The following is a 69,963-nucleotide window of genomic DNA, read 5'->3' as shown; positions in this document are numbered from 1 at the left end:
TGCCATCACCGCCCAGCTAGGACAAGATCATTTGTTAAGTGAACGAATAACATATCAGGCTCCCTAAGGGCAAAAGCCTTCATAACCATGAGATTTATCCAGCCATGGTGCCCCTAAGAATGATGGGATTTCTCTAGTCATGTCTGTCCCTCGGAATGATGGGATGTTCTGGCTGTGTATTTATCTGTGGAGAAGCCCTGACCAACACCTCAGCCTTTTGTCTGGCAATCCAGCTTCCACCTGAGCCTCAGCTGTTCAGTGTCCAGACTAACTCCTAAGGGGCCGGCCTCCACGCAGACCCCTCTGTACTCACAGAGCCCACACAGCCTGCCAGCTCGGGGTAAGCTTCGCCTCTTTGCAGGACCCTCAGTCACCCAGGTCTGTTCTTGGCTGGGCAGGAGTGCTTCAAGCAGGCCTTAGTCTCCTCCGCTGAAAAAGTAAGAGGATCATTTTGTTCGCTTTTGACTCAGGGGCAAGGGAGAATTTGGCCCTTCTATTTTGGTATCCCAATGGGCTCTGCGGTTTGGAGGTTAAGGAAAGGGCAGCATGTCTCTTCATCGCCACTAGATGGCACCCAGGGGCTACCCATCTCCGGGAAGGTGGTTCTCCGGAGACATTTCACCCTAGCCCAACCTGGCCAAGGTCAGTGTGTGAAGACAAGGGGCGAGGTTGGGAGCCCAAGTAAACAAGAACCTGGGAGGTTGCCAGCCAGGAGGTTTCCTTCTCTTCGTGAGTGCCCTGGCTCTCCGTGCTGACACCTGGCACAGGACGGGCTTTCTGACACACCCCCTGTCCTTGGTGCCACTGGTGTTACTTCTGATCTCAGCGTCTTTTAGGGTCTCCTCTAGGGAACGTTCTGGGCATGGTGCCTGGAAATCTGGATCTGCAATTGGCTGTCCTCTTGTTGTGTGACCTTTGGCAAGTCACTTCCCATCTCTGTTCTTCTGCTCGGCTATAACGAGCCTCAAAGCAGCTGGAAAACTAAGGGATTGGGAATCAGGCAGATTCGGGTGTGAATACTGCCCATGTGGCTGCTTCCAGCTGTGTGAGCCTGAACCTCTCTGGGCCTCTCTAGTAATTGTGATTATTGTTCCGAATGTCTTCTTGGTGCCACTGAAAGTTCCACGAGGGTCTGGCTCTTGTCTGCGTAGCTCAGCAGTTAAGAGCACTTGTTGTTCTTGGTGTTTTGTTTTTGTTTTTTGTTAGGGGGCTTGTTCCCCCCAAGACAGGATCTCACTATGTAGCTCTGGCTTTCCTGGAACTCACTATGTAGACCAGGCTGGCCTGGAACTCTCATCTCCTACCTCTGCCTCCCATGTGCTGGGATCAAAGGCAAGCATCACTGTGCCTGGTTCTGTGTGGTCCACCTACATAAACTCAACTCTCAGCTTGGCCCAGGTAAGCCTCTTTGAGATCTGGTGTGATGGTTCCCACTATTGCTGTCCCGTGCACTTGGCAGGCATTGCTTAGGGCAGTACCTATACAACCCCCATCACCATGGGTCCTCAGAGCTAATGTCCAGATGGGGAATTTGATGGGCAAAGAAGTCATGATCTTGGAAAAGGTCCCACAGCCATAAAGAGGCAGAGGCTGGTTGGGACCTAGCTTCAGGAGACACTGGTGTCAACAGATGTAGCAACACAACAGTCTCCAGAGAGAGCCACACCCCAATGGGAGATATTATGTTACTTTACGGCAAAGAGCCCCTTGTGGAGGTGACTAACTTAAGAATCTTGAGACAGGGGCACGACCCAAGTGGGCCCAATGGTCTTTCTAAGAGGGGGGGGCTGGTGTATGGGAGTAGGAAGACAGAACCAGGAGGCAGGAGAGAGGCCACACACAGGGACTGAGCAAAGAAGCAAACATCCTTAAAAAAAAAGAGGAGAAAACCTGTGCTGCTGCCCTCTGTGGTCAGTGAGGCAAGAGTTGAGTTTGAGGGCTCCGATCTGGAAGGGTGTGTTTTGGGCTGGGGTTAGGGCTCAGTTGGCAGGGTGCTTGCCTACCATCCTAAGCCCTGGGTCCCATTCTCAGAACCATATAAACTCGGTAGGGCAGTGCACAGCTTTAATCCAGCAGTAACCATCTTCCACACATAATAAGTTCAAGGGGAGCCTGGGGTACATGAGGCCCTGTGTCCAAGAAGAAAAGAACGCATGCTATTTTAAACTGCTGGAGCTACAAGGTCACAACATAATGCTCCAAACAAAAGTGTCAGCTGAGAGGATGATGGAGAAAGAGGACTTTGTATGTATGTTTGGGGGGGGGGGCGGCTCCTGGTTCAAAACCCCACTAAGCCACAAGGCCTAGGCAAGAGCAACTCAGTGCTGTTGTTCAGGTGTGGGGAGGATGCCACTTCTAGGCCAGGCCCCACATCACTCTGGTCCCTAGCACTGGGTACCCTTGGGTGAAACTGTCTAGTTACAGCCCATTTACCAAGCAAAAAACACTGAGTCCTGCCATTGCCCAGCCCAGGTCAGCATACCTGAAGCTGGTAGGGTGCAGGCAAGCCTCGAACTCCATGAATCTTCTTTGGAACACACTTCTCTCCCCTTCAGAGCACGTTTCCTGTTTGTCCCCAGCAGGCACGGGCCAGTGGTGGGGTCTGGTACAGCCAGGCAATGCAGACCCCAGCTGTGTGGGGGAAGGGAACATCTTTAGACTGAGAAAGCTCATGAGTTCTTCGTGTCTCCACCCCTGATCCTCCTGAGCTGTCCCTGACAGCTGCCTGAGGTTCCTTGGAGGCAGTAGCCAGTGGAGCTGGGTAGGGAAGGGGGTCAGACAACACTGCTTGACCCCTGATCCCTGACCCCTGACCCACACACCAGTTAGCAGCAGTAGCTTGGATTAGCTGAAGCCTGGAGCTGAACTTCCCTGAGGGTTCAAGATGTTTGCTGGCTCAGCCAGTCAGATTGCTGGAGACACAGGTGACTGGATTTCCCAGAGCCTCAGGCACAATCCTGCCTTGAGATACCATGTTCACCTCAGTTCTCACAGTTGCCCTGTGAAAGGAAGCCTGTGGCTCCAGAGGATGCACAGAGGCAGAGGTTCGTGGTGGTCAACGCAAAACTCTACCAATTACATGAAAGCTTATGGATGAGTGTAGGTCTGGCGGTGGCATGGTCTAGTCCAGCTTTGCTGCAGAATGCTGAATGAACCATCCCTCAAGCCTCTGACTTTCAGTCTGGGAACAAACTAGATGCCAATGGCAGCCACCTACGCAGGGACCGTGTGGAATCTATGAGTTGGTGGTGGGCACATACCTGGTAGATGTCCCTTGCTGCTCGCCCTCAGGATCCTGTCACAGCTACTAAACATCTACAAATAGTCTTGACCTTACACTGTGTCTTAGATACTTTTCTATTGTGGTGATAAAACACCATGACCAAGGCAACTTATGAAAGAAAGCATTTAGCCAGGCAGTGGTGGCACATGCCTTTAATCCCAGCACTCAGGAGGGAAAGGCCGGTGGATCGCTGTGAGTTCGAGGCCAGCCTGGTCTACAAAGTGAGTCCAGGATAGTCAAGGCTACTCAAAGAGACCCTGTCTCAAAAAACAAAACAAAAGAAAGAAAGCCTTTAATTTGGTGTATAGATTCAGAGGGCTAAAGTTCACGATGGAGGAGCAGAGGAACAGCTGAGAGCTCACATCTTGACCTACAACCATGAGACAGAGAGAGAGAGAGCAAACGAGGGATGGTGACAGTCTTTTGAAACCTCAAAGCCAGCCTCCTGTGACACACCTCCTCCAACAAGGCCACAGCTCCCAATCCTTCCCAAACAGTTCCACTAACTGGGGACCAAATGTCCAAACATCTAAGCCTATGGGAGCTGTTCACATTTAAGCCCTCACACGCCATGCCAGAGCCCAGCAGACACAGCCCCTGCTCTCAGTGATGGCATGTGGCCTCTGAAGACAAGTGTGCCCGGTCAAGGGAACAGCAAGGAGGAGGGACTGTCTGGTATACTAAAACACCACCAAAAACCAAGAGTGGCTTGAGTGACTTCAGTATTCAATTGAGCCAGTGGGAGCTGTTAGATCTCATACCTGGGACAAATGGCTGGCCTACTTAACATATCCTTATTTATTTATTTATTTTTGGTTTTTCAAGAAAGAGTTTCTCTGTGCAGCCTTGGCTGTCCTGGACCCGCTTTGTAGACCAGGCTGGCCTCAAACTCTCAAGGATCCACCTGCCTCTGCCTCCCAAGTGCCGACATTAAAGGCTTGCGCCACCATGCCCAACTCTATTTAACATATGAAAGCAGACTTGGCCACCAGGTTCTCCCAGCATCCCTCAGTCCCTACCTGCTACAGGATCTGCCTGGCATACTCTGCTACCTGTCCTAAATTCCTCCAGCCCAGGAGCAGGGCTGCCCATTCCACAGCTGCCCTTCCCTATCTAATCCAAGCATTTGGGTTAACCTCCCTTCCTTGGGCCTCCTGGCTGCTGCACCTGGTCCTCTTCCCTCCCCTCCCCCCACCCCTGCCCTTCCCCCCATCCCCCACCCTCCACCTTTCTTCACCTGGCTTAGGGTCATGTCCACTCTGGCCTCTCCAAGATGTCACTGCTTCTGTCTATGCTCTTCCTCTCACTTACATTAAACTTCCTCCCTGCCATACCTACGAGCAGTCATCTCCTTCCTTTTTCTTTTTTCTTTCTTTTTTTTTTTTTTCTTTTTCTTTTATTTATTTTTTTCATTCAAGAGCCATCTCAAGGTATCCTCAGTTTGAGCTACTCAAAGGTTGGGTAGGCCCTCACACCCCAAGCCACTGTCTGGGGAGTAGAATGGTCACATCCTAGAAACCCGAGAATCAGATTGCCACTAGCTGTCATCAGAAGAGGGCCCCTGGGGGACTTAGGCTTCCAGCATAGAGGATAGAAATTGGAGCAGGGCAGGGCTATGGCCAAGGCCGCGCCATGCCTTTAGCGTGTGTGCCAGTGGTGAAGTCAAGCCTCCTCCTGGCTGGGCAGATCCTCCCTTGCTGACGAGCCCTCGTGGCAGGACGTTTTGTTCTCTTGGGCCATACCCAGTGGGTCCCCAGGGATGTGCTGTGCTTTAGCCTTTGCTGAGGGCCTGTCCTTGCTCTGCTGGGACTCTGACTCCATGTTGTCAGGAGCAGGGGCAGCCCACTGCTCTGGCAGAAGGCAAGGCTCCCTCCCGGGACAGCCAGGAAGAATAAGTTTGTTCCTGGGCTTAGATCTACCCCACTACCTTACTCCATTGAGCTTTATGCCAAGGATGGATGCTGGGATACAGGGCTGAAGGGCGATGACTAGCCATTGTCATCTTCTTTGGTAGCCCTAAGGCAGTAGGCTCCCATCTCTCGGCCTCATCTTGTGAATGTCCCTGGAAGTCTTGTGACTGTCATTGTCAACTTGCAACTGTGGTTCAAGGGGAAAGGCATCTCTGCCCAGCACCACCTAGCCTTCTGTCCATCCATGTCTCTATCTGCCCGTTGATCTATGCATCCTTCTCCCCTCCCCTATCCCTCCACCCATGTCCACCCAGCTATCCACTAATCTAAATGTCTACAACTATTCCTGTCTGGTCCATCCTCTCATCCATCCATCCATCCCTCTGTCTGCCTGCCAGTGTACCCACAACCATACACCCATTTTTTCATCTGCCTGCCTAGCCGCCGAGCCATCTTGCCACCTGTTAACCCATCTGCAAACCCATTCATTCATCCACCCACGCAGTCATTCATCTGTCTGTCCACCCATTCATCCACCTAGCTATGTGTTTACCCATCCATATATCTCTCTCTATCTATCTACCCATCCACCCACCCATCCCATGCATGCTCACCAGATCTACATATTAGAAGTTGTAGCCCATGGAGCCCCATTTCTTACTTGGGACGCAGGGACAAATGACATCCAACAGGCAGAAGTAGCCCTGCAGAGGAAGAGCTATGTCTATTACCAGCCTGCTTTGTGTTCCAATACGTCCCTCAGTTTTCCCATCTACCTAATGGGCCACAACAAAGGAAGCATTACGTGAATGTACTTGGCAGGCTTGGGCTCAGGGATTTGGGGGTCTTACTGCTTGGATTAAATCCTGTTCCATGGCTTCCAACGCCACGTGACCTCTTGCAGGAGCCCTAAGGACACACATGCACAATTTCTCCACCCTAAATAAGGATGATGGTACCTAACACACAGGGTTGCCTGGAGGGTTAAATACAGACAGACGAACACGCTGTCACTCATCATCCTCAATCAATACAATCTGTTAAAGTAGGTGTTGCAAAAATTCCTTCCCACGGGAAGACTTAGACCCCTTCTCCTAAGGTCCCAACAACAAACTGAGGCGCAATTCCACCAAGTTCACTCAGGGAACTGAAGAGTTTATCGGGCATCTTTACTGAGCCCAGGTGAGGGATTCCTGCCTGCATGTGAGTGCTCCACCCATAACTGGCCACACCTGGAAAGCATTACCTAGCAGGGATGGGAACCGCCCTGGTAGCTGCACAGGTGGATGGAGCCTTCCCCCACATGCTTGTAACCCCTAGGACCACTGTCTTTCTTCTCAGACATCCTAACCCCTTCCTGAGGCCACATGCAGAGCTGCCAGACAGTAGGGAACAGCCAGAAGCTCTGGGGCCAGGGAGAAGCGAACCACCCACAAGCCTGGCTGGGGTGATCTTGAGCAAGGCTGAATGCCCCAAGATGGCAGCTTCTCAGCTCAGAGGAAAGTCACTCTCAATAGTAGGTGAGGAAATATAGCTCAGAGAGGTAAAGAACTTGGAGCTGGGCATGGTGGTGCACACCTTTAATCCCAGGTGGATTGTTGTGAGTTCAAGGCCAGCCTTGTCTACAAAGCAAGTCCAGGACAACCAAGATAACACAAAAGAAACCTGTCTACAAAAACTAAAAAGGAAGTAGAAGAAGAAGGAGGAGGAGAAAGAGAAGGAGGAGAAAAAGGAGGAGGAGGAGGAACAGAAGAAGAAGAAGAAGAAGAAGAAGAAGAAGAAGAAGAAGCAGAAGCAGCAGCAGCAGCAGCCTGGGGCCAGCCAGGCAGGAGAGCCAGGACTATAACCAGGTGTCCCCAGGGCTGCAGTGAACAGATTTGTTCTCATAGGGACCTCACTCTGCCCATGCCCTGGCCTGGCACACAGTGGTTTAGATTTTATTCTTGTCGTAGCTGGCCACTGAGAGCCCTTGTCATTTCTAACCCCAGGGGCTTCTCTGTAGAACTCCCAGTCTGGGGCTCCTGAGCCTCCAGGGGCTCAGAGACAGCTGGCAAATCAGTGCACATCCCCAGTGCCCCATTCCAGCCAGCCACGGGGGAGCAGCAACCAAGGATCCCTGCACAGCACCCCCACGGGCTCTGCTCCCGGTAGGGCACATGTGGTAGTGCCCTGAGGCTGCTGTGGATAGGGAGTAGGGAAGGGCAGGAGCTGATCTTGGCTTACAGGCAACCCTCCCTCCAGGCAGCCAGCTCCCTGCAGCTGCAGCCGCAGCTCCAGGTGGCTTTGAGCTCGCTGGGGAAACATAGGCACCTTCCTTCTCCTGACCTCACACTGCTTTTCCATGCAAAGGACTGGTCTGACCTCCTGAGACTGTGAGGGTGACAGGAGCATGTGTGCAAAGTCCCCAGTGCCACTGACATGGAGACCGTTCAGCTCCTTTCCTCCCCCTACCCCCGCCCCTCCTTCCCCTTAGAGTGAAAAGAGTCTACGTGTTATCCGGTCCCAACTTAGACCTCCACTAGCCACAAGAGCCTGCTATCAGGTGGGAATCTCAAAGCCTGTGGGGCAGCTAGCTGTTCTCAACCTGTGGGTCTCGACCCACCGGGGGTGTTGTATATCAGTTATCCCTCTCGCATTTAAGCTATCTTCATTACAAGGCATAATGTAGCAGCAAGATTATAGTTATGAAGTATCAATGAAAATCATTTTATGGCCGGGGGAGGAGGTCACCACAACACGAGGGACTGCATTAAAGGGTCGCAGCATTAGGAAGGTTGAGAACCACTGCTCTAGGTTCTTGGGAGGCAGGGACTTCCCCACCCCGCCCCCATATCTTGCATAACATGCTAGGAGGCTATGGAAGCTGAGAAAACTCACTTCACAGAAGTTTAAAAAGGCAAGCTCTATTTTCTGCGCCTACAGGGATACACAAGATCCAAACCGCATCCCCGAAGGGAAATTGTGCAACATTTTAAAAGGATGGGAACACAAAGCAAGGGGGAGCAGGATGGGCTGTTGCATTGACCAACCATATTTTGACACAAGGGGTTGAGCAAGGAAGTAAATGTGGATAACTGGGCTTTATCCTGGTTTCAAGACCCTAAACTCAGCTCTGTGCGGTCAGGTCCCCTCTTGGACTTTGGCCCGGAATTTAGGATGACAGGGGAACAAAGGAGCAGGCAAGCTTTAAGTCAGGACAGGGCACCAGCTTTATGACGTGTGAGCCTTAGTTCAGAGAATGGGTAACAGCAAGTGCCCGCTTTCCATCCTTTACTGGTTCACAGACAAACATGAAACACCTGAAGAAAACACTGTCCCTGTCAGAAAGACAGAGGCTGTTCCTGAGACGGCTGGACTCAGGCAACTGTCTCCTAACATCCTGAGTCTAATAAAACTCTAACACTGACATGAGACCCCCAGGGGACAATGCCACACCTGACCTCGTATGAAGGGTCACAGAAGCAAATACAAAACTAGGTGTGGTGTCTGTCTTAGTCAGGGTTTCTATTGCTGCAAACAAAACACCATGACCAAAAAGCAAGTTGGGGAGGAAAGGGGTTACTAAGCTTACACTTCCATATCCTAGTCCATCACTGGGGAAGTCAGGACAGGAACTCAAGCAGGCAGGAACCTGGAGGCAGGAGCAGATACAGAGGCCGTGGAGGAATGCTGCTTACTGGCTTGCTTCCCATAGCTTGCTCAGCCTGCTTAATTATAACACCCAGGACCACCTGCTCAGGGATGGTTCCACCCACAAAGGGCCGGGCCCTCCCCCACTGATCGCTAATTGAGAAAATGCCTTACAACTGCATCTCAAGGAAGCATTTTCTCAGCTGCAGGTCCTTCCTCTATGATAACTAACTTTTGTCAAGTTGGCACACAAAACCAGCCAGTACGGTGTCCCACACCTGTAACCCCCACCCCCTGCACTGGGGGGGGCGTGGTTGGGAGGGAGGTTGAAGCTGAATTGTGGGTTCTGGAACTAGCTTGGGCTACAGAAAAAGAAAAAGACCTTGTCTCAAAAACAAAAAGTAGGGGCTAGAGAAATGGCTCAGAGGTTAAAAACACTGACTGCTCCTCCAGAGGTCCTGAGTTCAATTCCCAGTAACCACATGGTGGCTCACAACCATCTATAATGGGATCTGATGCCCTCTTCTGGCCTGGAGATGTATGTGCAGACAGAGCACCGTACACATAATAAATAAATAATAAAGTCTTTAAAAACAAACAAACAAAAAAACCAAAAAGTAAAACATGTACACAGAAGCTGGGCAGTGGTGGTGCACGCCTTTAATCCCAGAACTCAGGAGGCAGAGGCAGGCAGATCGCTGTGAGTTCGAGGACAGCCTGGTCTACAAAGTCCAGGGCTACACAGAGAAACCCTGTCTCAAAAAAAAAAAAAAAGAAAGAAAGAAAGAAAGAAAAGAAAAGGGTGGGCCTGGATGCTTTTTAGCTACCACTAAGCCATATAAAAAGTACTGTTGTGGCAGAGACACTCGGCTTTCTAGGTGCTATAAGCAGCTGCCAATTTCAGAAAGTATCCAACCTCACTAGGGAGGAATGAGAGAGGCTACAGCCTGAGATGGGCTTAAAAGTCACGTGTGAAAAAAAAGAAAAGCCATGTGTGGTGTTAATTACAGTTTGTCATGTTAGATTCTTCCCATCCCAAATGTAAGCAATATCTAAAGTTTCCAGGAGGTGAGAGCCTGCTGCTTCTTCCAGACAGGTCCATAAGATAGGAAGGCTGTTAGCATTTACTGCAGAGGGTCTCTGGGCTGAGAAGCAGAAACTTACAGCCATTTGATGCTGTGGACTCTAGGCAGTGAGTTTAGAAAGTCAGAGAGTGGAACAGACCAAAGAAAAAAGTCTGTCTGTTTCCATTGAGACAATACCCCATACAGCCCAGGCTAGCCTTGAACTCATTACATAACTGAACCTGGCCTTGGACTCCTGATCTTCTGGCCTCTACCTCTTGAGTTCTGTGATGGACAGGTGTTTTGGTGTGTGTGTGTGTGTGTGTGTGTGTGTGTGTGTGTGTGTGTGTGTCTTCCCTTCGAGACAAAGTTTCTTTGTGCAACTGTCCTGGAACTTGCTTTCTAGACCAGGCTGGCTTTGAAATCACAGAAATCCTCCTGCCTCTGCCTCCCGAGTGCTGGGATTAAAGGTGTGCGCCAGCACTGCCTGGCTTGTGTACACGTCTAGTCTACTGATGCTTATGACATATCTTTAAGTTAAGCCGTGTGGCTATTTCTGCTGAATTGCAGCATGCTCCTGGAAGGAAGGAGGAGACTCAAAAGACTTAGGAAACTGAGGAAGCTTAAAAGCCTTTGGAAAATTGAAAAGTTCATAAGAATATCTGTTGATCCCAAAGATGGGAGAAGGAAAAAGCCCCAACCCAAATCATCATGGCCTAAAGCAAGTTTTTTTTTTTTTTTTTTTTTTTTTAATGCTATGCATGGGCCGCCTCCCCCTAAGGCAGGGGTTCAAGAGATCAGTTTTGGATTTGAGAAAGACAAGGGTTTTATAGCTCAGGAGTAGGGGGCTTCCAAATGGGGGATTTGGTGGACAGAATAGGTGTGTTTACAGAAGCAGAACCATAGCATAACAAGTTAGTCCTATGCAGGTTCCTAAAACAAAGACATGGTTGCAAGGTAGGAGCGACAAGGTAGCCATAACAACAGGTAGCCATAACAACGGGTAACTATAACAACAGGTAGCCATAACAAAGTAGTCAGAGAGACTGGACTTCTGTAGAAAGAGAAGTCTGATGTAAGAGGTAGTAGGAAACAACTTCTGATTCTCTTAATTCTGTGCCATGCTGAAACAGGATCAAACTCAAATCGAGTCAGCCTGTCTAGCATTTCTGTAACCGAAAGGCTTTATGACTCCAATTTTAAGGAAGAAAACTTTGAGTAGAGAGAGAAATTATTTTATCATAATGTTAACTTTTAGGTCTTATAAAATTTGCTGTTTGCTTGCTTTGTTTATTTTGTTTCTATATACTTATGTAACCAAGAAAGACATAAAGTTATGTAATCAATAATCAAAGTTTCTAAGGAAATTATTTTGTGTATAAATAAAGCCTGCAAGAGACACAAGTTGTCAGAGCAGGTTAAGCCGGCTCTAGATGCGCTTCCTTTCTGTCAGTCTCTCAGAAAAAGAAACTGCATGGTGTCCCACGTCTGATCTTCCCTCTTTGCTCCTGTGCCCACCCTACTTCAAGCCCTTCCCTCATCCGGGGCAGGACCCCGGCACCCTGGGTCCAGATCTGCCAGCCTTCAAAGTCTCCTTGTGGAGTGCCTGACAACCCCTCTTTCTCCCATCCCCCAACCCTTCCGTACAACCCACAGTCCTTCACCCAGCATCTGTTCTGATCCCCCCCGCTGAGTGGAGATTCTTAGAAGACATCTATGTTGGGCTAATATCCACTTATAAATGAATAAATACCATGCATGTCTTTCTGGGTCTGGGTGACCTCACTCCTGTGGCTGCTGCTCCTGGGTAGGGTTGGGGGGAGGAAACTACCGGCCAAAAGTCTTCCAAGAGGACTCCAAGCTCTCTGATGCACTATCTTGTTCCAGCAGAGTCTGATAGAAGAGAAATCTCCTCTCCCGCCTGTAAAACCCAAAGATTTGGTTCCAGGTCTACAAAACAAAAAATAACCCAAACAAAACTTTGTGCCAAGGGAAAAAAGCTAAATGAGAGTGAGAATCACACACACACACACATGCACACACATACACACATATACACGCGTACACATAAACACACACATGCACACACATACACACATATACACACGTACACATAAACACACACACATACACATAAATTCATACACATACATACATACATACACACAAACACACACACACACACACACACACACACACACCTTCTTCTAGTCCTCCCCTGGAAAAGTATCTTTTATTCACCTGATGTAAATTGTTGTCTCGGAGGCTTACTGCCTCTCCCTGCTAACCTAGGCCTAGTCCTGGAAGCTTCGAGCTGCCGCACAATCTAACCTAGGCCTAGAATGTCTTCAGCCTCTGAGACTTACTGCTTAATGAGCTCACCCTTTCTTGTTCTTACTGAGCTCTGGGCTGGCTGGCTCAACACAGCTGTTCTGGCTCAAACTCCTCTTCCAGCTGACTTAATCATTCTGGCTTTTCTCTTGACCTCTGAATTGTTCTGCTTGGCCTCAAACTAACTGCAGCAATTTGCTCTAACCTTCTGGATCCTTCTTATTCTCTGGCTTGTTCTGCCTTCACCTGTCTCTAGATTGCTCTCTCTCTCTCTCTCTCTCTCTCTCTCTCTCTCTCTCTCTCTCTCTCTCTCTCTCTCTCCAACCTGTCTCTGTAATACTGCCCTAGTAAAACTGTCTCCTCTTTCTCACTCTCTGTGTATTTAGCTTTTTAGCTCTTTGACTCTGGAGCTTTTGGCTTTTAGCTTTTGGCCTTTTCTTTCTGGGATGTGAGCTGAGAAGGAAGGTCAGCTGGGTGCTTTCTCTGCCTCTCTCAGCCAGCAGGTTTTCACCCCAGTATCTGGCTCCTGAGTCTTCATTGGTAAAATCCAACAATTTGGGATTTACTTTCTTTAAAACAACACTGCCCCCTCCTCACTGTTGAACCTTCTAGGCCTGAATACGTCTCTCTGTCTCTGTCTCTCTCTCTCTATGTGTGTGTGTGTTTTCATGTGTTGCTGCTCTGTGTCTAATATGAAGCTAGCTGTATGTGTGCTAGTAGATGTGTGCATGCCTGTATGAAAGATTCATGTGCAGACATGTGTGGGGTGCTAGTATGTCCATGTACAAATACACATAGCCCTGTGAGCCTGCACCCAGAGCCTTTGTGTGCATATATGTGCCTCTGTGTTCAAGGAGTATACACATATGGATGTGGCCCATGAGGTGACCTAAGGCCACCTCTGAGAGGCAGCTTGAAAAGTCAAGGGAAGCCAGGACACCAGAGGATTTACTGTTTCAAGTGTGGTACATGTCCGTGGTTGTAATCATTTCTGGGTTTTGTTAGGAAACAGTTTTCTGGGTCCAGCCATCTCAGGAGCAAGGTCCATCTTGCTGGCAGGGTCCAAACTGAGTTCACGTTCCCAGGCCCTGGAACCAGCTCCTCTCCTGCATGCTACCGTACCAACCTTCCAGACAAGGTGGACCCACTGCTGTAACAGTGGCAAGACTGTTTCTGATGTTACCAGGACTCTCTGATTAGATTTGAGACCTCCTCCACAGAAGGGAATTTGTGCCTGTAATGTAATCATGGTCAAAACTCATAGCTAAGGAAGCTGTAAGCCCCGGGGGAGAAGAGAGCCTATTGATGTTGTCTTACTAATTGGTCATGTGGTTAAACTGTGTCCTGATTATGTTGATATCCATAGATTTGTGCTGCTCCCAACCTTGGACAAGCTACTCTGCTTACTGCAGTGGGCAGTGGCTAATGCAGAGACTCAGTACTGTTCAAAGAGCTGAGAATAAATGGCCGAGCGATCGGTCATGGATGAGACGTGGCCCAGCTATACCACTCCTGGTATATATCTGTCTTAGTTAGGGTCGGATTGCTGTGAAGAGACACCATGACCAAGGCAACTCTTATAAAGGAAAGCATTTAGTTGGGGCTGGCTTACGGTTTCAGAGGTTTAGCCCATTATAATCACGGTGCAGATCTTGTCAAGATGACTGTTTCTCCTCTGGGGAACTGAAAGAAACTGCTTCCACAGTCATGTAGGTTGCTGGCAGAATTATCTTGTCTGGCACTACATGGCTACGAGTCCCAGCTTTTCGTGGGCTATTGGCTGGAGGCCATGCTAAGGTCCTATATGCCACTGGAAGGTTCCTGACACATGGGGCCAGCAAGGTGATCACTGGAGGGGGGCGATTTCTCTTTTTAAGGGTTTTGATTTGATTTGATTGTGTTCAGGTTAATCTCCCATTGTATTAGTTCATAAACTGCACAGACTAGGGCCTTCGTCGCTTCCACACGCAGCATTTCCATGGACCAGAAGCAAGTGTCAGAAGTGTTCACTGCTCAGTTTTAAGGGTTTAAGGCAAAAATACCAGGTGCTAACCTCTTTTGTGGTCAGAAAACCATAATGCTTAGAGTTTTATCTTTGTCTCTTTTAAGGTCTCTTTATGAAATGGTCTGTATAGCAAGGTCATTTAATCTGGAACTTCCTGTGTTTTCAGTTTGGGAACAGGCTCACAGAGCCCTGGCAAGGTGGCGCATTCAACCCAATTCTTCGTGTTTCTCATGTTTTTCCTAAGTGACTGTGTGACCAACATTTCTTTTGGTTTTTGGTTAAATCTGAAATAAAGCAACAGACAAATCCAAGGCATCTAAATGCCTACATTATAAAAAGGAAGGAGAAAGAGCCCAAAGACTGAAGCTTACTCCTCAAGAGCCTCGGTAAAGCTGGGCATGGCGGCGCACACCCTTAATCTGAGCTCTAGGGGAGGCAGAGGCAAGCAGATCTCTGTGAGCTGGGGTAGCCTGGTTTCCATGATAGGCAGGGTGACATCATGAGACTGAAATAACCCACTCAAGAAAGTTACAGATCACGCTTTGCTGAGCCAGTTAAGAGCATGCTGAGTCCACAGCTGACCAAGAGTAGACTCGACCTGGCCAAGACTCTTGGTGCCCAAAGGAGGGTAGGGTTTTATTTTGTTGTTCGTTTGTTTTGTTTTTTGTTTTTTGGGACTGGATTTCTCTGTGCAACAGCTCTAGCTGTCCTGGACTCACTTTGTAGACCATGCTGGCCTCGAACTCACAGAGAGCCGCCTGCCTCTGCCTCCCAAGTGCTGGGATTAAAGGCGTGTGTCACCACGCCCGGCATTATTTTTGTTTTTTGTTTTTGTTTTTGAGACAGGGTTTCTCTGTGTAGCCTTGGCTATCCTGGATTCTCTTTGTAGACCAGGCTGGCCTCGAACTCACAAGATCACCAGTCTCTGCCTGAGGGCAGGGTTTTTAAAGTCAAAGGCTGCAATGTCATCACACCTGATGCAGGCGCAGGGGTCTTTACAAATATCACACAAGACCATTCTTCAAGACAAACTACACGGTTTTTCACCTTTCAGGATCCTTTCTCAGCTGGAAAGTGTTAATCCTGGGATTCCCAAGAGAAAAAACTAGTTCTGCGATTCAGAGCCAAATACGAAGCAAGCTGTAATTAAATACTCTCCAGGGTGGACTTTGGTCAGGACCACTCTCTGGAATTTCAGGGAGTGGCCACAAGTATTGTAGGGGCTTCTAAGGACGAAACCATACCGCCACTATTAAATATGGAAAATAAGATGCCAGGCAACAGATATGATACGAAGAAGTTTATTACAGAAGCATGGGGGAGCAGGAACGAAGGAGGAGCACCCCAGAGAGAAAGAGGGACAGAAACAGCAAGAGAGAGGAAGAAGAGAGGAGTGAGGAGAGAGGGAGAGAGACACAAGATGAGTTTGCCCTTTTTATATCCTGGGCAGCTGCCCCACCTAGTGGCGGGCAGGTGATGATATCATAGCTTGCTAGGCCGACTGACAGCAGGGATGCTAACTGCCACAGTACTTTCCCATGAGGCTTTGTTCTTTTCCAAGAATGACTACTCCCAGAATTCCAGGAAGTTACCTGGTCCTCCTGGGGCGGGGCTTACAGGCTAATTTTGAGTTTTACATTCCCATCTTGAGCTGTACCCTGGGTCAAATCCTTGACTCTGTGATGGGCACTTGTTTATGTTGGGGTCTAATCGCCATCAGCTTCACGGTACCCAGTCAGGAATTATCATAGTTAAGGTAGCAATGATGCAAATGATGCAAGAGCCAACAGTGATCGGCAGAAGCAGGAGGTCGAAAGGCCCTGTGATGGCTGATGGCTGACATCACATGACATGGAGGAGCCTGGAAACGGATGGGGCACCAGTCATTTATCTCATCTCAGGTTTTCTCTTTGTTTTTTGTTGTTTTGTTGTTGTTGTTTTCGAGACAGGGTTTCTCTGTGTAGCCTTGGCTATCCTGGACTAACTTTGTAGACCAGGCTAGCCTCGAACTCACAGCGATCCGCCTGCCTCTGCCTCCTGAGTGCTGGGGTTAAAGGCGTGCGCCACCACGCCTGGCTCCAGGTCTTCTTTTAGTAATATTTCTTTGAGTATACCAGATTATAATCCCGAAAGGTTTGCAGGAAATAACTGTTTCCTCTCTGAAAATCATATAGCACCTCTTTGTTCTGCACAAAGCAAGCAAAGTACCCTATCATATTGTAGAATTATTTCAGTTAATGAATTTATCTGTTGATAAATCCGGGCCCACTTTCCTGGTTTGCCGTCTGGCATTGTAGATATCCAGTCTGTCCCCTACTTCCATCTGAAACTAGGGGGTCATTGTCAGGGCCCAGGAAGCCTGAAAAGCTGGTCAAAGGCTAAGCAATGGGGCTTTTATCAGTAGCATCTGATTAGCTGACCCACCTGAAGAGACCAGGAGCAATCACATCCGCTGGACTGGATTACCTCAGCTCTCATCCCAGAGCGCAGCAGTTTGCAGTCCGCAGGTGATCCCTAGATGGAGTCTGTCAGCCAACTGGGAATCTTCTGAGACTAATATAAACCAGTGTTGGGTGTAGCTAAGGTTCCCGGGCTTAGAGGGAGAAAGAGGAATCCTGGGAAGAAGAAAGAGAGAGAGAGGGTCCCGAGAGGAGAAAGAAGAAGGCCGCCATGGGTTAGATGGAGGAGAAGCACATGGCCGGCGTGGATGGAGATTTGGCCCAGATGAAGAACATTAGCAAGTATTTAGGATTATGGATGGGAGGTAGCTTGATAGAAGTTATTAGAAGCAGATGGCATGGGATTGGGGCAAGTTAATTAAGTATTTTAAAATATAACAAGTGTCTGTGTCTTGGTTGATCACTAGCCAGGCATACTGATAATAAATATTATTAGGTAATACAGACAGTACTGATAAATATTAAAAACATCAGACCAGGGACAGAAGTTATAATTTAGGAACTTAACGGAAAATCTTATGTTTGGGATGTCCAGGCCCATAGTCCTAGTAATTGTGGAAGGGACGAGTCCCCAGACCAGAGAGAGCTCCCATCGTTGGGAATAGACAGGTGGGGGAACTCAGGCTGCACTTACTGAGCCCATTTGACCTATGACAGGTGGATCCCAGTCTTACGACTTCTTTGACTCCCTGAAACTGACATGGATTTTTAGTTTACAGAAAGAGAGAAACGTTTTAGACACCTTATCCTGTGCTGCAATCCACAACGTAACGTAGCTGGAGTAGAGTCACCTCTCTGAGTCCCAGCAAAAACTACAGCTTTTTGGTTAAAAACATGAACATTTCTTTCCTCTGTTCGGAGAGCCGATAAATGCTTTTAGCCCAATGAGAAACATCTTTAACCCTATATTCAGAAGGTGACCAAAAGGAAGTTAAAATCTTGAGCTTGTGACGGAACAGTAAGAAGTCTGTGGTCAGCCAGGCTGGCGCACGCCTTTGATCCCAGCACTCGCGAGGCAGAGGCAGGCGGATCGCTGTGAGTTCGAGGCCAGCCTGGTCTACAATGTGAGTCCAGGACAGCCAAGGCTACACAGAGAAACCCTGTCTTGAGGGGGAAAAAAAAGTCTTACAGTTGAATGGTGTCCTAGGTACCTGTGCTGTGGTAGGCTAGCACAGCACCTCTGTGTCAGCCCCTGTGCCTCTGGTTACTGCTTCCAAGGGCAAGGCTGTTCTCGCTCAGCCTGGGGAGATTCTACTGCCCCCCCTCATTAGGACAGTCTCCATCCCCTGCAGGGCCAGCGAGAGCCCACTGTTTGCCCCAGGACCAGCAGATTGAGATGATCCATGACCATCACGCTGACTACACCAATTAAAGTTGTGAGTCTTTTATTGACAGCCAGACCAAAAGGAGGCTTGTGCCTCTGGAAGTCTTGATGCCCAAGCTCGGGGACACAGCATTTTTGTTCTGGTTTGGCTTTTTCGAGACAGGGTTTCTCTGTGTAGGCTTGGCTGTCTTGGACTCACTTTATAAACCAGGCTGGCCTTGAACTCACATCGATCTGCCTGCCTCTGCCTCCCAAGTGCTGGGAATAAAGGCGTGTGCCACCACTGCTGGCGATGCAGTGGGTTTTGGTTTGGTTTGGATTTTTGAAGACAGGGTTTCTCTGTGTAACAGCTCTGGCTGTCCTGGAACTTGCTCTGTAGACTAGGCTGGCCTTGAACTCACAAAGATCCACCTGCCTCTGCCTCCCAAGTGCTGGGATTAAAGGTGTGCACCACCACCACCCTGATGATAGAGTTTTTTAAAAAGTAACCAAGTGTGTAGATAGCAAAGTGTTTAATTATGACACCATTGACTCACACATAACAAGAGTGCAGAGTGTAGCTTAGTATAAGGTCAACTCGACCCTCTGGCAGGGAGTGTTAGTGTCAGCCATGAGGAACTGTTTCTAGGAAGGAGAGTTGAAAAGTTTAAACATTTTGAACTTAGGCCTCAACAGTGGCACCCAAATGGGTGTTGTGGTGCAGCTGGCACACCACAGGGTGTCAGAGGGCCCCAGGGGGTGTTTCTTGAATCTGGCAAGATCCACCATCTAGTTGTATCCTGTTTTGTATCCTGAGAGCAGGCTTGCTGTTGCTGCTGCCGCCGCTGCAGCCAGGTCTGCCCTCTGACTTCCTTAGGTTTAAGTATGTTGGCTGTTGAAATGAGTAACAGCCACCTCCTTGGGAGCCAGACTCCAAGGACAGAAAGTATTTTCTCTTTGTTCTTAACAGACTATGGCATTGAATGGTGTGGGGATTTGACAGCCTCTGGTCATTTCTCCATTAAAGAAGGGTTATCACAGCATTAGGAGCTGTTAAAAACTCAGGCCCTGGCCCGGGGTGAGCTTTTTAGCCTCTCAACTTGTATAGCAGACCATGGCGTGCAGACAGGATGGCCAGAGGCCACTGCATCCCAATGCTTGAACAGATACGCTGCAGACCTATGCCAGGGTCCCAGGGTCTGAGTCAAAACGCCCTCTGCAATGTCCAAGTCTTGCGGATGGAGAGGTAAAATGGTTTAATAATATCTGGGTCAAAGGCCGGGCTTGGGCCAGAGCTCACTTCAGTTCACAGAAAGCCTTTTTCTCTGTTTCAGCTCACTTTAAAGGCTGTTCTCCTGCAGTGGCAGAATAAAGGAGCTGGGCCACTTCAGCAAACCCAGAAATCCACAGCCTGCAATATCCCACCCCAGCCCCGCCCCAGCCCAGAAATTCTACCTGCTTCTTAGTTTGGGGAGTGGGGATCTGTAGGATGGCTTCCTCTCCCATAGAGCTGAGAAGTATGTATGTACGCATGTATGTATGTATGTACATATGTATGTGTGTATATGTGTGTACGTGTGTGTGTATGTATGTATTACCTTGAGTGAGCCTGTATCCCAGACAGGAGACTTCTGTTTGGCAGAGCTAAGCCTTTTTCTCGGAAACACAACTTCTCTATGCCTGGAGCAGCTGGAGCGGGTCTTTTGTGTCTTTCAAACAAGTGCTGGTGGCAGCTGCTGCCAACAGATCATCTAATGTGATTGGCAGAGATCACAGTGTGACTCCCTGAATCTTGTTACTTTTTTTGTAATGCCTCCCCCACCCTCACTCCCCCACCCCCCAAGAGTGTAGGGGAATTTTTGAACCCTTGGGGTGGTCAGGTCCAGATTAGCCAGCTTGTCTCAATGGACATTGGGTCGGTGCATTCAAAGGCAAATATGGGCTGGCTCATTGGCATGGTGTGTGTGTGGGGTGGGGGTGGGATGGAAAAGAAAGAATCCTTGGTGGCACCTGCCTTTAATCCCAGCAGAGGCAGGCAGATCTCTGCAAGTTTGAGGCCAGCCCGGTCTACAAAGTGAGTCCAGGCCAACCAAGGTTAAGACAGAGAAACCCTGTCTCGAGGGGGAAAAGTCCAAGAATGTATAGACCCAGTGGTCTGGTGGGAGGAGACTGAGCAAAGTATACGGATTTGGACCAATAGGATGAAGTTTCAGCACACTTATTTGCCTCCCAGAGATCCTAGATGGGGTGGTGTGTGTGTGTGAGTGTGTGATAATCCGAGGTCCCTGATTTATGGACAGGCAGGAAAGGCAGATTCCAAGCCCACTGGCAAGGGATGAAAATGTTACCTTCTAAGAGGCTCTTGAGATGGGGAGCCATTTCCAGCCCAGCCTTTTGGTTTATGGGATATTGCCAGAGCATGTGCATGTGGCTGTAGCCAAAGAGACAGCTGATGGGTGGTGTGTGCCAAGCCCTGACCTTAGGAACCTGCAAGTCCTGGAGCAGGGCCCTGGCTCTGGGCTTCTTTCTGTTGTGAGTCTAGGGGACTTAGAAGCCATTCTTCAGACAGAGAGGCAGGGAACCTGAGTTGATAGCAGGTGCAAAGAAAATTTTAGGTTTTGTGTGGGGTTTTATTGTTGTTGTTTTCGTTTTTAGTTTTTCGAGATAGGGTTTCTCTGTATTTATCTTGGCAGTCCTAGGTTCACTTTGTAGACCAGGCTGGCCTTGAACTCGCAGAGATCCAATCTGCCTGCCTCTGCCTCCCAAGTGCTGGGATTAAAGGCGCACGCCACCACACCCGGTGAAATTTTAGTTCCTTGAGGAATAAAAGTGACTGATGGTGGTCCCCAATTTTTGAAGATCTCTGCGCGTGAGGGGATAAGGGCAGTCCGGAGCAACCACAAAAGAGTGAGTCACCAGCTTGTAGCCCAGACTGACTGTTCTCTCAGATATGAGGTAATTGACCTTAGTGGTGTCCATGACTCCCCGGGCTGGCATCTTTGTATTGGTAACTGGCCCCATTTTGTTTGGTTTTGTTTTGTTTTGGGGTTTTCTCCATTGGACGGAGCTGACTGAGAGACAAAGGCCAAATTTAACAGCCTAGCATTTTCCTGAGGTAGTGCGGTGGGCCCGATGGAGGGGCCTGAGGTTGGTGGGGAGGAGAAAGACTATGAAAGAAGTGTTGGAAATGGGTTGTAGACAGAGGGGAGGGAGCCCAGTAGAGGGTCGTTGGCCTCTGAAGGTAGCAGAACAGGTGGCCAGAGGCTGGTGACAGTGAGCCCGCCAGCCAGCACCAGGGAGCCCCGTCCTCTCAGAGCTGAGAGCAGCCCAGCATGTGTCTGTCCCCTCCCTACCAGCCGGTCTGCAGGTCCTCCATCCTCCTGGCAGGGATGGGGACTAGGACTGGGCCCGGGCCCAGGGCAAGCGCAGCCTGTTTAGAATCCGGAGACCTTGCTGTTTGAAGCAGATCAGGACCAGGGACCAGACCATGGCCGGAGAACGACCCTCCATTGCGAATCCCCGGTCCCGAAAGGCACTGCGGGAGGAGCTGGGCAGTGCCTCCAGGTTCTAGAGAAGAAAAGAAGGCATTCCTAGCAGACAAAAAGACAACATATAACGACATATAAAGGTTGCCACCTACTGGAAGAATTCGGAAAGACCAGTAGAAATTCAGGCGGAGGGGGGTCGGGAGGTGGGGCCGAGGGCGGGGAACAAGATAAAACAGAAACACGAGCAACAAAATCAAGAAATCAAGATGGCGTGGGTGACGCACGCCTTTAATCCCAGCACTTGGGACCCTGTCGGAAGGAAGGAAGGAAGGAAGGAAGGAAGGAAGGAAGGAAGGAAGGAAGGAAGGAAGAGAGGGAGGAGGGAGGGAGGGAGGGAGGGAGGGAGGAAGAAATCACATCAATAGCGAACTCCCTAGGCCAAACTTGCCTGTCATGCATTTAGTCATCCACATTTAGTCAGCCAGCCATTCATTCAGGCAAAACTGAAACCATCTCTCTTGAGAGGCAGAACCAGAATACAGGGTCCCCCACTATTGGAGTCCCAACTTAGTATGGGAGGACTAGGAAGCAATTCGTCAGAAATTTTCTTCCAACCAGCAAGAGGGCTCTCACAAAAAGGACTTCCCTAATCCCAAGCAGATTCTCTTAGGCCCAACACACACACACACACACACACACACACACACACATGCACGCACACACACACACACACACACACAGCTCCCTATTGGGGTTATCCCCCTTATCCAGAAGGCTTCCCAAGGGCCAGACCAGCAACCAGAGACTGAGCCCCTGCAGAGCATGGGGAATCTCAACGGGATCGCCAAATAAAATGATCCATGTCACACTGCCAAGAATCAGTTGGGGGCTGAACAGATGGCTCAATGCATAAGTGCACTGTCTGCTCTTCCAGAGGTCCTGAGTTCAAGTCCCAGTAACCACATGGTGGCTCATAACCATCTGTAATATGATCTGATGCCCTCTTCTGGCCTGCAGGTGTACATGTGGATAGAGTACTCATACATAAAATAAATAAATAAAATCTTAAAAAGAAAAAAAAAATCAATTGCTAGGTGAAATGCTGAGTTACAAATGCAGATGATGGGGCTGGAGAGATGGCTAAGCATTTAAAACCACTAACTACTCTTCCAGAGGTCCTGAGTTCAACTCCCAGTAACCAAATGGTGGCTCATAACCATCTTTCATGTGATCTGATGGTCTCTTCTGGCCTGCAGGTGTATATGCAGGCAGAGCACTGGATACATAATAACAAATACATCTTTTTTTAAAATGAAGATGAAGCCAGCATGGTGGTGTATGCCTTTAATCCCAGCACTCAGGAGGCAGAGGCATATGGATTGCTGTGAATTTGAGACCAGCCTAGTCTATAAAGTGAGTCTAGGACAGCCCAGGCTACACAGAGAAACCCTGTTTCAAAAAACAAACAGGATAACCCAGGACTCAGATGAATCTTTTAGTGATTTTTTACAAAGATTAACTTCAGCTATAAATAGAGCAATATTAGATACAGATTCAAAGAAGTATTGAGTCTTTAGATTTCAAGAATGCTAATGCTGCTGAGTGAGATGGTGCACGCTTTTAATCTCAGCGCTAGGGAGGCAGAGGCAGGTGGATCTCTGTAAATTCAATGCCAGCCTGGTCTACAAAGTGAGTCCAGGACAGCCAAGGCTACACAGAGAAACCATGACTCAAAAAACCAAAGAGGAGAAGGAGGGGAGAAGGAGGCTGAGTTTGTGTCTTTTAGCATACAAGGATGCTAATGCGGAATGCAAAATCTCTACTAGACCAGATTCACACCTATTTATGAATAGATTAAAACTACTGTGCTCTAACGCTTTCAATGCTGCTATGATAGGACAGGCGTTGCTGAAAATATGAGAGCTAAAAATGTCTTATGCTTTGGCTATGGAAGACTAGGTCATTTCCTAAAAGACTGAAGACAAATAGTTCCTATGGATAATATTTTCTTTAATGATAATCCAGGGAGAAAGCTTCTTGGGACATGTAAAAGACGAGGAAAGGGTGGACACAGGGCTCATGAATGTAGCTTATCCAGAGATATACTATGCAATTCCTTACAATCAAGAAACTGCCTTAAGGGGCTTTTGAGTCCCACTAAAAAGGCAGCATGAGCCAGTCAATCCCTGTCAGCCAAGGAGAAAATGTTCTAGAGAGCAACTAGAAAAATTAGTGCATGATATGACATACAGCACCTCTCTAAGCTTAACTACTCCAATGAATAGAAGGAGAGACTTTAGAGTTACCAGGAAATGAGTATTTTGACAAACTGCTATAAATGTTCAGAGGTCAAAGTTGAAATTACGATGAGATGGAACAGAGAATGAAAGTAAGTGGATGCTGAAGCAGATTTAAGAATAATTTCATATGATTCCTGGAATCCAGCTTGGCCACTCCAGAAGGTATCTACACAGCTCCTAGGGATTGGGACATTGTCTCAGGTAAAACAAGGTTTAAAATAGATTAAATGTATAGAACCAGAGGGTTACATAGGGAGATTAAGGCCATATGTGGCAGATATAGCCATTAATTTATGGGGAAAAGATCTACTGCAACCATGAGAAACACAGATTAGCATTCCTTCAACTTCAGGGACAAGTCATAAAATAGAAAATGTTCCTGGTAAAGATATTGAAAATTTTTATCAAAAACAGTTACAGCGGGGCTGGAGAGATGGCTCAGCGGTTAAGAACACTGTCTGCTCTTCCAGAGGTCCTGAGTTTAATTCCCAGCAACCGCATGGTGGCTCACAACCATCTATGATGTGATCTGATGCCCTCTTCTGGCCTGCAGGTGTACATGCAGGCAGAGCATTGTATACATAATAATAAAGAAGTAAATCTTTTTAAAAAACCAACAACAAACAGTTACAGACCATCCAGGTTAGCCATAGGCAGGACACAGCAGAAACTGGCTCTCCAAATTTATAAGGAGGGCCAGTGCTAATAGTATACCAACTACCCTACCATCAAAATGGTTAACTAATAAGCCTGTTTGAGTAGAGCAATCATCCAAAAATAAGGAAATGTTACAGGCCCCACACCAGCTGCTCTAAGAGCAGCTGGAGGATGAACATATAGAAGAGCCCATCAGCCCTTGGAATTCTCTTATATTTTTCATTAAAAAGCATTCTAAAAAATGGAGGCTGTTAACCGATCTGAGAGCCATTAAGAAGGTAATTCAAGCCAGGCGTGGCGGCACACACCTTTAATTCCAGCACTAGGGAGGGAGAGACAGGTGGATCTCTGTGAGTTCGAGGCCAGCCTGGTCTTCAAAGGGAGTCCAGGACAGCCAAAGCTACACAGGGAACCCTTGTCTCAAGGAGGAGGAGGAGGAGGAGGAGGAGGAGGAGGAGAAAGAAGAAGAAGAAGAAGAAGAAGAAGAAGAAGAAGAAGAAGAAGAAGAAGAAGAAGAAGAAGAAGAAGAAGAAGAAGAAGAAGAAGAAACCCATGGGTTCCTAACAACTTGGAGTTCTTTTCACTTCTTTGTTACCTAAGGCATGGTCTATTGTAGTTTGATTTAAAAGATAGGTTTTCCCCTCAATACCCTGTAAGAACAAGATAAAGAAAAGTTTGCTTTCACTGTGCCCACATTTGCCCATGAACAACCAACCAAAAGATACCAGTGGATGGTCTTGTGACAAGGAATGTAAAACAGCCCCATCTTGTGTGAATATTTTGTACAACAGCCATTAGAAATAATTCATAAACAGTTTACTAATGTATAATTTATCATTATATGGATGATATCTTATTGGCTGATTCTGACAAGATACCTTAAAAATAGGTTTGTTGAAGTAAAGAAAAATTTGCCTTGTTAGGGGATTACAAATTGCTCTTGAGCCGGGCGTGGTGGCGCATGCCTTTAATCCCAGCACTCGGGAGGCAGAGGCAGGCGGATTGCTGTGAGTTCAAGGCCAGCCTGGTCTACAAAGCGAGTCCAGGACAGCCAAGGCTACACAGAGAAACCCTGTCTCAAAAAAAAACAAAAAAGCAAAAAAAATTGTTCTTGAAGCCAGTGCAATGGCACACGCCTATAATCACAGCACTCAAGGAGGCAGAGGCAGGCAGATCACTGTGAGTTCTAGGCCAGCCTGGTCTACAGAATGAGTCTGGGACAGCCAAGGCTACAGAGGTTTCAAGAAACACTGCCTTGGGCTGGAGAGATGGCTCAAAGGTTAAGAGCACTGTCTGCTCTTCCAAAGGTCCTGAGTTCAATTCCCAGCAACCACATAGTGGCTCACAGCCATCTACAATGAGATCTGGTGCCCTCTTCTGGCACACATGTGGGCAGAATACTGTATTTAAAAAAAAAGAAAAAAAGAAAAAGAAACACTGGTGCTATCTCCAGAAAAATGGGAATAGGGCTTCCTCAAGACCCAGCTATTCCACTCCTTGGAATATACCCAGAAGATGCTCCAGCACACAACAAGAAAATTTGCTCAACCATGTTCATAGCAGCCTTATTCATAATAGCCAGAACATGGAAACAGCCTAAGTGTCCATCAGTAGAAGAATGGATAAAGAAACTGTGGTACATATACACCATGGAATACTATTCAGCTATTAAAAACAAGGAATTCCCAAAATTTGTGGATAAATGGATTGAGCTAGAAATGATCATAATGAGTGAGTTAACCCAGAAGCAGAAAGACTCAAATGGTATATACTCACTTATATCTGCATACTAGCCCAAGGGGCATGTCCCACAAAAGCCTTCACTTACCAGGAAACTGGGACAGAGGGGAGGACATCCTATTGGGACTCTAGATGAGAGAAGCATGGGAGAATAGCAAAGTAGAAGGATCCAGAGGGTCCTAGAAACCTACAAGTAGAACATTATGATAGGCAGATTTGGGCCCAGGGGTCCCACTCAAACTAAGGCACCAGCCAAGGACAATACAGGCGGTAAACTTTAAACCCCTACCCAGATCTAGCCAATGGGCAGAACATTCTCCACAGTTGAGTGGAGAGTGGGATATGACTTTCTCACGTACTCTGGTGCCTCACATTTGACCATGTCCCCTGGAGGGGGAGACCTGGTGGCACTCAGAGGAAGGACAGCAGGTTACCAAGAAGAGACTTGATACCCTATGAGCATATACAGGGGGAGGTAATCCCCCTCAGGAACAGTCATAGGGGAGGGGAATAATGGGAAAATAGGAGGGAGGGAAGAATGGGAGGATACAAGGGATGGGATAACCATTGAGATGTAACAAGAATAAATTAATTTTAAAAAATTTTTTTAATTAAAAAATAAAAAAGAAAAAGAAACACTGCCTCGAAAAACAAAACAACAACAAATTGCTCCTGAAAAAATACAGAGGAGATTCTACCAACTATGTAGAAGATAAGCTAGCTTACAGAAAATCCACCCACAGAAAGCACAGATCAGAAGGGATCAGTTATAAACGTTTAATGGTCTTCAAAAATTGCTGGGAAATACTAACTGTTTACGGCCTACAATTGGATTAATTACTCAAGAGTTAAGTGATTTATTTTCAAACTTTACAAAGTGATTCAGACTTAAATAGTTCAAGAAAATTCTCAGCTGAAGCTGAGAGAGAACTGGCCCTGGTAGAAAAGAGATTGCAGGATGCACGTGTGGCTCGCTTGGACCCCAAGCTTGACGGTATTTTAGTTATTTCGCCTTCTACTCATCTTCCCATAGGAATCCTTATGCAGATAGTACCTTAGATAATAATCATCTTAGATATCTTAAGATAATATCTTAGAATGGATATTTTAACACATAGAGTTTTTAAAAAATCAAAAACCTATAATGAAAATGTTTCTAAAATGACTGTGAAAGGAAGAATAAGACCTTGACAATTAGAAGGAACAGACTCAGCAGAGATTGTAATACCTTATGCTAATCCTGAGATCTCTTAGCAGAATCCTTTTGGTATTTGGTTCGGATTGCCTCCAGGAGTCCTCACTTTCCCCCCATGTGAAGATAATGGAGCTCTACAAAGAAGTGCTGGAGTCGTGACCTGATATAAGGAACCAGTGTTGAAAGCCTCACCATTTTAGCAGATGCGTCGTGGTTTTGTTTGTTTGCTTGTTTTCTGAGACAGGGTTTCTCTGTGTAGCCTCGGCTGTCCTGGACTCACTTTGTAGACCAGGTTGGTCTCTAACTCACAGCGATCCGATCTGCCTGCCTCCGCCTGTGCTGGGATTAAAGGCGTGCCCCACCATGCCCAGCTGATGTATCATGATTTTATCATGTTTAATAATGAGTATATAACAAAAGTCCTAGCAAATGGATCTCTACTTAGTAAACCATCACCAAAATCTGCTCCTCAATGCTAATCGTGGCTGTTTGTAGGTACAGCTGTGAGTGTCACAACCACCAGCATCTTTATCTGATCTCTTAGATATAAGACCTAGTTAGGGGCTGGAGAGATGACTCAGAGGTTAAGAGTGCTGACTGCTCTTCCAAAGGTCATGAGTTCAATTCCCAGCAACCACATGATGGCTCACAATCATCTATAATGCGATCTAGTGCCCTCTTCTGGCCTGCAGGTGTTACATGCAGGCAGAACACTATATACATAATAAGTCTATTTTTTTAATCTTAAAAAACGAAAAAAGACCTAGTTAGTCAGCACTGTGAGATAATATAAATGTTATGGTTCCTGTATTTATTCTAATGAATCTCAAATCACAATCTTTCATAGGCTTGCCCTTCATCTGCAGCACTTGCTTGCTATGAATATATCTTCCTTATAAACTGATAGACTGAGGTGTGTTTCTTGTAATCCACCAACAGCAAAAACAACCTGCCTGGAAATTTTATAATTTACATTAAAGCTGATCTTTTCACATATCAATCACAATCATGTGTTCTTTCTAGATTAAAAGAATGGAAGGGGAAGAAAGAAAGAAAAAAAAGAATTAAATTATTTTTTTGTTCCACCAGAGGGCACCATGACAATTTTCACTTTCAAAAGAAACTAACAGGCCAGCTACAATTCCAAAATTGGAATATTAAGAGAAATGGACACAAGTAAAGCAGCAATACCTTGACCAAGACATTGATTCAGCTATGACCTTAAACTCCCCATACAGTAATTTATATGGCTAAGGATACGTTTATCTTTTAGAGACATAATTTTGACCAAAAAAATGTAATAACCTCTGGGAGACAGAGACAGGCGGATCATTGTGAGTTGGAGGCCAGCCTGGTCTACAAAGCGAGCCCAGGATAGCCAGGGCTACACAGAGAAACACTTTCTTGAAAAAAAAAAAAAGGGAACATGCATGACTAATGGATAATAATTGTACACTGTTATTATCCCGGGCCTTAATCTAAACAAATCTTTCCTTCCTTTTTGAGAAAGCATGTTAGTAATTCTACAAAAATTCTTAAATAATGACAGTTTATTAGAAATCATAACTTCCAAAAGGATGATGAGATAACAGGGTGTCCCATAGGAGCCCTATCCATAGCTGGTGGTGCAGAAGTGACATGGCACTCAAAAAAAAAGGGGGGAAAAAAGAAAGAAAGAAAATAGTGACACCCATTTAAACTAGAATTCCAGATGAACAATGGATAATTTAGTGAAAGCATGCCTGGTGCAATATTTGGGATATACTAAAGAAATTCATTGTTCATCTGAAATTCAGACTTGAGTCCCCTGGATTCTCTGACCAACTCTAATAAAATCCTCCCACTCTCTTTTCCTTTCTCACCACCTCTCACCTCCCACTGCCCAAATAACATGCTCACTTGTTCTTTTCATACAAGACTTTTAGCTTTGGGTTGTTTTGTTTCTGTTTAGTTTTGAATTACTCTGTTCCTTTTTTTTTTTTTTTTAAGATTTATTTATTATTATGTATACAGTGTTGTCTGCTTGTACACCCGCAGGGCAGAAGAGGGCATCAGGTTACATTGCAGATGGTTGTGAGCCACCATGTGGTTGCTGGGAATTGAACTCAGGAAGACCTTTGGAAGAGCAGGCAGTGCTCTTAACCACTGAGCCATCTCTCCAGCCCTACTCTGTTCCTTTTTAGCATCAGGTTAGTTTACAACTTCTTCAGTTACAACTTCTGGGGGCATGGTGGCACATGCATTTAATACCAGAGGCAAAGGCAGGTGGATTGTTGTGGGTTTGAGGCCAGCCTGGTCTACAAAGTGAGTCCAGGACAGCCAAGGCTACACAGAGAGACCCTGTCTCAAAGAAAAACAAACAACTTCTGGGCTCATTTTTACATCAGCGTTAGTTACATTTCATGCATGGGTTGCCTTTTAAAAAATGTGTGTGGTGCCTTGCCTACATGTACGTCCATGCACCATGGGCCTGGTGCCCACAAAGGCCAGAAGAGGGTATAAGATCCCCTGGAGAAGGAGTTATAGACAGTTGCGAGACGCCATGGGGTTCTGAGACTTGAACCCTGACCCTCTGAAATGGCAGCCACTGCCATTCCCTGCTGACCCTTCTCTCTAGCCTGATGAATGGTCTTTTTAATCACATCATTCTGTGTGATAGGCTACCTAGAGCCCATGTTTTATAATTAAGGATGCTGGGCTCAGAAAGGATAAGTGAGTTGACCAAGGTCATCCAAGTACCAAAGCCAGGAATGAGTGCACATGAGAATGACACTAACCTGGTGTCTGTTACCCAGTCCACTGTGTCAGTCGCATGAAAATGTGACTTTAGTGGTTAATGCACATTGAGTTTTCTTTTCTAAAAAATGGCAACAGCACAGAGTTCATAAGTGAAAAGTGCAAATTGCCACCTGACTTGAGACTGTTTTCCCTCACTTTTATTTATTTATTTGGGTTTTTTTGTTTTGTTTTGTGTTGTTGTTGTTGTTGTTTTGAGCCAAGGTGACTTTGTGTAACCTTGGCTGTCCTGGACTCACTTTGTAGATCAGGCTGGCCTCAAACTCACAGAGATCCACCTGCCTCTGCCTCCTGAGTGCTGGGATTAAAGGCGTGTGCTGCCATACCAGGCTCCCTCAACTCATTCTAAGCTACTGTTTCTCTTTCCTGTACTGGAGTGATTCTGTAAGTGCTCTCTGAATGTTATATGTTGTGATCTATATGATATGACACCGTATGATCAAAGTGGCCTAAATTGGGGCTGGAGATATGACTCAGTGGTTAAAAGCACTGGCCCCTCTTCCAGAGGACCCAGATTCAATTCCCAGCAACCACATGGCTGCTTACACATGTCTGTAATTCCACTTCCATGGGGTCTAACACTCTCACACAGACGTACATGTGGGGAAAACACCAATACAAATAGATAGGGTTTTTTGTTTTTTTGAGACAGGGTTTCTGTGGAATAGCTCTGGGTGTCCTAGAATTCTCTTTGTAAACTAGGCTGGCCTCAAACTCACGGAGACCCACCTTTTCCTGCCTCCCCTAAGTGCTGGGATTAAAGGCATGCACTACCAAGCCCGGCTCCTGATGCCAACCTTTAAGGAGGCAGTGTGTCACTGGGTGTGATGGCCCACACCTTTAATGCCAGCACTCGGGAGGCAGAGGCAGGTGGATCTCTGAGTTTGAGGCCAGCCTGGTCTGCAAAGTGAGTCCAGGACAGCTAAGGCTGCAGAGAGAAACCCTGTCTCCAAAAACCAAAAAACAAAGAGGCAGTGTGTGAGCTGGCAAAGTGGCTGAGTAAAGGCAACTGCCACCAAATCTAGACACCGAACCTCCACACATGTGCCGAGCACGCTCATGCCCACTACATACACTCTCACACACATAAAGGTTTTGTTTGTTTGGTTGGTTGGTTTTCTGATACAGGGTTTCTCTGTGTAGCCTTGACTATCCTGGATTCCTTTGTAGACCAGATTGGCCCAGAACTCACAGAGATCCACCTGCCTTTGCCTCCTGAGTGCTGAGATTAAAGGCGTGCACCACCATACCTGGCCTTACTTTGTTTTTTTGTTTTTTTTGTTTTTTTTTTTTAATGCAGTTTGCTAAAACTCAGTTCAGGTTAGGGCAAGTAGTTCCATAGCTCCTAACAACAAAACATGTCTTGACAGAGACTACAATGGCTCCCTGAAGATGAAAACCTGCTCAGAAAAAAAGGCAACCTTGGCAAAGGACTAAACCCTAACATCAGAGCTGGAATAAGCAGCACCAGCCCCTGCTGCCCCCTAGTAACACCGGCAGCTCGCTCTTTCACACAGCATCCTATTTCTTTAAAAAAAAAGATTTATTAGGGCAATATATCAACATATAAATCGCTAAACCAATGGCCAGGGCATCCTTTCAAAAGTGAGTCCTGTGTGTAAGCAGCCTCTTCACAGTTCCTTACCACCAGCAGCTCCTCCTGGAGACCAGAGTAGGAATCTTCCACAACCCACTCAGCACTCAACTAGGCTTGTCACAGATTTCCCAACTGCATCTCTCTTCTGACAGGAGAAACACTGCCTTGAAAAGTTTTCACATGGCAGCCTCACATCGGCAGGCAGCTTCCTGTCCAGATAGCAGTTAGGGGACAAACCAATCCCACCTCTGCCGAGAGAATCCCTGGAGAGGCCCGGCACTCAAGACAAATCCCCCACACCACCCTGGAGGAGGAGGAGGAGAACTGGGCCAGAATGTAGGAGACTCTAAAAGAAATTGAACCGAAACTCTCCATCGGTCACGTCCTGAGTGGCCTTGGTGCCTCCTGCTCCACGAGGCCTGCAGACCCTCCCACTCTTCTTTCTGGCCGCCTCGCTCACAGGCTGGACCTGGGCTGACCGGGTAGCTGTAGGAAGGGGGAGCGCAGAGTTTAACAGCTGAGTAACAGTTCACAATAACCACCCTGCCTGCACAATTTTCCTAATTAACTTTCCAAAACTACAAAGTGGACACTGTCGTTTCCCGATGAGACCCACAGAGATACAGTAACTTGTCAAAAAACGTTAAGGTTGTTAAGATCTAAACAACAAATCCAGGATTTGAATCCAGGTTATTTAGTTCCAGGGACTGAAAAACTCCAACAGGTAACTGGCTTTGTGGCCAGTGAAGTGAGCCAAGGCCAAGACAGATGAGTTAGTTTTTCCCCACCCCAAAAGCAGAGTGAGGTGCAGACCTGAGTCCTCCCTCTTCCAGGACCCCTGCCCCTGAGAGACACATACTTTCTCCCTACTTACGCTTTTCCCCTGAGCCCATCACCTCCCTCACCAACCCTGCTGAGCTGAGCTGAGCTTCTCCCTACCGGCTTGAAGTAGTGGGACTGACTCAATTGCTACCCGGTTCCTCACCAGCCTTTAGAGCCCGCAGGCTCTCCCGCCACTCCGCCTCCATCTGAGCCCTGTAGTCCCCGAACAAGGAACGCATCAGCTGTCTCTTCCGGGGCAGGGGAGTTTTTTCACTGCGCAAGGTTCGGATTGCCCCAACAGCCTGCTCTTCTGCAAATAAAAATACAGCGCTGGTGACATCAAACACGCTTTATTTTTTTTATTTTTCAAGACAGGGTTTCTCTGTGTGGCCTTGGCTGTCCTGGATTCACTTTGTAGACCAGGCTGGCCTCGAACTCACAGCGATCCGCCTGCCTCTGCCTCCCGAGTGCTGGGATTAAAGGCGTGCGCCACCACGCCCGGCTCACACTCTCTTTCATACTACTACAAAAGCAACAATTCCGGTCGAGCGGCGGTGGCGCACACCTTGGATCCCAGGGCTCAGTAGGCAGAGGCACGTGGATCTCTGGGAGTTCCAGGCCAGCCTCTTCTACAGAGTTAAGCTGCAGGACAGCCAGGGGCCACCCAGTGAAACCCGGTCTCAAAAAAACAACCAAACATAAAGCAACGATCCCATCCCCTGCAACCCCATCAGGCCGCAGCACTGTCACCGGTTACGTGTCCCTGACTGTAAGGAAGGGCCTCTCACTCTGCTTCGGGGTGGGTTTCTGCGTCTTGAGACCCAGCTCTAGCTGTTCCACACACCATGCCAGCTCCCGCGCCAGCTGCTCTGCCTGTGAGGGAAAGGACGCGGCGGCGGTAAGCACCAGGATCCCGCAGACCCCACGCCCATGCCTTCAGCGCCTTTATCCCGCACACCTAGACCGCACACTCAGGCTGGTTAGCATCCAGAAAGCTCACAAGCAATCCCACACTTGCCTGGGCCTCGGCACTGGGGGGCGCTTCGTCTGGGGCCGGTTTCTCGGAGGACTTGTCGCCTCCACTTGTTCCAGGGACCCTCATCGGGGTTTTCTTCTTCTTTTGCTTCATCGACGGTGTGTTGCCTACGGGATGGGCTCTGGTGGCGGAGTCACACGCAGGTTGCACTGAACTGAGAAGGGGAGGATCCGAGGCACCGGAAGCTGGGCGGGAGAGCCGGGGTCTGCGCGCAGCGCGCTCAGTTCTCCGGCTTGGGGCTGCAGGTGCCTCCCGAGCAGGATGCCTTAGCTCCTGAAAAACGTGGGTCAGGACGAAATATACGTGCCGCTCCCCCACATCCCGGGCCTTGCCTCAAACACGCCTTCTCCCACAGCTCACCTCCATGCGCCGAAGCGGCCAGCGGAAGTCATAAATATCCCAGTGAACTCACTCCTCTGGAAACAGGTCTACGACACAGAGTTCCGCAGAAAGCGCCGCGGACCCATCGGGATGGAAAGCACTCGGGCGGCCAGAACGCTCCAAGCTGTGCTTCTAACTCTGGGAGGGTCGGACAGAGAGCACAGGGACCAACATAGAGGCCTAGGAGAACCCAGCAGAGTGCACCGCCCAGAAAAAAAGACAGAAGGATCCCTAATGTGAATGGACCCCGAACCCCCCCCCCGGGCGGGGCAGAACACCAAGAGGTGGAGCAGAGTACACGGGTGGGGCGGGGCCCGGCAGGGCGGAGGGTTGGGAGCCCTGGGCTGCTATGCGGATTGCCCGCCATAAGGCAGCGAGTTTGGGATGTACAGCGTGATTGGCTCCATGAAAGCCAACTCAGGACTTTGGCAGGAACCTCCAGAGCGGAGGTTAGCTGAGCTCTATCTGAGTTTCAGGCCTTCCTGGAGGTAAAGACAAAGTTCTAAGCGCGGCTGTCTCCACAGGCTTTGGCGGTGGAGTTGAGTAGCCAAGTAAACATAAAAGCTGTCCCTCAAAGTATAGTTCGGAGCGACACGGACAGCTTTAATGGAGGGTAGTCAGCCAAGTCAGCCCTTTCTGAGAACTTGAGACATCTGACAAGCAAGTGGGCGAATTCAGGACTAAGTGGGCTGTTGTCTCAGAGAGCATGGAGGAGGTGGGGTATCTTTGCAAGACCTTGTAGACTACTTACTATACAATTTGCTTTCCCTCTGAGAGCAATGGAAAGTCCTTGTAAGTCACGGGTTTTGTATGTCAAATGTGTATGGTATGTATGTTAAGTGGGCTGAGGTGGAGAAGATTGTAGGGGTTCCAGAAGCAGAAAGATACACCCACAGCATCAGTTGCATGGGAAGGATGGAGAACTTGCTCAGCAGGAGAGGAAACATGTGCTAATATGAAGATTTGTCACCAAATAGTCACATCAACTCGGCTTGTATTAACCAAAAACTAAAACACACAAGTGCCAAAAGAAGATGGACACAGAAACTGGATCTACTAGTTAGAAATAGAAATGGCTCCTTGGGCGGCTGGAGAGAAGATGGCTCTGCTGTTCTAGAAGACCTGTGTTCAATTCCCAGCACCCGCATGGCAGCTGACAACTGTTTGTAACTTCAGTTCCAGGGGATCCATCGCACCAGGCATGCATGGGGTGCGCGTGTCTGTGTATGCAGGCAAAATACCCATACACATAAAAATAAAATAAATATTTTCAAATGGCTCTTTGATGCATAGAACATGAATGACTCTCAAAGTAAAAGAAGATGGGCAGAAAGGAGCCCAGGCTTTATGGTCCCAACAGAGAACATATAGAATACCTACTTGCAGACAAGCACAGGAAGGAGTAGCAGAGAGGAAGAACATGAGAGAACATATGGGAATTACACATGTGTTTGGCATCCGTATCATAGTAACTGTGGTGGTTAAAACGAGAGGTTCCCCCATAGGCTCAGGCACTTGAACACTGGTCCGCAGTTGGTGACACTGTTTGGGTAGGGTCTGAAAAGGTGTCAGTCTTGCTGGATGAAATTCATCACTCTGGGTGGGCTTAGAGAGTTCATAGCCTTGCCCCACTTCTGGGTTGCTTCCTGCTTCCTGTTTGCGGTAGAAGATGTGATCTCTCAGCTTCCTGCTCCTTGTACTGTGCCTGCTTCTTGCTGCCATGCCTCCCAGCCATAATGGACAATTAACCCTTTCGATCTGTAAGCTCAAATAAACTCTTCCGTAAGTTGCTTTTGGTCATGGTGTTTTTTCCATAGCAACAGGAAAGTGATTCTTATAGAAGCTAACTGCCAGAGACTGATTGTTGCTGTAAAGAACCTGACAGTCTTGGGGTTTTTGACTGGAAAAGTAGTTGAATGTTTATTCAGAACCGTTCTAATAGAAGCCTGGAAGATAGTAGTGCTAAGAACAGTGTGGGCTTTGGAGGACCAGCTCTCGTATTTTCTTCTCTCTCTCTCTCTCTCTCTCTCTCTCTCTCTCTCTCTCTCTCTCTCTCTCTCTCTTTTCTGTTTGGTTTTTCCAGACAGGGTTTCTCTGCTTATCCTTGGCTGTCCTGGATTCACTTTGTAGACCAGGCTGGCCTCAAACTCACAGCAATCCGCCTGCCTCTGTCTCCCCGAGTGCTGGGATTAAAGGCGTGCACCACCATGCCCGTCGGCTCTAGTGTTTTCAAAAGGGAATAAACTTAGCAACCAGGTGTTAATCGCACCAGGAGAGAATAAGACCACTGCCACAATTTTTGAGCCGAATTAGAAGCAAGCTTTAATAAATATTCTCCAGGACTATGGATACAAGCTAGGTCCAATCCTGGGATTCCCAAAGTATGGCCTGAATTACATTATACAGGGGTCTATAAAGACAAAACCTTCAAGGCTATGTACTTCCTATCTTTGTCCAATCAAGGGCAAGCATACACTCTGACATACTTCCTCCTATGTACCTCTTACCTATGTCTTGTGCAGTTGGTGCAACCATGCTTGTTGACAGAAGTGAAAACACAGGGCTGCTTTCCTTACATGAACAGCACCCTACCCCCAACCCTCCAGCCCCATCATTCCAGGAAGTTATCTGTCCTTGGGCAAGTGGGACTTACAGGTTAGAGGCACTTTTGTTTCTATAGCTCTTTTTTTTTTGTTTTTTTGTTTTTGTTTTTGTTTTTCGAGACAGGGTTTCTCTGTGTAGCCTTGGCCATCCTGGACTCACTTTGTAGACCAGGCTGGCCTCGAACTCACAGCGATCTGCCTGCCTCTGCCTCCCGAGTGCTGGGATTAAAGGCATGCGCCACCACGCCTGGCCTTTCTATAGCTCTTTTAAGCACAGTAATTTAAACTTAGAACATAACTCTAGCCATCACACAGGCTAGATGTCATTGTGGAGACGTGACAGCCAGCCTTACCTGATAGCACTATGTTATTGCCTGCCTGGAAATGAAATGAACTACTCTACCCCAGTCATTAGAGTGCTCAGACCGGAGCAATAACTTACACAGGTGGCCTGTGATAACTAAAGAAACTTACTATGGAGCCAGGCATCCCCTAAGCAACGTTGACTTTTGTTCTGGAGTTCCGGGGAGATCCTGGTGGCCTACCGATGAGATGAGAATAGGGTGGGGGCTGTGAGGCATGAGCAGCAGCCTTTACCTCGGTACAGCCTGCTCCTCGCTGTGGGAAAGGATGAACTGGCCATTTTATTAATATATAGTGGGAAGGAAAAGACAGCTGAGGGAGAGAGAACAATTTTCCTGCCCAGCGGTGGGTTCCATGGGTAGATGTAACACACAACTCTCTGATGTCTTCCCTAAGTCCCCACCTTAACTCCCCCATTCCCCACAGTGTGGCATTTGGCTCTAAGGCTGCCTTCCCATCTGTTACAGTAAGAATAAATTCAATTAATCTAAATTCAGATTTAGCCTAAGCCTTTCGTTTCTCCTAGTGGAGTCGAACACCACAACATAATATATTTGGCAAAATACGGCCAGGCATGGTGGTGCACTCCTTTGATTAGCCTTGGCTGTCCTGGACTTGCTTTGTAAACCAGGCTGGCCTCAAACTCACAGAGATCCACCTGCCTCTACCTCCCAAGTGCTGGGATTAAAGGCGTGCACCACCATTGCCCAGCTGTTGGCATACTTTTAAAAACTATTTTAATTTTGGGTTCCTTGAATCTCTTTCTCCCTACTCCTTCCCAATCCCAACACCCCAACACCAGATAGGAGAGAAAGGTTAGTGGGGGAGGGGGTGTAGTTTTCCTCAGCTACTTCCTGCTGTTTAGAGTCCTTGGCTTCCTTGGGGCAAGTCCAGTCCTCATTTCAGGCTGTCTCTGACTTCTGGTGGCACAGCATCAACAGCAGCCAGGAGCAGCAGGGGGGAAGCTACTCCCAAGTCTCTTGCTAGGTCTAGCTTTCATCCCCACTGACAGCAACCACACCCCCTGCCCTGCTCCCCCCCCCCAACCCCACCCCCGCCCAGAAGGTAGTTCACAGCTGACAAATATCACGTGCCCTCTCAGAAGGTGGTTATCAGCTGTGGATAAACTGGAGCAGCCCCCATATCCCACACCTGGGATTAAAACAAAAACATGTTTACATATAACCCAGAACTTCCACAACAATTGTGTGACGCTGTGAAAGTGAAGCCTGGGTCACTGTGGAGACCCCAACATGTAGGAGAGACCAGAGCCATGAGATATCTGCCATAAAGAGCATAAAGAGTTGCACACAGCAGTGGACCTTTCTGAAGTAAGTAGGCTGCACGCTGAAAATCGAGGGGGACTTAGTAATTGTATTAGTCAAGGCTCGATAGAGAAATAATACTGATTTAATGAATCTCCTAATATAAAGGTGGGATTTATTAGAATGGTTTAAAGGTTATGGCCGGATTAATCCAGCAAAGGCTGTCTCCCAATGGCAAATTGAAGAATCCAGCTGCAAGGACCATGAGACTGGATGGCTCACCTGGTCTTCAGTATACATCAGAATCCCGAATCTTCCATGTCCTTAATACGGGCCAGAAGGTGTGGCCCAAATTGAGGTGGCTCTTCCCACCTCAAATGATTCAGTCAAGAAAAATCCAGGTAAAAGTGTACACAGGGGGCTGGAGAGATGGCTCAGCGGTTAAGAGCAGTTAGAGTCTGCTCTTCCAAAGGTCCTGAGTTCAATTCCCAGCAACCACATGGTGGCTCACAACCATCCATGATGAGATCTGGTGCCCTCTTCTGGCGTGCAAGTATTCACGGAGGCAAACACTGTATATGTAATAAATAAATAAATCTTAAAAAAAAGAAAGAAAAGAAAAGAAAGATACCAGACACAGAGCTACAGGATTGGTGTTTGCCCTACTGGGTTCTGATCTTGCTTTGATTCAGTATTTCTTCACTCTGCTGCCATTTCTTCCTTTTGAAATGGTAATGTATATACTGTGCCCTTGCATATGCATTTGATTTTTACTTTACAGTTAAGAGATTATCTTGAAGTTCAAAAGAGACTTTGGATTTTAGACTTTTTAAACAGTGTTGAGACTGAAAGAGACGACGGGACTTTTAGAGTTAGATGAAACGCTTTTTATATTATGATAAGGCCATAAGCCTATGGGGGCTGTATTAGTCATAGCGGGGGTTGAAAGGGTGGAAGAAAGGGTGGAGCGGGTTCTCAGACTGTGAAGCTGCCTGCAGACTGTGCAGAGAGCTCCAGAGTTACTGCTTTCCTGGCACCGCCCATGCTGGGGGTAGATTGTCCATGGTGCAGAGGGTTTGAGCCATCCCTGCTTCTTGTGAGTAACCCCTCTGTCAAACTCCTGTTAGTAACCCCAATAAAAACTCATTGGGTTCACCGAGAGGTGGTGGTGCATGCCTTTAGTCCCAGCACACAGGAGGCAGAAGCAGGTGGATCTCTGTGAGTTCGAGGCCAGCCTGGTCTGCAGAGTGAGTTCCAGGACAGCCACAGCTGTTACACAGAGGAAACCCTGTCTCAAAAACACCCAAAAAAAAAAAAAAAAAAAAAAAAAAAAACCATACACAGGTAGAGGCCAGAGGAAAATTTCAGGGCTCAGTTATCTCTGCCATGTGGATCCCAGGGTTCAAAGATTCCTCTGACTTGGTGGTAGGTACCTTCACCCACTGAACTATGTCACCTCACCCACCTTGTTTTCCGAGGCAGGGTTTCCCACTGGGATATAGAGTAACCAAGTAGGCTGGGGTGACCTGCCAGCAAGCCTCAGGTGCTCTAGTCTCTACCCCCCAGAACTGGGGCTACAAACAGGTCACTAAACCCCACCTTTTGCATGTCAGAATTGAGCATTGTCATGGATATGTGTTCCACAAAGCTAGAGTGAGTATTCACTTTCTGATGACTTCCAGGAAGTTCTCCAGCCTTGCCCTGGGATGCTGCCCTTTAGCAGAGGGAGCACTCAAGGTCAGGCTTCGAAGAAAGGCTCACAGGTCTTGCCAGATTAAGATATTTTGTGAGTCCAGGACAGTCAAGGCTACACAGAGAAACCCTGTCTCACACACACACACACACACACACACACACACACACACACACACAAAGATATTTTGTGACTGGAAGCTAATCCGTGTGTGGGGTGCTTGCCTGAGGACAGTGGGTGGCTCCTGAGCAGCTGCCGGCGCCACACCGCACCCTCCTTTTCCTGCCTCAGCTCTGCGCATTCTCTAGAGAACTGTGCGACCTTGTTGGACATAAGCTCTTGCTGTGGTCAAACTTCTACAAGGACAGAGCGGCCCTGGGGTGAACATACGGCCTTGCTTTAGGAAGCCGACATAGGAGAATAGGAGAATCTCAAAAGAGCCAGACTTTAAGGAAAGGCTCCAGAAACAGCTCACAGAACTGTCTGTCCAGCTGGGAATCGCCCAACTTCTTTGTGTATGCCTGCTTTGCTTTGATGTGGTGCCCAGTACAGCTGTGGCCAGCCCCAGTGTTTGCTGTCCACTGGAGAAGGAGTGTGCAAGGCGTGGGCCCTGTGCTTGAAAGACAGCAGAGAACGCTCAGGGATTATCCATGGAGGTCTGAGTAATTCAAGGTGTCCGCTATAACTGACGTGATTGTAATTTTTATAATTTTCACAGAAAAAAATAGTAACACCATTCAGAGCTCCTCATTAGGTTATTGTTTGTTGTTTATTTAAAAGATTTTTTAAATTTTATGCGCATTGCTTTTGCCTACATGTATATCTGTGTGAGGGTGTCAGACCCCCTGGAACTGGATTTACAGACAGTTGTGAGTTGCCATGTGGTTGCTGGGAACTGAACCTGGATCCCTCTAGAAGAGCAGCCAGTGCTCCTAACCGCTGAGCCATCTCTCTCCAGCTCTGTTTGGTTTTTTTGGGTTTTGGTTTTGGTTTGGTTTGGTTTTTTGAGACAGAATTTCTCTTTGTAGTCGTGGCTATCCTGGACTCCCTTTGTAGTCTAGGCTGGCCTCGAATTCACAGAGATCCACCTGCCTCTGCCTCCCAAGTGCTAGGATCAAAGGTGTGCGCCACTGCCCCTGGCTCCTGTTTGTTTGTTTGTTTGTTTGTTTGTTTGTTTGAAATCATGTTCTTCTGTAGACTGAGTCTGAGCAACAGGGCAGTGCACTGTTAGTCAGCAAGTGGCTGTTTATGACATACTTTAATCTCTAAACTTTGCTAACATTGGTACAGTTTTCTCGGTGTTTTTCTATATAGAAAGTAGAAGTGTTTTTCCCCGTTCCAGGATGCAGTCTTCCATCATATACACGTAGTTGCTTTGCCCTCCCCTCTGTGTCAGCTAAGGCTTTCTTTCATAATATTGGCATGTTCTGCAGCACACTTCCAGTTACTCTGTAGAATGTGCTTCACCCTGGTTTGTCCTGTGTGCCACCCAAGAGACGTTTCTCAGACTCAGTGGAAAGCACCTTTACCTGCTGAGCCACCTGCTATGTTTGCTCTTTATCATTTGGTTAAGATAATGATTTCTGATCTGAGCGGTGGTAGCATAGGCCTTTAATCCCAGTCCTCAGGAGGCAGAGGCAGGCGAATCACTGTAAATTCGAGGCCAGTCTAGTCTATAAAGCAAGTCCAGAACAGTCAAGGCTACACGGAGAAACCCTGTCTCGAAAAAACAAGACAAAACAAAAAGATAATGATTTCTAAGCTGGGCATGGTGGCTCATGCCCATGTCCTCAGTGCTCAAAAGGCTGAGGCAAGCAGTTTATAGTGAGTTCAAAGCCAGTCTTGGCTAGACAGTGGGACTCTGTGCTAGTTAGGGTTTCTGTTTCGATGACGAAACACCACAACTAAAAGCAAGTTGGGGAGGGAAGAGTTTATTCGGCTCACACTTCCACATTGTAGTCCATCCCTGAAGGAAATCAGGGCAGAAACTCAAACAGGCCAGGAACCTGGAGGCAGGAGCTGATGCAGAGGCCATGAGGAGTGCTGCTTACTGGCTTGCTCTCCATGGTTTACTCAGCCTGCTTTCTTAAAGAACCCTGGACCAGCGGGGTGGTGGTGGCGCACTCCTTTAATCCCAGCACACGGGAGGCAGAGGCAGGCGGATCGCTGTGAGTGAGTTTGAGGTCAGCCTGGTCTACAAAGTGAGTCCAGGACAGCCAAGGCCACACGAAGGAACCGTGTCTCAAGAAGAAGAAGAAGAAGGAGGAGGAGGAGGAGGAGGAGGAGGAGGAGGAGAAGAAGAAGAAGAACAACAACAACAACAAAACAATCCTGGACCACCAACCGAGAGGTGGCACTACCCACCATGGTCCTGGCCCACCCACATCACTCACTAGTTAAATGTTTTTTTTTTTTTCTTTTTTGACACAAGGTTTTTCCGTGTAGCCTTGGCTGTCCTGGCTGCTCCCCCTGCGCCCCCCCGCCCCCTTCTTGGTTTTTCGAGACAAGGTTTCTCTGTGTAACCTTTGTAGACCAGGCTGGCCTCGAACTCACAGAGATCCACCTGCCTCTGCCTCCTCTGCCACCAGCTCCCAGCTAAAACCACAGTTCTTTAAAAAACTAAAGAACACATCTACTAACCAGTTAAAGAGAATAAATCCTTCCTTAAGTTGCTTTTATTAGACACCCTGTCACAAGAAGATGAGTAACTAATACAGTTAGAGAAATAAAAATCAAAGCCATTATGGAGGGGTGGGATCTGGTACAATTGAGTGGGAGACCGTGTACTTACTATCCAAGAGCCCTGAGTTTAATTTTCAGCAGAGAGTTTGTGTGTGTGCACATGGAGGCTAGGGGCCAATCTGAGGCGCAGTCCTTGGTGCTTTGTTGTTTTGTCTTTTGAAAAGGCTTCTCAGCCGGGCGTGGTGGCGCACGCCTTTAATCCCAGCACTTGGGAGGCAGAGGCAGGCGGATCGCTGTGAGTTCGAGGCCAGCCTGGTCTACAAAGTGAGTTCAGGATGGCCAAGGCTACACAGAGAAACCCTGTCTCGAAAAACAAAACAAAACAAACAAACAAACAAAAACCAACAAAAAAAAAAAAAAAAAAAAAAAAAAAAAAAAAAAGAAAAGGCTTCTCACCGCAACCTGAAGCTTGCCAATTAAGCTCGGCTGGCTGACCAAGGAGCCCTAGGTTTGCCTTGTTCTTCCTCCCCTGTGCTGGGATTACAAACAAGCACTATTACACCAGCCGTTTTTAACGGGACTACTCGTGATTAAATTCATCCTCGGGCGTGTGCAGCAAACAGACTGTTGTAACCTTCTAGCCCTAGAATAACTCATTTTAAAAAAGACAAATACGAGCAGCACTTGGAATAGTCCTACACTGCTAGGCTAGAGGATGTATTGATGAAGAAACATAATAGAAAAGACTGGCAGTTCCCTAAGAAGTTAAAACACATCCTATACCATAAAGCCCAGCAGCCCGATAGGTTCCGGGACCAGTACTCCTGGCTGCCTGACCACCGTGGAAATCGCTAGAAGGCAAGCAGAGCTCGGCGGAAGTGACCGAAGCCCCTCTGGAGCAGAGAGGCCGCAGGGAGGGGGCGAGGCAGGGAGGCGCCCGGGTTTGTAGGGGTTGCGGGCGCCGGCTTCCGCTACTGCCTCGAAGAGCAGGCGCGGTCCCGGTCCTAATGCGGTCTCTCTAGGCACAACAGAAGCCAGAGCTCTCAGTGGCCCCGGGGCGCAGGCCAGAATTCTTTACCAAGAAAAGCCAGAGGCAGGCGGACAATCAGACCCTCGGGGCGTCGTGGTCCAGAACTAGGGGGGGGGGGGGGCCGGGGGCGGGGTCCCCTGGGATTGACGACTGCGCAGACGGGGCGGGACGGCCCCTTTGTCTTAGGGAGCTGAGGCAGCGCCGCAGGGCGAAAGGTTGCGGCAGATGGTGAGTGGCGTTCTGTTGGCTGCGCGGGACCCTCTCCCTCATCCGCACCCAAGCTCCGCGTCCTCACGTCCGCCAGCCAGCCCTTCCCCAGATGGATGGCTGTGCTGACCCAGGCCGCACCCTCCGCCCCGGTCCCTCTCGGACCCTCCGTACCCCTCCCCAGGACCCATCGCGGAGGCTTCCGCTAGCCTGGGTCGGGGGTTTGGATGGGTCTGATGCGCATAAGGTTTCTTATTGATTAGTTCATTTGGTTTGGCTTGGGATGTGGAGGAGGTTTTGTTTGGTGAAATGCCCGCGTTCCAGACTGTCCTGGAAGTCCTGGGTTCGCATGATCCCCACCCCCACCCCCAACCCGGACTACAGTCAGGGCCACCATACAGGCTTTTAAGCCACATGCACGGTCTTAAGCGTCCTCAGCAGCTAAGGATATTTCTTGTCAAAGTCAAGGTCTCTGCTCTGCTCCACATAACCTACCTATTTGGATTTCTTTTGTTTTTCTGCAGGTGTTCTCTTCTTGCTACCTTGCAAAAAAGCCTTTTTAAAAGGGTGACAAGAATTTCTTTAACGTGGCATTTTTCTTGTTTAATTTTTATTTTATGGTTACTTATGTGCTTTGCCTGCGTGTGTATCTGTATATCATGTGCATGCCTGGTGCCAACGCAGGCCAGAAGAGGGCATCGGGTCCCCTGGAACTGGCTGTGAGCTGCAGTATGGGTGCTGGGAATCCAGTGTGGGTCCTCTGGAAAAATAACACGTGCTCTTAACTGCTTACCCATCTCTCCAGCCTCCGCACTTAAAACTTAATATACAGTAATAGTGCCGGGAACGGAAAGATGGCTCAGTTAAACACCTGAGTCCGGATCACCAGATCTCACTTTAAAAAGCTGATGTGGCTCTTATCCCCAGCTCTGGGGAGACAAACAGACCACTGGAGCGCACTAGCTTACTTGACGAGTTCCAGGCCAGTAAGAGACCCTGTCGCCCCCACTAAGAAGTAAAACAGTATGGGCACGCTTGTATTCTCTAAGGACATTGGATGTAATGCCCACTGAACCATCTCCACAACCCATAATCATTCTTTGAAGTGTCACTCTTCCCGGGACCCTGTGAGTGAATGCACAGTGACACTGGGAGCCGTTTCCTGTGCATCTTTCTAGAATAACTGGAAGCAAGTACTATTGCTGGCCCATGTGCACACTCTTTTGTTGTTAACATAAAAGGAAAGCTCCACTGGGCTCTACCACCTACCTACTTAGAGAGATGCTTTAAAGCGTGTGGACATCAGTTGTGCCACTTTGTACCCTGGGAATTTCCTTGTAGGGGACACAGAGAAGTGGAATGGGGTTAATAGGTTAGGGCTAGTAACCCACCTCACACCATCTAGGTGGGCGGTCCCCGGGCCATTCTTGCCGTAAAGATGCTTCACTGTCCATTCTCAGTTGATCTTGGTGAGGCCAAAATCTCTGGGTTTGACTTTTAGCTGTTTGTGTTCCTGTTCAGATTAACCAGCTTGTATTATTTTTGTGTATATCAAAAACACACTTCCCTTTGTGTTTTTCTTACTCCATTGAAAGTGTCTTCTTTGATTGTTTTATTTATTTTCATTTTTATTTATTTTGTTTGTTTGCTTTTCGAGACAGGGTTTCCTTGTGTAGCCTTGGCTGTCCTAGACTTGCTTTGTAGACCAGGCTGGCCTCGAACTCACAGCGATCCACCTGCCTCTGCCTCCAGATTTTTTTTGTTTTGTTTTTCGAGACAGGATTTCTCTGTTTAGCCTTGGCTATCCTGGACTCGCATTGTAGATCAGGCTGGCCTCGAATTCACAGCCATCCGCCTGCCTCTGCCTCCTGAGTGCTGGGATTAAAGGCGCACACCACCACTGCCCGGCCAGATTTTTTTTTTTTTTTTTAAAAAGAAGGGTGAGCAATGAGACCACTTCTTCCCAGAGTTTTCCTTTTCGCATACTCAAGTTAATGCCTCAGAACAGTGTTTTTTCAAAAATCCCTCTGTCCACTACTCTCATACAGATTTATTATTATTATTATTATTTTTTTGGTTTTTCGAGACAGGGTTTCTCTGTGTAGCCTTGGCCATCATGGACTCGCTTTGTAGACCAGGCTGGCCTCGAACTCACAGCGATCCGCCTGCCTCTGCCTCCCGAGTGCTGGGATTAAAGGCGTGCGCCACCACGCCCGGCTCAGATTTATTTTTTAATTGAAAAGATTTTGTTGTTGGTTTTGTTTCCTGGGCAAATATTTTCCATTAAAGTATGTTGGCTCTTTGCTATGTTTTAAAGGGCTTCCTTATTTCTAGATTATTTTGTAATTAATCTGATTTTGTCTGGTACTTGTAAAATGTTGTGTCTATATGAAATTTATTTAGGTAAGGGGTGAAATTAAAATCCAGCTTTACATTTTTCCCTAAATCATAACCACTGCTAACACTGTCCACTGTCTGTTGGGTAATTTCTCTTAATATTTACCTGAAAATGCACCTGTGTCATACACTACATTCTTCCGATGCTTAGGCCTATCTGGGGAGGGTTATTGTTGTTAAATTTATTTATTTTGATCTGCTTTAATCCCAGCATTTGGAAGGCAGAGGCAGATGGATCTTTATGAGTTCGAGGCCAGCCTGGTCTACACGGCAAGTCCAGGACAGCCAAGGCTACATAGAGAAACTCTGTCTCGGGGGGGGGGGGGTATATAGTGTATAGGTGTTTTGCCTGCATGCATGTCTATGTACCACATGTGTACAATATTTGAGGAGTCCAGAAGAGGGTATCAGATCCCCCAGAACTGGATCAAGCCTCCGTACAGGTGCTAGGAATTCAACCCAGGTCCCCTGGAAGAGCACCTATCTCCTGCTCCTATTTTGGGATTGGGGTTGTTTTAATGTGCAGAAGAGTTTTTTTTTGTTTGTTTGTTTGCTTCCTTAGTTTGTTGAGACAGAGTTTCTCTGTGTAGCCCAGGCTGTTCTGAAGGTCGCTCTGTAGACCTGTCTGGCCTTGAACTCACAGAGCTCTGAATACTTCTGCCTCCCAAGTGCTTGGATTAAAGGTGTGCGCCACCACTGCCCAGCATGCATAATGTTTCTTCGTGGTTGGTTAATTTGATTTGGCTTGAGATGTGGATAAGGTTTTGCTTGGTGAACTAACCCAGCCTTTAGAGCAAAGATAAGTTTGTCTCCTGTACTGTAAAGTGCAAAGGAGCGTGACCAGAAGAGAACTGCTGCAACATACTGGTGGGCTGTGGGCAGCTGGACTGGTCAGTGATGGTCACGGGCGCTTAGGATGAGTCCCTCTGTTTGCAGTCTCTCACTATGCAAATGAGGGCAATTCTGGTGTGAGGTCTCCGGTAATTTCCTTTGGCTTTTGTTCCAATCGGTTGGCAGCACTGAGCTTGGCTTGTAGGTTTGAAGATGCTTTCTGGTCCAGGCATGTATTGGAAATCCTTTCCCTTTCTGGTCTCTCGCTCATACCAACCCTCCACGCCCCACCCCCCCCCCCCACTCCCCCCACACACAGTATTTGGTTGGTTGGTTGGTTTCATTTGAGACACGATTCCTGTGTAGCCTCAGCTGGCCTGGAACTCTTAGGATCCTCCTGCCTCAGCCTCCTCTGTGCTGGAATTACTCGTTTCCACCTCCAACTACAGCTTGATGTGATTTCTTTGACCTTTTTTACATTTTTAAAAAAATCTTTTGTCTTTGTCCCACTTTGTAGTAGTTTGTTGGGGGTTGTGTATAGATTTAACTTTTAATTGTAACCATAATATTTAAGCATGTTGTTAATCGTGTTTTTGTTTTGTTTTTTTTTTCCCTAGCAATTTGAACCTCTCCTGCACACTGGACTGTGCTCTGTTTCTGTTTCTGAGCTGTTTATTCTTCCCCTACCTCCCTTCCCCCCCGTGTTTGGTTGTTGGTTTGGTTTGTTGCAGAATCTTGCCATGTAGTTTAGTGTATAGTGAGGGCACTCTGGCCAACGTAGCAACGTATAGCAAACGTAGCTCTGGCAGGCTTTGCCCTTCTCCCCCATTCCCTCTGCCTTGCTAAAAACATCAGATTGCATTTCTCAAGCTAGTCACCAAGGTCTGTTCCCTTATCTGGCCTCTTCCTCCCCCTGAGGCTGACTACCTAGGTCCAGCTGTGAAAGTATCGAAGTCCAGCAATCAAAAGCCCCCTTTGGTTCACCTAATTAACATGCCCAGTTAAAATTAAACACTTCATCCTAAAACGGGGGCTTCCCATTTTACCTGTAGAAACTGCCATTTGACTGTGGGCCTAGTCTGTCTCCTCTCTATCCAGAGGCAGTCCTTTGCCCCCCCCCCCCAGGACAATACCCTCCCCCTTCTCCCTGGTCCTCTATCTCCTATGTTGGTCCCTTATCCCTGCCCTCTGTCCCTCTGGGGCAAATAAATCATCTTTGTACTTAGAACTGGGTCTTGGGAGTCCTGAACCAATACTGTTCTCTTATGATCCTGGCTTAGAACTCGCTATGTAGTCTCATGTTAGCAGTCCGTCTGTCTCAACTTGCCAAGGGCTAGGATTGCAGGTGTATGCCGATACAACTGTCTATCTCTTAGCTGCCCATTCCTGCCGGGCCCATGGGACTCTTAGTAACTTGGTTGGCCCTGTGGCTGGTGCAGCTCCTTTTCTCAGCTGGCTCCTTTCTTTCTTTCTTTCTTTCTTTTTTTCTTCCTTCTCCTGTATATATATATATACACTGTTCTGCCTGCATGTACACCTGCAGGCCAGAAGAGGGCATCAGATCACATTATAGATGGTTGTCAGCCACCCTGTGGTTGCTGGGAATTGAACTCAGGACCTTTGGAAGAGCAGTCAGTGCTCTTAACCCGAGTCATCTCTCCAGCCCCTGGCTCCTTTCTTAGTAGCTCTGAGATAGTCTCTGTATTTGTTGAGTCTTCCAAATGAAGGTGGAGCACTGGCTGCTCTTCCAGAGGACCCAGGTTCAATTCCCAGCACTCACATGGCAGCTCACAACTGTCTGTAACTCCTGTTCCAGGGGACCTGACACTTTCACACAGACATACATGCAGGCAAAACACTAATGTGCATAAAATAAAAATCTTTTTAAAAAGTATTTAGTTAGGAGACCCTGTACCCCTATAATCTTCCGTAAAAGTGTTTGGTGGGCCAGGGGGAGGTGGCACACGCCTTTGATCCCTGGCATTCAGGAGGCAGAGGCAGATGGATCTCTGAGTTGGAGGCTAACCTGGTCTGCAGATGGAGTTCCAGGGCAGCCAGGACTACACAGAGAAGCCCTGTCTTGAAAAACAAAATGTTGGTTGATGCTGTGAATAAAGTATACAAATTAGTATTACTTTGATTTGTGGTGTCTGTTTTTTCATTTCTTAGACCTCTAAGTGTCACTAGTGTGTAGGAAAGCTATTAATTAGATGATAGATAGATAGATCATGTATGATCATTTACATAGGGAAAATTGCAAGTATTGTGGTTTTTTACTCACAGGTAGATTTTTATACATTAAAAGGTGGCAGCGGGGCTGGAGAGATGGCTCAGAGGTTAAGAGCACCACCTGCTCTTCCAAAGGTCTTGAGTTCAATTCTCAGCAACTACATTGTGGTTTATAGCCACCTGTAATGTGATCTGATGCCCTCTTCTGGCCTGCAGGTGTACATGCAGGCAGAGCCCTATATACATAATAATAAATAAATAAATCTTTAAAAAAAAAAAAAAAAAGGTGGCAGCAAGCTGGGCGTGGTGGTGCACACCTTTAATCCAGCACTCAGGAGGCAGAGGCAGGCAGATCACTGTGAGTTCAAGATCAGCCTGGCCTACAAGGCAACTCCAGGACAGCCAAGTTAACACAGACTCTGTCTTGAAAAACTAACTAACTAATTAAATAAATAAATAAGGTGACAGCACTAGGAAGGTTGAGAGCCACTGCTCTAGAAAAAAACACACAAGTGTGTCACATCAAAATCTTGAGGAATTCTGAAGACAAATGATTTAGTTTCTGAAGATTTAGCTTCCAAAATAAAAAAGGTAGTAACAAACCTAAATTCTCTGAAGGGCACAGAAGTTGCAACAGCCAACAGCCAGCAGTTTCCAGGCCTGCCCTACGAGCCTGGAGACCTGTCAGAAGGCCTGAATGCGGTTTCTCCGCATTTTCATCATTAGATCCCCACCCAGGTGTAGTCAAGGACTACAGGCTGAAGGACTGTCACCATCACTGTCACCGTCAGGTCCAGGGAGCCAGAGCTGCTTGTTCAGCAAAGGTCAGTTTCTGCTGTAGGTGAGGCTGGAACTATCCCCCGAGAGAGTGAAGAGGCTAGTGATGGAGGAAAGGGCCTCACTGAGGGAGAGCAGAGCCCAGCAGATGGGCAGCAGTATGACTGACATTGGATTTTGCCATGCAGAGATCAAAGGAATCCCTACCAAGGGTTGCTCCAGAGCCATTGGAGGTGACATCGTGTAAACCAGTGCTCTCCTAAAAAGCAGAAGGGGTAAAGACCACGTGGGGGGCAACTGGGCAAGGGAACCTAAAGGACAAGAAAGGCCATTACTGCCAGAGGACTGGGGAAAGGGGCAGTGGGTCTGGAGGTAGCAGGAGTCAGATACAGGGCCAGAAAGCCGGAGGCTGGGCACTTTATATTACATCTGAATACAAATATTACAGTAAGGGTGAGTTCCCACTGAACTGAATTCTACAGTCTGTCACCTTTTTTGTTTTGTTTTGAGACAGGGTTTCTCTGTCCTTGGCTGTCCTGGAACTCATTCAGTAGATACAGAACTCACAGAAATCCACCTGCCTCTGCCTGCTGAGTGCTGGGATTAAAGGTGTGTGCCGCCACCACCACCACCTGGCTCTATCATCTTTTATTATTGATTGATTGATTGGTTGGTTGGTTGATTTCAGGGCGGGGCCACACATTGCATATAGAAGACAATTTGTGAGAGTTGGTTCTGTTCTTCCACCATGTGGGTCCCAGGATTGAACTCAATTGTCCAGCTTGGTAGAAAGCCCATTGAACTATTTTGCTGGCCTTAATTATGTGTGGGTTTTTGTTTTTGGGGTGTGTGTGTGTGTGTGTGTGTGTGTGTGTGTGTGTGTGTGTGTGTGCATGCCATAGCAAGAGTGTGGAGGGCAGAGAACAAGTAGTGGGAGCCGGTTCTCTCCTTCTGCCATGTAGATCCTAGAAATCAAACTCAGGTCATCAGACTTAGCAACAGGAGTGACTACCCACTGAGCCATCTTGCCAGCCTGCCTGTCATCTTTCAAGTCCCCACATCCACCTGTGTCTGACCCCATATGTCCTTTGAGAACCAACCGGGTGGTGTTGGTTTTGCTGTCTGGCTCCACTGGCCCTTCCTCATTCTTCTGAATTCTTTTTAGCATCCGTTGCTTCTGGGAATTCGAAAGGAATGTTATTCAGATTCTAGGTGCATTCAAATTAAACTTGCATTGTATTTCTACCCATAAAAAGGCAAACACACATTTGGAGGAATGGCCTTTGGAGGGGAATGGCGGGAGAAGTTGCAGTCAACCTCTCCCTCCTTGTCAGCCTGCTCTGTTCCTCAGAGACAGCTGTTAGTTTTGTCTTCCTGAAATGCAAATATACATGTCTGACCTTTTATTTAAAAAATAAAGTAACTGACTTCCTGTCCTCTCACCGGGCAGGTCATGATGGTCACCTCTTTCCTCCTCCTCCTCCTCTTCGTCCTCCTCCTCTTCTTTTTCCTCCTCCTCCTGCTCCTCTTCCTCCTCCTCCTGCTCCTCTTCCTCCTCTTCCTCCTCCTCCTCCTCCTCTTCTTCTTCTTCTTCTTCTTGAGACAAGTCTCACTATGTAGCACAACCTGGTTTTTCCAGAGGGTCCTTCTGCCTCCACCTCCTGAATAGCTGGTGTTACAAGGGAGAGGCACCATGCTTAGCTTCCATTTCACTATCAAAGAGCCAGATGCCTGAAAAGATGCATTGGAATCTTATTCCTCTTTTTTTTTCTGGTACCATCTGCCATTAGTTGCAGGCTTGATTCTGTCTCACCATTGTAGCTGGCCCCCCCCTCCCCCGACCCCAGCCCTTCAGAGGACTGAAGCCATCTGCTGCAGGACCAGCTCTGTCAGGAGAGCTCTCAGACACCCCTGCCCCCTTTCCCCAGCCATTTAGTTGTGTTAAACACCTGTTTATCCTGATATGTCTCCAGCACCCACCCGCCACCAAGTGACCCGTTCTCACTGGACACAAGACATCTTTCAGGTCTCAGATGCAATGTTACTCCAGACTCAGTTTACCCACAATAACCACTGAACAGGCTTGTGTTGCCAATACATAAATTGAGCCCTTCCCTCGCCAGAAACCCAGAGGATAGCTAAGCCTGACTAAAGGGCCGGAGCCCGGCGTTTCCCACAGAAGTGTGGGCCTCAAGAAGACCATCTACTTCCCACTTTGGAGGGAGCACTTCTTGAGAGGCAACTTGGCTGAATGCCTACAGGTCCCACCAGAGCCATATAAATGCCTTGAATATGGAACGTGTGGGGCTCTGCAGAACTACTGTCCTTGTGAGCAGGCAGGGCCATAGGCCAGGACCAAGGTAAGCCAGCCAGCAGCCAGTGCCTTCACAGGCTCCCAACATACATACGATCAGCCAACCATAAAGACCCCAATGGTCTAGGAAAGGGAAGATTGAAATGTTAAGCCCTTGGGAAACAATGGGCACCCTGCTTAGAAATCATTATTGTGTTCTTGTTGTAGTTTGTTTTGTTTTTCAAAACAGGGTTTCTCTGTGTAGCCCTGGCTGTCCTGGACTCACTTTGTAGACCAGGCTGCTCTCAAACTCACAGCGATCCGCCTGCCTCTGCTTCCCGAGTGCCCGGCTCATGTGTATGTTCTTTATGTTTTTTGTTTTTTTAAAGTAGCAATGAAAATAAGTCTATGGTTGGGGTCACCACAACAAGAGGAACTGTGTTAAAGGGCCGCAGCATTAGGAAGGTTGAGACCCACTGCCGGGGTAGGGTGCCTGTTTTCACCCTCTCTACTCTGCTGAGATGTGAGTGGATCTGCAGAGAAGCTTCTGGAGCCTCTTGTGGAGAGCTGTGTAAGAGCAAGCAAGGCTGTTCTTTGACAACAGCAGAGAGTCACAGTTAGAAAACCCTGGACATGCCGGGCCGTGGTGGCGCATACCTTTAATTCCAGCACTCGGGAGGCAGAGGCGGACAGATTGCTATGAGTTTGAGGCCAGCCTGGTCTACAAAGTGAGTCTAGGACAGCAAAGGCCACACAGAGAAACCCTGTCTCAAAAACCCAACAAAACAAAACGGAAAACCCTGGACAGCAGCGACAGTTGCTCTCTTGTCATTGCCCTGACTGGCCCATGAACTCCAGGGTCTTCACTTGTGCCTCTCAGCCTGAGCTCAGCCACCACGCATCCATCTTCTCACATCTTGACAGCTGCATCCCAATGTGTATGTCCTGTGTGAGCTCGTGCATCCCACATGTGTGTAACAGCCCATAGAAGCCAGAGGAAAGCATTAGGTCCCCTAGGAGTGGAGTTGTGCACAAAGCTCGTCCTTTGCAAGAGTAGTAAGCGCTTTTAACTCCGCCCACGAGCCACCTATCTAGCCTACTTAGCTTTAAAAACAAACAGAGACTGGAGGAAGCCCTGCTTGGCCTAGAACTCACCATGTAGACCAGTCTGGCCTCAGACTCACCATTTCTTTTTTTCTTTTTTTTTTTTTTTTTAATAATTTATTTAATTTTAATTTATGTGTGTTGGTGTGAGGGTGTCAGATCTTGGAGTTAGAGACAGTTGTGAGCTGCCATGTGGGTGCTGGGAATTGAACCCGGGTCCTTTGGAAGAGCAGGCAGTGCTCTTAACCACTGAGCCATCTCTCCAGCCCAACTCACCATTTCACAAGGAGGACTTTCCCTGACTAAGCCTACTAGATGAGACAGGCTCGGGACCCATGTTTTCAGAAGACTCTGCACTAGAGAAGTGAGCACGCTATGGGAGACGGGACAAAGTAGGAGTGAGTGCGGCGGCGGCAGCTCCCTGGCTCTCACTTCAGCATGCCTTTCACTGACTTGATATGACGAGGACTCGCCAGGAGGTCAGGGTCTGTTGGACTGGACTCTCATGTGATCTCTCTCCTTTCGCAGCCTCCCAGGATCCTCTGCTTCCTGTTGTCCTCACAGACCTAAGAAACCAAAATGGCAGCTGCCAGGCTCCTGCCACTGCCAGCAGGACCCCCTCAGGTGAGTTGAGTGGTCCTAAAGGTTTATTCAGTGGCTTAACCGAAATTGCTGCAGTCTTCCTGAGCCCAAGTGAGTAGCACTACATCTCTTTTTGGTTTTGTGAGACAGAGTTTCTCTGCATAGCCTTGGCTGTCCTAGACTTGCTTTGTAGACCAGGCTGGCCTCGAACTCATAGCGAGCCACCTCCCTCTGTCTCCGAGTGCTGGGATTAAAGGCGTGCGCCACCACGCCCGGCTATACATCTCTTAACTCTATCACTTCTTCCTATTGATCTCACATGACTCTAAGGGGTCCCCCCACCAATCTCCCATGTCACGTGGTATACTGCCTGACATGTGCCATTACTCAGAACCCTGTCATTCTAGGCCAAGGTGACCTTCGAGGACGTGGCCGTTCTGCTTTCTCAGGAGGAGTGGGCCCGCTTGGGCCCTGCTCAGCGGGGCCTCTACAGAAATGTGATGATGGAGACCTACGGGAATGTGGTCTCCCTGGGTAAGGCTCCATCTGTGTATCTTTGTGTGCTGGACTCATGTGGGGGTTTCTCAGGGGAGGAGGGGGGTCACTGGGCAGACTGATCCTGAGGCTTGCTTATCTCCAAGTGTTCAGCTCCAACAGAATGTAAGTCTTGCTCCTTTCTACATGGCTGCATGTAACATGGTAAGGGAGCATCTCAGTGCATATTGTATAACCCAGGGGGCTCCCCTCCTCGTGAATAGGACTTCCGGGATCCAAGCCTGTCGTGATCTCCCAGCTGGAGCGAGGAGAAGACCCATGGGTCCTGGATGGGCAGGGAAGTGAGCTGAGCCAGGGCCTGGGGAGCGACCACTCAGGTGAGCATAAGGAGAACTGGACCTGTTTTCACTGAAGGCTTTAACCTGCTTCAGACTGAGCCACTGATGGAAGAAACTTCCGCCAGTCTGGAGAAGTTGCTGTCATCCTTCCTATGACAGAATGTCCACAGACTAGGAGGTACTGGGCAGGCAGTAGCCCATAGAACGAAGTGTAGGGGGCCGGGTGGTGGTGGACGCACTCTTTTAATCCCAGCACCTGGGAGGCAGAGGCAGGCAGATCAATGTGAGTTCGAGGCCAGCCTGGTCTACAAAGTGAGTCCAGGACAGGCAGGGCTGTTATACAGAGAAACACTGTCTCCAAAAACAAAAACAAAACAAAACAAGTTACTTGGGAAAAATTATTACCTTATAAACAGGGAAGATGTGGCGACTGTATTTACAGTGGCATTAAATGAAGTATCTCTGGTGGCAGCTGACAACAGAGTCTCGAGGAAACCACAGCCAACCTGCCCTCCCTGGATGCGCCCCTCAAAGTGGGAAGGGGTAACATAGCAACACTATACCGGCTGATTGCTTCAGGGGTTCAGTGGGGCCATTTTCCTCTCGAGAATGATCTCTCCTTAGGCCAGGTGGTGGTGGCACAGGCCTTTAGTGCCAGCACTTGGCAGACAGGGCAGGAGCATCTCTGTGAGTTCTAAGCCAGCCTGGTCTACAGATTGAGATTCAGGACTACACAGAGAAACCCTATCTCCAAAACAACAACAACAACAACAACAAAACCCAGAAAAACAAAACCACTATCCCAAAATAAAAATACTTTAAGAAGTCAGCATTGTAGCATAAGAAAGAAAGGTATGATCATCTCAATTATTGAAAAGACATTGCTGGACTGAAAAGATGGCTCAGTGGTTGAGAGCACTGGCTGCTCTTCCAGAGGTCCTGAGTTCAACTCCCAGCAACCACATGGTGGCTCACAACCATCTATAATGTGATCTGATGCCAACTTTTGCCCTTTTGACAAGAAGGGGTCAGGCAGGTGTTTGTCCTGCCCACTTCAAACCTGATTCTAAGGAACACTTGGTCACAGTCGCCCCTGGGAAGGCCCATGGAGAAGAGCCTTGGCATCCGAGGCTCGCAGGAAATCCCCATCTTGCTTCCTTGCCTCTTCCTCCCATCTTAACTTTGGCTACCAAGGGCCTTAGCTCTGTTGGATTTGAGAAAAGGGAATCTTACAGATACTCTGATTTTTTTTTCCAATTTGGAGAACATAAGTGGGGGCGCTGGAGAGATGGCCCAGCAGTTAAAAGCACCATCTGCTCTTCCAGAGGTCCTGAGTTCAACTCCCAGCAACCACATGGTGGCTCATAACCATCTATGCTGGGATCTGACGCCCTCTTCTAGAGAACATAAGTGAGTTTGTATCCAGCTTTCTACCTCCTAAGGAAAACAAATTCACATGTGATGGACAATAATAGAATACTAATATTTTACACAATATGTAAGAAAGGCAGAGCTATCCCAGATTCTCAGATAACATGGTGGGTGCAGATGCATGTCGATGCAGACACATGCTATGTTGGGATTTGTACTTCTTGGTTTTGGTGCGTAAGCATGTCAGTTGGACTAACAGGTAGCTGCTGGTGGGGTAGGCTGGTGATGTGAACAAGGACTTAGATGCTGGTGTAGCAGAGGAAGATAATTTTTTTTTTTTTTTGGTTTTTCGAGACAGGGTTTCTCTGGGTAGCCTTGGTTGTCCTGGACTCACTTTGTAGAGCAGGCTGGCCTCGAACTTACAGAGATCCGTCTGCTTCTGCCTCCAGAGTGCTGGGATTAAAGACATGTGCCACCACGCCTGGCGGACGATGAAGAATTACAAGAGAGATTTCCCCAGTCCCATAGAGGTCTGGTGAACTCCAGGGATATCCCTGAGCAACAACTGAGTGTAGGGGGAAAGTTGTCTGGTGGGGCGAGCCTCCTTGTTAGGTTTTCAAGGAGACCCAATACATAGCAAATTCTGAACCGATACACAATAAAGCTTCTAGGTTAGGGGTGTGTGGAGTGAAATCTGCACTCACCACCACATGCAGTATTCTGGGTTCAGCCACAAGCACCACAACAAAAGATGACTTAAAACCTAAAGCTTCTGGAGCGGGGCGTGGTGGCACATGCCTTTAGTCCCAGCACTTAGGAGGCAGAGGCAGGTGGATTTCTATGAGTTCTAGGCCAGCCTGGTCTACAAAGTGGGTCCAGGATAGTCAAGACTACACAGAGAAACCCTGTCTTGAAAAGCAAAAATAGAAGAAAAGGAAGAAGAAGAAGAAAAAGAAGAAGAAGAAGAAGAAGAAGAAGAAGAAGAAGAAGAAGGAGAGGTAAAGGCCTGCCACAGCCTCCATATTGGGGGCCACTACATGGCACTCCTGCTCCCGAGTTGTTTGCTATACTAATATTTAGAAGGGAACAGAACAAGCATAAACTCTAATGCCATTCTTGCCTGTGATCCCGGCCTCTGAGTCAGAGCTCACTAAATCTGTACTTTGCCCCAAAGTTGTTGGTCTCAGTGGTACTTGCCAGAGACCCTTATATGTCCTTCAGCAATCTGGAGTTTTGAGATGGCTCAGTGGAGAAAGGTACTTGGCAATACAAGCCTGGCAACCTGAGTTAAACCCCCAGCGCACACACACACAAAAGTTGAAAAGAGAAAGCTATGTCCAAAAAGTTGTCCTCACAAGCACACAGTGGCATGTATCCACCTCGAGGTTCCAGAAAGGCTTACTGTCTACACTGCTACTCTCACGAGCTTGTCTCCAACCTAAATGTGACACCAATTACCATCATCTGTCTCTTAAGTCCCCCCCCCCACCCCCCTCCTACACAGTGCATTGTCCACACTGAAGTGTCTTCCACCCACCAAGGGGACCGCCAGCATCACACCACGGAGGAAGCCATTGGCCCCGGATAGCATCCACTGACCTGCACAAAGGCTTCAGGCTTCCCCTGACAGCCCAGAGCCAGCTTCACTGCTCATGCGCTGTTGCCTTCGAAACTTGGTCATGATAACTCCAGGGAGAACAGTAGGATGTGTTTCCACCAGTATGTGCATTCTGCCCAGGGCAGATAAGCTGATGGCTCCCCTTCATCCCACTATTAGTTTTGACTTGTTGAAAGATGTTCCTGGAGCCGGGCGCGGTGGTGGACACCTTTAATCCCAGCACTCGGGAGGCAGAGGAAGGCATATCCCTGAGTTCAAGGCCAGCCTGGTCTACAAAGCAAGGAAAGGAAGAAAGAAAGAGAGAGAGAGAAAGAAAAAAGTTCCCTTTGGCTCTCACATCAGAGACTGTGCAGCAAAACCAGCTTTTGGATTGCACTGTGCAGTTTTGTGTAGTATTTACCTTTTGTTGTTTTTATTCTGGTTTGGGTTATAGTTTTTTTTGTTTGTTTGTTTTAATTTTTTTACCATGTATACAGTGTTCTGCCTGCATATACACCTGCAGGCCAGAAGAGGGCATCACATCACATTATAGATGAGATTATGAGCCACCGTGTGATTGTCAGGAATTGAACTCAGGACCTCTGGAAGAGCAGCCAGTGCTCTTAACCACTGAGCCATCTCTCCAGCTCCCATTATAGTTTTTTTAAAAGCAGCCCTGTAGATAGCCCAGACTGGCACAGGGTTCACAGTCTTCCCGCCTCGTTCTCTCAAGTGCTGGGATTCCCGGCATGTACCCCCCACCACGCCAAGCAGTGTTAGCCTTTTCACTTTGTATTTGTTGTTTCAGAAAGCAAAGCCAAGGAAGAGAACGAAAACCCAGACTTGAGCGAGCAACCACTAACCTCAGATGAAGTAGCAGCGCTTCTGGCAGCAGCACCGCTGAGGAAGGCTGACGACGAACACTACAAAACAGAGCAGAACTTCTGCCCGAGTCCAAACCCCGTTGGCCCGGAGAATGCCCAGGTCTCGAACCGTAGTGCACCACTTGCTCGACCCCAGGCGGCTCCCAGTGGAGAGAGACCCTATATGTGCATCGAGTGTGGCAAATGCTTTGGTCGGAGCTCACATCTCCTTCAGCATCAGCGAATACACACCGGCGAGAAGCCCTATGTCTGCCATGTGTGTGGGAAGGCCTTCAGCCAGAGTTCCGTCCTTAGTAAGCACAGGCGGATCCACACAGGCGAAAAGCCCTATGAGTGTAATGAATGTGGGAAAGCCTTCCGCGTGAGCTCGGACCTCGCCCAGCACCACAAGATCCACACGGGAGAGAAGCCTCACGAATGTCTGGAGTGTGGGAAGGCGTTCACACAGCTCTCACACCTCATCCAGCACCAGCGGATCCACACGGGGGAGAGACCGTACGTGTGTCCCTTGTGCGGGAAAGCCTTCAACCACAGCACCGTCCTGCGGAGCCACCAGCGAGTGCACACCGGGGAGAAGCCGCACGGGTGCAGTGAGTGTGGCAAGACATTCAGTGTCAAGAGAACCCTGCTGCAGCACCAGCGCGTGCACACCGGGGAGAAACCCTACACGTGCAGCGAGTGTGGCAAGGCCTTCAGTGACCGCTCCGTGCTCATACAGCACCACAACGTGCACACCGGGGAGAAGCCGTACGAGTGCAGCGAGTGTGGCAAGACCTTCAGCCACCGCTCCACCCTGATGAACCACGAGCGCATCCACACCGAGGAGAAACCCTACGCGTGCTATGAGTGCGGGAAGGCCTTCGTCCAGCACTCGCACCTCATCCAGCACCAGAGAGTCCACACTGGAGAGAAACCCTACGTGTGCGGCGAGTGTGGGCACGCTTTCAGTGCACGCAGGTCTCTGATCCAGCACGAGAGAATCCACACAGGCGAGAAGCCCTTCCAGTGCACCGAGTGCGGCAAAGCTTTCAGCCTGAAGGCAACCCTCATCGTGCACCTGAGGACCCACACGGGCGAGAAACCGTACGAGTGCAACAGCTGCGGCAAGGCCTTCAGCCAGTACTCAGTGCTCATCCAGCACCAGAGGATCCACACCGGAGAGAAACCCTACGAGTGCGGGGAGTGCGGGCGCGCCTTCAATCAGCACGGGCACCTGATCCAGCATCAGAAAGTCCACCGGAAGCTGTGATGCGCGCCTGGCAGGAGCCCATGCTTAGAGCATGCACGAGACTAAAAACAGCGGGGGAGTCCCATTAAGACCTTGCTTTGTTGACTCAGCCTCATAACTCCATGTCCCTCCTGGGGAAAAACATCCAGCAAGTGTTAAATTTATTTTCCTCAACATCTTGAAGCTATATTGGAGAGTAATCCTCCAGTCGTGGATCTTGGTAAAAGATAGCTATCCTCCTCCCTCGGTTTATTTGACATGAATTAGTTTATTGAGGCAACTGAAAAGTTAAGGCATAGGGTCTATGGACATTTCAAATGAAATTCCTTTTCTTAGCTTCGTGACTTTCCTAAATGCACCTGCTCATTCTAATATTGTACTTAAATTTAGAGTGTTGGACTATTTTCGGTATTCCTTTAAAACACTTATGTGCTATGTGAATATAGTGCTTTTTAAAAAAAGATTCCTGGGCCAGGGAATGGCTCAGTGGCTAAAGCCTGAGAGCCTGAGCTTGCTTTCTAGAACCCATACGAGAACCTCCCTCCGGCTTCCAAGCACATAAGTGTGTGATGTGCACACACAAAGAAAATAAAAATCAGTATTTTAAAATATTTTGTTTTGTTTTTCGAGACAGTTTCTTTGTAGCCTTGGCTGTCATGGACTCGCTTTGTAGACCAGGTTGGTGTCAAACTCAGTGATCCACCTGCCTCTGCCTCCTGAGTGCTGGGATTTTAAGCGTGTGCCACCACACCCAGCCTTTAAAATACTCTTATCAAATATTCTGGAATGGCCGGGCATGGTGGCACAGGCCTTTAATCCTAGCACTCAAGAGGCAAAGGCAGGGGCTCACTGTGAGTTCAAGGCCAGCTTGGTATACAAAGTGAGTCCAGGACAGCCAAAGGTATACAAAGAAACTGTCTTGAAGCACCTCCATGCCCCCCAAAAAACCCCACTAAACTAATTCTTCAACCCCAGCAGACCCATATTGATTGTTCCAGCAAACCAAAGAATTTTCCCCCCTAGGCAGGGTTTCTCTGTGTAGCCTTGGCTGTCAAGGCTGGCCTCAAATTTAGGAGATGCTCCTGCCTCTGCCTCATGTAGCCACCATGCCCTGCTCATTTAAAATTTCTTAAAACCCAGCTCTCTCCTGATGCCTCAGCTGCCTGTCCCTGCCCTACCTAACAGCTGACCCACCAGTCACGACAAATGATAAGTCATGTCAGGCAAGGTCTACAGCAATCTTACTGAGGACTTGCGAAACATCAGAGTAGTATTGTGAGAAACAGAGCCCTCAAACTCAAGACAGTGCTCAGAGGACTGGTGACAAATTCACCACTTATCAAATCGTAGTAATTCCTTTTTAAGCCACAAAGGTGCACACCCATAGCCCGAGCAAATGGCTGCATGATCTACAAGGGGTTGTTTTTCCAAGACAGGGTTCTGTGTAGCCCAGGCTGGCCTCAAACTCAGAGATCCACCTGCCTCTGCCTTGTGAATGCTGGGAATAAAGGCGTGCCCACTGCTGGGCTGAAAAGGGGTTTCCTGTTGGCCTCTTCTGGAGCAATTCCTCCCTCATGACCAAGAACAAAACTTCATCTGCCCCCAAAGCAGAAAAGCGATGGCAGCCACACATAGTGTTTCCCCCAGTACCCTCCTTTGGTAAATACCTGTAATCTAGGGCAACCTGTGGATACAAACCAGGAATAACAGCCTGCTTAGAGCCAGTGGGTCACTAGGGGCAGGTAAAGTTCAGAGTAAGAGGAACAGAGACAAGGGATACAGGCCAGGACGGGCTGGGCAGAGGCTGTCACCTAGCAACACAGCCTCATCAGTTAGGGTGACCAGTCTCCAGCTAGCCTCTCCAGAAGACCCACCCCACGAGGAGTAAAAAAAAAAATCTGCTGCCCTAGTACACTTGCCAGGTGAAGGACCTTACTTAAGACATTAGTGGTTCCTGTGGGGCAGGATTACACCAACTTTAAAGCATATTTGCTCTTTTAAATGAGTTTTAAAATGAAAACTTCGCCGGGCGTGGCGGCGCACGCCTTTAATCCCAGCACTCGGGAGGCAGAGGCAGGCGGATCGCTGTGAGTTCGAGGCCAGCCTGGTCTACAAAGTGAGTCCAGGATGGCCAAGGCTACACAGAGAAACCCTGTCTTGAAATAAACAAAAAACAAAACAAAAAAAGAAAACTTCAAAACCAAACTGCCTGTCTTCCTTCCCACTGAGGCCAGTCTGTCCTAACTTGTGGTTTCTGCGCATGGTCCCTAACTTTGGAGAGGTACACCTCAAACCACTATTCCTGGACTGCCAACAGGCTTGAGACCTGGTTCTCAGGCAGTCTGTGGCCTGTAGCTTTAAGTATGATAAGCATCCATCCCTTATCCAAAGTGTCAGCAATCCCACTGCACTTGGGATTGTAGGGCGAGCAGACATCCACCTCCAGCTATAGCTGGTCACTACTGGCATAACAAAGGGTGGGAAGGAGTGAGGCCACACTGGATGTCTCACACTGGTGCCCAAGACAGCAACTCATACCTGTAATTACAAGTCTGACAACTGCGAGCCTGAGGGGGCAGCTTGGCGCAGAGGGATGGAGTGATTACCAATTCCAGTAACTGTGGTCCACATGTCAGCACCCCATGTTACAAAACTGAGCTACCTGGCTGGGCCTGACAATTCCAGCACTCAGTCAGATCTCTGAAAGTTCAAGACCAGCTTGGTCTTGAGTTCCTACGTAAAGACCTGGTCTCAAAAAAATAGAGCCACCCACTCAAATTCCAGGCCCAGGCCATCGTGTTCTCGAGTTCACTCCAGGATGAACACTCACACTGCGCATTCCTCCATCTCTCACTTCCCACTAACAAGGAGCTCTGCGGCAGGGACCCCTGCCCTCCCCCTAAGAAAGGAGGCTCACACAGCCTGTTAGCCAAAGGACATACTTTATTAGCTCCTGAGCTCTAGTTCTCCTTCTCCTGTACAGTTTTGGTTCCACGTAGTCGCCCAGTCCGGCGGGCAGCAATGAGACCCACTTTCCGCCCAGCAGGAGCATCCCTCCGGATGGTGGAGGGTTTGCCGATGTGCTGGTGGTTACCACCTCCAAAGGGATGTTCCACAGGCTGTGGAGAGAGAATGAGAGTGGGATGAAGGAAATCTCACCTACCTGCGGCCTAGGAGCTCCCTGCTGCAGATCCTCCCAGCACAGGGACAAGCAGCACCCCACTCCTTGGTTACTTACATTCATGGCCACACCCCGTACACGTGGCCAGCAGTTCCTCTTTGCCTTGTACTTGTGGTAGGCCCGACCAGCCTTCAAGATAGGCTTGTCAATTCTGCCTCCACCGGCCACAACACCTGCAAGGGGGGAAAAAAAAAAAAAAAGAGAGCGAGAGAGAGAGATACCTCTGAGATATGCATCACAAGGCGCTCCTGCCACAATTGTCCCCAACTAGTGCTATGCCAGGAATATACACATCATGAAGACTATTTCCAGCCTCAATGAAACCTACCAGCTAAGAGTACCTCACCACCAAGTCCCACAGAGGAAACCCCTTACACCCCGCGACCTGACATTTCCATGACAGGTCAGGCAAGGCCTATTGACTGCATTGGCAAAATGTTGACTCAGCCCAAGTTCCCAGGGCTGAGTCCCCAATAGTCAGTGCCTGAGATTCAGGACAGGCCCTTCAACCTCTGAAGACACCTCCCACACAAATAGCAAACACAGGGAGATTAGCACACCGTAAGATGTTACCAAGTAACAAACCAAGAGACTCTGACTCTCGTCTGCTTTCACGGATTCGAACATCTTTTAGAAGGGACCAACACTGGCCCTATCTTCTCTAAAAAGAACTAGACTCAGGTGCAGGATCCAAGTCCTAGGTTACAGCAAACAAAAGTTCCAAGTGGCTTGGTCTCTTTTAAACCCTTATTTTACCTAAGTCTATACGCATTTGTGCAGTGCCCACAGAGATCAGAAAAACAGCATCAGATCCTCCCCCCCCCCCGGGGGGGGGGCTCTGTAGCTAACACTTGTGAGCTGGCAAAGAACCTGGGTGCTCTGCAAAAGCAATCAGTGCTTTTAATCGGTTATCAGTGCTTTTAATCGGTTACCTATCTTGACAGTTCATAAACGGACCACCCAGTCCTCAGGGCTCCACCACTCTGCGGCACTCACCGACGACAGCCCTGTTGGCCGAGGAAATGACCTTCTTGGACCCCGAGGGCAGCTTCACTCGGGTCTTCTTGGTTTCTGGGTTGTGGGAGATGACTGTGGCGTAGTTCCCGGAGGCTCGTGCCAGCTTGCCCCTGTCCCCGGGCTTTTCCTCCAGACAACACACGATCGTACCCTCAGGCATGGTGCCCACGGGCAAAACGTTGCCGATATTCAACTGGGCTGCCGAGAGAAGCGACAAGGCGACTTAGGAAGGCCAAAAGCAACGCTCGAACCCACCCCGCTGCCACCCCGCAAAGCTCGGCCAAGATCGGGTCCGATCCCCGCCTTGAAGCTCACCCTTCTTGCCGCAGTACACGAACTGCCCAGTGTGGATCCCCTCCGCGGCGATGAACAGCTCCGTCCGCTTCTTAAACCGGTAGGGATCACGAAAGACCACTTTCGCGAGGGGAGCGCCGCGCCCAGGATCATGGATGATGTCCTACGGGGTGAGGGCAGCTAGCATGACTCTAAGGTCTCCTCCAGACGCCCCCGTTTGCTCCCGCCTGCTCGGCCCCCCGCCAAACGCCTCGCACCTTCACGATGCCCTTGATGTAGCCGTGCCGCTCGGCGAAGTCCACAGCACGGAGGCGCGCGGCGCCCTTACGGTGCTTCACGTGCGCGCGGAACACAGAGCCGGCGCCTTTCCTCTGTCCTCGGATCACACGGCCCATGGCGGCGAAATCTGGAAACGGTCCGCGTTCAGCGACCAAATACACCAGCGTCCCTGCCAGCCCCCAAGGCCGAAGGCGCCTCCATCCCTCCCTCCCGGTCCGGGATGAGTGGACCAGGCTGCACGACAGACCACCGAGCAGCCCATGGTGGTGGATGGCGGGGGATAACTTCAAAGCCCACAGCAACTCAAACACAACCTACCTGCCGGTGAGCACGGCCGAAAGAGGAAATACGCGGCGCCAAGCAGCCTTATCTTCCGGGGCGGGGCCACAACCCCGCCTCTTCCTTGGCCCGATGCCTGTCGGGTCTTGTAGTCAAATGCCCCGTGTTTCTACGGATTTGCGGCATGGAGGTTTGTACCTAGGAGCCCTGGGTGGAGGCGGACTCTGAAGAAAACGACTCACGAATTCTTACGAGGGGCAGGTGGGCGGTGGAGGAGGCTTCAAGAGGTGGAAGGATTCGTCCAGGACCACGCAGAAGCCGAGATTCCGAGCTGGGCGGAGGCAGGGGATTCCACATAAGTTGAGGGGCTCCAGGTAGTGGCTCCGAGGTAGTAGGAAGGAGACTAGATGTGCAGACACAGGAAACCTAGTGCTTTGTGCTACTACTAGATTAGGATTTGCAGGCCAGGCGGTGGCGATGCACGTCTTTAATGCCAGTACTGGGACAGCTAAGGTAGGTGGAGTTCCAGGCCAGCCTGGTCTAGAGAACATGTTCCAGTACAGCCAGGGCTACAAAGAACACCATCTCAGAAAACAAAATAAAATGACGAGCCGGGCGGTGGTGGCGCACGCCTTTAATCCCAGCACTCGAGAGACAGAGGCAGGCGGATCGCTGTAAATTCGAGGCCAGCCTGGTCTACAAAGTTAGTCCAGGACAGCCAAGGCTACACAGAGAGACCTTGTCTCAAACAAACAAACAAACAAAAAGGCTGGCAGAGAGCAACTGGGACCAGGGTGTGGGCAACGACCCTGGAGAGCAAAAAACGAGGACGGAAGGAAGCAAAAGGAGGGGCTGTTTCGCAATAAAGTCCCCCGTGGGCATCTTTGGTTGCACAGAAGCCTCCCAAAAGAGGGTCTTCATTTGAGCGAAACCTGTCAGTGGGCAGTTTCACAAAAGTTTAGACAAAGAGGGAGGTAAGTGAGGGTCAGAGTCTTATAGTTAGAAATAGGGTACCTTACATGGCAGAGACTGAAAATAACGTACTGAGGAAGAGGAAGGAAGGAGGGAGGGAGGGGCCCCCAGATGGTATGGTGTACTGAGAAGCAGGAGGAAGAAACGCCCTGTGGTCACATGCTCAAGTTCCTTAGGATGCTCGTGGATGGGGTGTTCCAGAAGTGCAGTGGAGCTGGGAGTGGCAGGGATCATCGAGGGCCTGCAGAACCGAGGTGGGAGTGAGAGGGGGGTCCAGCCACCCCGGGCCAGGGGGAGGAGTTTGAGCCACTCCAGAAGAGAACTAGAAAGGTGCCAACATAGGACGAGCACTACAGGGACCACGCATTCGTGCATACGTTTACAGGCTCCTCCAAAACTGTCCTGTGGGCCAGCTGGGTGAGGTGTACCCTGAGTACAAGCAGAAAGCCAGCTAAGACCCTGCAAGGTTCGCGAGATAAAGCAGCCCTAGTAGGTATCCCTTCACAGTCTTGAGGACTGTGGTCCAGACCCGTGCAGCCGCCAGCGTTCACCTACCTGTGAAGCCACTCAGCCTGTCATGAAGCAGGGGGCACCATAGGTCTGTGTCACCTTAGGGCGCTGGCCAGTCTGGGTGAAGAGGGCAAGCACTGAGCATGGCTTTTGGGGGGACTTTAGGCTGGGATGTAGGATCTGTTTCTATGATGAGCCTGTCCCCTTGTTTCGGCTATAGCCAGGTAATCTCTGCTTTTTAGATGTAGTTTTAAGAAACTACTTGTAGGGTTATGAGAGATGGCCCCAGTGTGGGATGAAGAACGGACTTGTGAGAGAGCAGGATGCTTTTCCACTTAGAAGTCGAATCACTTTGTGGGGGAGCTTGGAGACAGATGTATGAGAGCCTAAAATAGGGGCTTGAGAGAGGACTTGGGGTTGTTTTGGCTGTTCATCAACACTTCGAGAGATGCTCCTAGAGAGCATTGCTCCAGGGAAGGCTTCAAGGCTCTGGGCTCCGGCCGAGGCTCTGCGCCTCAGCTGCTGTTCCAGGTTCCAGCAGCAACCTTGGTTGAACTGCGGGTTTGCTGAGGGCCTGTTGACTACACCAGGAGAATCGTTCCTCAGAACTGATATCCTTAAGGTTTCATTATTGTGTTTTTAATCTCCTTTTCCTATTGTTGGGTTTAGTCAGATTATAAGTGACATACACTCTGTTAGTGAGTTCATAATAAAGTATAATTGTTAAGAAAATTGAACCAATATCTGTGCTTGTTTGGTGTCTGACTGCCTTGTCTGTAGCAAAGGGCTTTGCTCTGTGTTTACTGAAGAGCTCAGAAAACTCCACATGGGGGAGAAATGGAGGGTGTCTACAGAAACCATTAGCAGAGTTTTACAGGGGACTGGAGAGGGCATCAGATACCCTGGATCAGCTGTTACAAACAATTGTAGGCACTGGGCATGGTGACACACACCTTTAATCCCAGCACTCCACTTGGGAGGCAGAAACAAGAAGGTCTCTGAGTTCAAGGCCAGCTTAGTCTACAGAAAGAGAGCTCCCGAGCAGTCAGGGTTCCACAGAGAAACCTTGTGTCTTCCGGAAGCACAGGGGAGCTCTTAAAACCACTGAGCCAGCTCCCCAGCCCCTGCATCGTCCTCTTAAAAGCAGCCTAAACAGGGCTAGAGAGACAAATCTAGGAGTGTTAGCTGACAGCAAGGTTCAGGTTTCAGGGACCCTGAACAGATCCAGCCCCTACACTTTAAAAAACATATATCTATGTATGTATATGGGCACTTTGTCTACATGTTTGTCTGCACACCAGAAGACAGCGCCAGACAGTTGTGAGCTGCCACGTGGTGCTGGGAATTGAACTCAGGACGTTCAGAACAGTGAGTGTTAACCACTGAGCCATTTCTCCAGCCCTAGACCCTACACTTAACTGTACCCAAAAGTATGCAACTAGTCAGAAAAATCAGAACACACACATCTGGTCCCTGAGATTCCTGCCTTAGCACACACTGGTTTCCGTAATTTGGCCATAGAGAGCCATAGACTGGCCCTGTACGAAGACGTGTTAGTTTTACAACACTATAATGATTATCTGAGATATTTTTTAATTTTTATTTATTTATTTATTTGGTTTTTTTTTTTCAAGACAGGGTTTCTCTGTGTAGCCTTGGCTGTCCTGGACTCGCTTTGTAGCCCAGGCTGGCCTTGAACTCACAGCGATCCGCCTGCCTCTGCCTCCCGAGTGCTGGGATTAAAGGTGTGCGCCACCACCGCCCAGCTGATATTTTTAAAATTTTAAATTATGTCTCTTTTATTTTGTTAGGGAAGGAGCATGCCACATTGCACATATGGGGACCAGAGGACACTTGTGTGAGTTGGTCCTTCTCTACCACCATGTGGGGTGCTGGGATCTAACTCCCGTCCTCAGTCACGTCCTCAGTCAGCAAGTGCCTTTACTCACTGAGCCACCATGCTGACCCTCCGCCCCCTCTTAAACTGAGATGATTTATATAGTAAAAAAGTTTATATTGGCTAACAATTTCCAGTCCCCAATCAATTGACCCCATTGCTTCCAAAAGCACTTGATGGGAGAAAGTTGTGGCAGAGCAAAACTGTTCATCTCTACAAAAGAAGCCACAGTGACTAAAGGGCTTTTCACTAGACTCCGCCTCCTAAAAGTCCAACCACCTCCCAGTGGCACCTCCCTAATGACCAAGGCTTCAACACACAGGCCCTGGGGGTGGGGGGGTGTTGAACACTGAAACCACAGCAGAGTGCTACAGGAAAGGAAACAATGTTGTCACAGTCCTGTGCCGATCAGGATTTCAAATGAAATCTTGTTTTCTGTACAGGGAATGGAAAGATGAGATGTTTAGGAGATATACCTTAGAGATGTGTCAAAAGTTTTTCAGAGGGTGGTGACTAGAAAGCCTAATGGGGAGCGGGGAGCAGTGGCGCATGCCTGTAATCCCAGCACTCGGGAGGCAGAAGCAGGTGGATCTCTGTGAGTTCGAAGCCAGCCTGGTCTACAAAGCGAGTCTAGGACAGCCAAGACTAAACAGAGAAATCCTGTCTCAAAATAAATAAATAAATAAATTCTAATGGGCTACTGAATCCTGAATCCCCATGACCCTATCCCCTGGTGTAGATAGGAATATATATGTATATGTATATATTGGTCTTTTGAGACAGGTTTTCTGTTACACAGAGCCCTGGCTGTCCTGAACTCTCTCTGTAGACCAGAGATCCGCCTGCCTCAGATGTTAAGTGCTGGGATTAAAGGCGTGACCACTATGCCTGGCAAGGCACATATTGTCCTTTCATTTATCTAATTATTATTTTTTTGTTTTGGTTTGGTTTTTTGTTTTGGAGACAGGGTTTCTCTGTGTAGCCTTGGCTGTCCTGGACTCACTTTGTAGACCAGGCTGGCCTGGAACTCAGAGATCTGCCTGCCTCCGCCTCCCAAGTGCTGGGATTAAAGGCGTGCGCCACCACGGCCCGGCTCTGTTTATTTAGGTTTTTGGTTTGATTGAGACAGGGTTTCTCTGTGTAGCCCTGACTGTCCTGGAACTCACTCTGTAAATCAGGCTGGCCTCGAACTCCGCCTGCCTCTGCCTCCAGAGTGTTGAGGAACAAAGGCGCGCGCCACCAATGCCCATTTTGGGTTTTTGTTTTGTTTGGACAAGGTCTCACTTTGTAGCCACAGCTGTCCCACAACTTGTTTAGGAAGCCTCAAACTCAGAGATTAGATTGTTTCTGCCTCCTGAGTGCTATGATTAAAGGTGAGGATTATAACATCTGCCCTGAGATTTCAACCTAACAAAAAACTGTAGAGGAGTAGAGATGGCACAGGGGTCTACAGAGTGCCTCTACCCTGCCCACCTCGTTTCTTCACTGGACTCCTGGAGAGATTAAATGACTAAACAACACAGAATAGCACAGAAGTGTGCCAACCTAAAACACCAGGGTTGTCACAA

General features: G+C 48.4%; 3 protein-coding genes across 3 annotated transcripts; 1 reads left to right on the top strand and 2 right to left on the bottom strand.

Moving 5' to 3' along the window:
• Window positions 1-31,695: 31,695 nt before the first annotated feature.
• C17H8orf33 (chromosome 17 C8orf33 homolog) lies at window positions 31,696-44,031 on the bottom strand. Its single transcript, XM_051159352.1, has 6 exons — window positions 43,910-44,031; window positions 43,387-43,621; window positions 33,595-33,943; window positions 33,369-33,449; window positions 32,744-32,890; window positions 31,696-32,244 (listed from the first exon to the last, which is right to left on the bottom strand). Exons 1-6 carry the CDS (start codon window positions 44,029-44,031, stop codon window positions 32,105-32,107), a joined length of 1,074 nt encoding a protein of 357 aa, XP_051015309.1. The 3' UTR covers window positions 31,696-32,104.
• A 10,019-nt stretch (window positions 44,032-54,050) lies between these two features.
• Window positions 54,051-60,018, top strand: LOC127200987 (zinc finger protein 250). The gene is made up of 4 exons (XM_051159351.1): window positions 54,051-54,095; window positions 54,461-54,587; window positions 54,812-54,925; window positions 58,663-60,018. The coding sequence occupies exons 1-4, from the start codon at window positions 54,051-54,053 to the stop codon at window positions 59,985-59,987; spliced, it is 1,611 nt and encodes a 536-aa protein (XP_051015308.1). The 3' UTR covers window positions 59,988-60,018.
• A 2,852-nt stretch (window positions 60,019-62,870) lies between these two features.
• Rpl8 (ribosomal protein L8) lies at window positions 62,871-64,890 on the bottom strand. Its single transcript, XM_051159852.1, has 5 exons — window positions 64,716-64,890; window positions 64,480-64,621; window positions 64,144-64,362; window positions 63,205-63,320; window positions 62,871-63,085 (listed from the first exon to the last, which is right to left on the bottom strand). The coding sequence occupies exons 1-5, from the start codon at window positions 64,851-64,853 to the stop codon at window positions 62,927-62,929; spliced, it is 774 nt and encodes a 257-aa protein (XP_051015809.1). The 5' UTR covers window positions 64,854-64,890; the 3' UTR covers window positions 62,871-62,926.
• Between the last annotated feature and the right edge of the window lie 5,073 nt (window positions 64,891-69,963).

Source organism: Acomys russatus, chromosome 17, assembly GCF_903995435.1.
Source record: "Acomys russatus chromosome 17, mAcoRus1.1, whole genome shotgun sequence".
Taxonomy (NCBI): Eukaryota; Metazoa; Chordata; class Mammalia; order Rodentia; family Muridae; genus Acomys; species Acomys russatus.
This window is presented reverse-complemented; position numbering and strand designations above follow the sequence as displayed.

Bases quoted from the DNA above. Each gene is read 5' to 3' on its own strand.
- LOC127200987 (XM_051159351.1), top strand. From the start codon at position 54,051: ATGGCAGCTGCCAGGCTCCTGCCACTGCCAGCAGGACCCCCTCAG. The intron at 54,588-54,811 runs GTAAGGCTCCAT...CCTCGTGAATAG, and splicing joins CGGGAATGTGGTCTCCCTGG to GACTTCCGGGATCCAAGCCT. The intron at 54,926-58,662 runs GTGAGCATAAGG...TTGTTGTTTCAG, and splicing joins CCTGGGGAGCGACCACTCAG to AAAGCAAAGCCAAGGAAGAG.
- Rpl8 (XM_051159852.1), bottom strand. From the start codon at position 64,853: ATGGGCCGTGTGATCCGAGGACAGAGGAAAGGCGCCGGCTCTGTGTTC. The intron at 64,622-64,715 runs GTGCGAGGCGTT...CTCACCCCGTAG, and splicing joins ACATCAAGGGCATCGTGAAG to GACATCATCCATGATCCTGG. The intron at 63,321-64,143 runs GTGAGTGCCGCA...CCCCCCTTGCAG, and splicing joins GGCCAACAGGGCTGTCGTCG to GTGTTGTGGCCGGTGGAGGC.
- C17H8orf33 (XM_051159352.1), bottom strand. From the start codon at position 44,031: ATGGGTCCTGGGGAGGGGTACGGAGGGTCCGAGAGGGACCGGGGCGGA. The intron at 32,891-33,368 runs GTGAGAGGCCCT...TTTTATTTGCAG, and splicing joins GAAACCCACCCCGAAGCAGA to AAGAGCAGGCTGTTGGGGCA. The intron at 32,245-32,743 runs GTGAGGAACCGG...CCCTTCCTACAG, and splicing joins CCTGCGGGCTCTAAAGGCTG to CTACCCGGTCAGCCCAGGTC.